A 70,623-nucleotide genomic window follows, 5' to 3' on the forward strand; every position below is an offset into this window, starting at 1 on the left:
GCATGATCTTCAGACATTTAAAAACCAGTTTAAAGGGATAGTTCGAGCATTTAAGACATAAAGTTGTATGCAATCCTTATCAGCACTATAGTGTATATACACTGACCCACACTGCGTTCACCTCCCTGGTCAGAGTTCTGGCCGCTGGAAGTTTTTCAAGAAGTAGTCACGGTTAGTTTCCGGGGCCTCAAAACTGTGCGTTTTTACGTGAAAAAAAGATATGCGTTTCAAAGCTTGATTAATTTACATCACAAAAAACACTCCTAACAAAAATCATACCTCAGTTTTAATCGGCACTATATTCTTTCCGTTTCCATCAATCCGCGCTGCTGTCAGTTCGCACGTTCCGATCAGCTGTTGATAGCGCGACTCACTGACAACATGTCTGACTACGAAACTTCTGATGATGAAACCAATTTTAGCACAATGTCAGACGGAACAGACGATATATATATATATTTATATTAGACCTCGTTTCACGTGATTTCCACAGGAGTCTAAACATCAGATTGTTTACTGTACAGTTTAGACATGGGATATATTGTATATACATGTATTGCTCCAATACTTGAACAGGGAAGACACACATATTGGATGATAGAGACCCAACAGAGACAGAATGCACAGACTTTGATTTTAATATAAGGGGTAACTGAGGAACACGGGTGCACAGAATGACTTACTGGACTAAAGGAAAGAAACAGGACCAAAAAAGGGCACACAGAAACAGGTCCATATTCCTGGCATATCGTTCCCTTTCTGGAAGGCACATCATATGCTCCATGCACATCACAGTTCAAGGTGGAGACGACGGAGGGGGGAGCCTGTCTCTGTATGTCCTCGTGTCTCCTTCCCTTTCTCTGGGAACAAGGGTTGTAGTTGTAACCCGAGTCAGTGATGTTAAAAATGCTAACAATGTCCTTTATTGTGTTCCAACCAAAAAACTGCACTTCCTGTGAGATCTCTTTTCAATTCATGATATACAAATGTGAAGTTCTTACATTGTAGACAGAGGAAACGCATTGTCCATAATCCATATTATTCCTTGCTCTTTTATGCATTACCGTGTCAACTAGCTATATTGTGTTGGACTGAGCTTAAAGTGTACTATGGACAAAACATAATGCTTTAAAATGTGAATTAGAATGTTCCATTATATACATTTTGTTTGAAACTCTTTCTACACTAAGGGGATCTGTTGGGTTTCTCTCTATTATGAATCTTCATGTGCCTGTCAAGGCTTCCTTTTAGACTAAAACAGTTTCCACACTGAGAGCATGTGTAAGGCTTCTCTCCAGTATGAACTCTCATGTGCTTGTTAAGGGTTCCTTTTTGATTAAAACTCTTTCCACACTGTTTGCATGTGTGAGGCTTCTCTCCAGTGTGAACTCTCATGTGCTTGTTAAGGGTTTCTTTTACATTGAAACTCTTTCCACACTGTTTGCATGACTAAGGCTTCTCTCCAGTATGAACTCTCATGTGCTTGTTAAGGGTTCCTTTTACATTGAAACTCTTTCCATACTGTTTGCATGACTAAGGCTTCTCTCCAGTGTGGACTCTCATGTGTCTGTTAAGGCTTCCTTTTCGATTAAAACTCTTTCCACACTGTTGGCAGGTAAAAGGGTTCTCCGTGGTATGAATTTTCTGGTGGATTTTAAGGGTTCCACTTTCAGAAAAACTCTTTCCACACTGTTCGCATCTGTAAGGCTTTTCTCCAGTGTGAACTCTCATGTGTCTGTTAAGGTCTCCTTTTAGAGTGAAACTCTTTCCACACTGTTGGCAGGTAAAAGGGTTCTCCATGGTGTGTATTTTCTGGTGGATTTTAAGTTTTCGACTTAGAGCAAAACTTTTTCCACACTGTTTGCATGTGTATGGCTTTTCTTCAGTGTGAATTCTCATGTGCATGTTAAGGTGTCCTTTTAGAGTGAAACTCTTTCCACAATGTTTACATGTGTAAGGCTTCTCTCCAATGTGAATTCTTCCTTTTTGAGTGACACTGTTTCCACACTGAACGCAAGCAACTTCTAGTTCCTGTAGTTTGAGCTCTTTTTTGTTTAGAAGTCTTTTCAGACTGTAAGGAACAAAAATAATTTTCTCCAGATACGAAATCATGAAGATTCTCAAACTGATCTTTCTCTTCAGTTTCATTAAGTTCTTCTCTCTCCTCTTTCAGCACTGTTAGGTCTAAGGTGGAAAAACAAAGAAATAAAAGTTAACCCCAGTTAAGTGGCACAAAACAATTAATATCAAAGCATGTAGATATGTAATGCATGTATGCTAGATCCAATACCAGGGTGTCCAAAAGTGATCCTGCTCAGCCGGAGTTTAGGCTGGCCGTTATACAATTAATAAAAAAAAAATAATAATAATAATAATTTGGAAAATCTAATGACAGAGTTTATTTATCTAATTTAAATCACTTTTAAAAACAACAAGTGTTTACTAAAGTGCTGTACAAGCATACTAAATTTAAAGGTGCCATAGAATGCATTGAAACAATATTTAGGACCCGAGCCCAAAAGGGCAAAGGCCCTATTGTTCTTCTAAGGGTTCTTATTAGGGCCCGAGCCCAAAGGGGCGAAGGCCCTATTGTTCTTCTAAGGATTTTTCTTTCTTTTTTTTTTTTTTTTTGTTAACCTTCCGGGTACTCATGGGGGGGGACCTGGGTGTGGTACAGGGCAACTACAGCGAGCACATTTAGAAAACTTGATGTACTGCGCACACATACATACACGTATTCATATGAAACTCGGTACACATATAGATCTCACTGAGAAAAAAAAAAACAAATTTTGTACTCTATGTCATAGGCTCCACCCAACAGGAAGTGAGATATTTAGGGCTGTTTAAAAAGTGCATGCTCTGGAATTTAATGTTCGAAATGACCTAATATGGCAGCATATTGAAGCGTTATGGGTACAAGTTTATCTACCACACATAAAGCCTATGTTAGTTGCGTGTGTATATAGACTTCCCAGTGCTAATACTCAATATTTGGATGACATATGCGAAATGTTTGACATTGTTTGTGATCAAAACAGAGAGATATTTATTTTAGGTGATCTTAACATTGACTGGTTGTCAACAAATTGTCCAATGCACAAGAAGCTTAATTCTACAGCTGTAATATGTGGCCTAAAACAAATCATAACTCAACCCACTAGGGTTGCCACCAGTACACTGGTGTCATCTGCCACATGTATAGATCATATATTTACAAACGCTTTTGAACAATGCTCCAAAGCAGTCTCTGTGCCTTCTGGTTGTAGTGACCATAATATCATAGGAGTCACAAGGAAAACTAAATTGCCTAAAGGCGGATGTAAAATAATTCATAAAAGAACTTATAGTTATTTCAACCAAGAGCAGTATGTGGGTGAAATCCAAGGTGTGGACTGGTCAGAAGTGTGTGAAGATTGTGACCCTGACTCAGCCCTTAATAGGTTTATGGACATACTAATGAAAATAGTCAACAAGCATGCTCCTCTCAGAAAAAGAGCTGTGAGAAAAAAAAGTGTCCCTTTTTTGGATAAAAACCTTAAAACCGTAATGCTGTTGAGGGACAATGCTAAAATAAAAGCTAATAATTCTTGTGAACTAGCTGATCGAGAACAATATCGAACTCTTAGAAATAAAGTAGTTAAAATTAATAGAAAGAAGAAAAAAGAGTATTTCCAGGAAAAGATTAATGAAGTAAAAAATGATGGTAAAAAATTATGGAACACTTTAAATCCTATGGAAACCGGAACAGAAAAGCATTCAATCTAACGTTAGAATTCGTAATGGCGGCGCTCATCGTTTACTCAGGAAAAAGGTCTTTAGGCTGATCACTAAGTACCAGCATGCATATCGAGAGGGTCACTCCACATGTACTGCTTTAACTCATATGACCGACAACTGCTTAGAAGAAATCGATTAGTAAGAGCAGTGATGTTGGACTTTAGTGCAGCATTTGACCTGAAAGATCATAAAATACTGCTTCAAAAATTAGAATGCTATGGTTTTACGTCTTCGTCTCTGTCATGGATGGGGAGCTACCTATCTAATAGGAAGCAGCGGGTGTTCTTTAATGGTCAATATTAATCTACTAAAACAATACATTGCGGTGAGCCTCAGGGTAGTTGCCTTGGGCCTTTGCTATACTCGATCTTTACAAATGATTTACCTTTTATTGTGAAACATTCAACTGTTGTCATGTATGCGGATGATTCCACACTGTACTGCGAAAACTTCTTATGATGTCTCACATCTATTAAATCATGACTTGCAGAATGTAAGCAAGTGGGTAACAAATTAGCTTTAAATGTAGACAAATCAACATCTATGATATTCTGTAAAAGATCAAAACTAACTACAGAGCCCTATTTGAACCTGTCAGTTGATGGGCTGCAGTTAAGACAAGTGAAGCAAGCCAAGTTACTGGGCGTCACCTTGGATTCTTACTTGTCTTGGTCAGCTCATATTGATGGAATGATAGCTAAAATGGGCAATGGTATTGCAATGTCCAGAAAATGTATGTCATATGTCCATTGCTAAACAAAGAAAATTGTCCAATCATATGGTCGTCTGCATCACAAAAAGACCTTCATAAGCTTCAAGTGGCACAAAATAGGGCAGCGAGGACTGTCCTCCAGTGCTCTTTTAAGACTAACGTGGCCTTGATGCATACAAGCCTTTCTTGGCTTACAGTTAACAACAAAATCAAACTACGATTAACTGTAACAATGTGGAATGCAGTATTTATGAAACAGCCACAGTTTCTTTCTGAGCAGCTTGCTTTTGTAGGAAGTGGACACCAATATACCACCATGCAGGCACTAGGTGGCTACATAAAACTTCCGCTTCCCCGGACAAATTCTTTGAAATGCACATCACTTTATAGGGCAATATCTATTTGGAATCGGCTTTCTGTCTCATCACGCAGAGTTCAGAACAAATACAAATTAAAGAGGACGGTAACCCACGATCTGCTGCAAATGACCCTGTGAAAGTTGGAAATTGTCATATTCTTTCAGCTGGTAATATTTTAAAGTGCATATTGCAGGTTAAAAAAAATTGAGAGCTAAACATACATTCGTGTATGAAAATACTATATGAACCGTTAATGCAGGATTTGAAAATGTTTTACAAGATGTAAGGGCACAAATTTTAAAGACAAAGTGACAGATTCCTTGACCGCTCTCAAAAACTGCTTTTTTTCCCACACCGCGTCATATGACGTCACAAGAGGGAGTCGTACGCCAAGCTCTGTTGCTATCCAGTAGAAGCAGTCGTGAGTTAGTGTGTTTTCGAAAGTTATTTTTAATTTCAATTGATCATCGTCATGGTAAATTATTGTGTTTATGGAGGCTGCACAAACTCCAGCCTGTCAGGACATCGTGTCCACGGGTTTACTTACAATAAAAAGAACGGTGCATCTTCCGTATCTGAGTGTGTTTGTGCGGATGAAGAGACGGGCCTATACTAATGCATCTGCTTCGGAAAATGCGTTCACCGGAGAATTATCATCCCGGTGATATGATACAGTTCAACATGAGATGCTGAAGCAAGAACCAAGTGAGGCTCAGAGCCGGTGCAGTTCCTTCAGTGCACACAACACCTTCATGGGGTCCGCTGTCAGACTGTGGTTCGTCCGAAGCCGTCAGAGATGCAGCTCAATGAAAACGTTAACTGTGCACCGTAAGTTAAGTCTTGTTTTTTCTTCTCATAACTACCAAATCAGTGAATATCTTTATTTAAATAATGAGACACAACGAGATGTGTATAAGTTGCTGTAAAGCACCGTTGCTAGCTTGTAAGCATTAGCAATATCATTTTAAGAACCGTGTACCATATGAGAAGGCATAACTGGTCAGTTATCCATAGTTTGCTAATATTATAATCATCAAGTCTAGTTACAGCTTAGTCGCATTGTTTGCACAGCTAATTTGTAATTTTTTGTCATGTGTTGTGTTTTATAGGGCTTTGGGAGACATTGCAAGACACGAGGCTGTGTGATGATCTGAAGCAGTGGAGCCAGCTGTTATTAACCACCTCTAAAATAACACATTAGTGTGATACCCACACTGAAAATATTTTTCTTTGAGTAGTATATGTTTTGTACATCTACATGTATATATTAACAGTTGCAATGTTGTGTTTTAAGTTGGGTATTAACAGTACTATGAAATAATATTTTTTTGATTTATTGCTGTATAAATTAAACTGAATTGAATTAACCATAAATGCAGATCTGCTTGATTTATATGTTGTACACTTCATATAAAAAAATTTATACAGTAAGACAATTTGTGATTGTGAACGCGACATTTGTTATTCTTCCACTACGCAAGTGGATTCTCTTCTCCATCAATTACATCCTCCAAAAGATAGGCCATAAGCTCAGCTGCTGCCCGATCTGCCTCACTTGTGGTTTTTTGGGGGGGCTTTCCAAGGAGACCACTCAGTGTGATTTTTCCTTTTTCAAAGGCCTTTCTTGAGCGCTCGTGCTTGGTTGTTCTTCCTCAGTATTCTCTAAGACAGTCATTAATGGCTTTAAGCAGTTCATTCTTAGTTAGCACCAATTCATTCAAATTAAAGCCACTTCTGTGGCAGGGATCATGCATAGTGCTGATTCAGAGAAGTTTTTTGTTTGCGACATTGGCATATTTGGCATCTAACTCCTCTAAAATGCCAGTTTTGATTTTTCTGCTTAGCTGTGTGTCATCATCAGTTTCTGCTAAAGTGCGGCGTGTGTGTTCTAGCACTGGTGTGACAGACGAAACGGTAACGTAAGACTCTCCAGACATAACATCAGTCAAGACTGCTACAGGCTTTAAACTGCTGCTTACAGCCTCCAGGACTAAAATATCTTGCCACGTTTAGTTTGGTAGTGGACATTGGCTTTTGTCACCCGCACACACCCGGCGTATTGCTGGAGCAGGCTCCAGAATCCTTTCAGTCGTTTTCAGCTTTGAGCCCCATGGCGTGGGACAATCCTACAAATAATAAATAAATAATATGAATAACTTCAGTTTACGTCCTCTGTGCCAGCTCTTCGAGAAAGCCCTGTTAATTGCTCGGCAAACACCAAACGCTCGGCCTGTGCTGGTCTTCTCCTTTTGTAGTGAATTGGTAATAGCAACATTCAAATTATGCCCAAAGCAGTTAAGCCATGGTCACTTTAACTGCCGTATGCCTGCAACAATATTGGCGCTGTTGTCTGTGGTGACACACAAAATATTTTCTTCGTTGACTTTCTGCTAAATATTTTGCAGTGTGACTCTCAGGACCGTAAATGGTTCCCAAGCAGTTTGATTGTACAACCCAGTAAAAGCTAAAACCCACCTAGGCTGGTTGGCTGGTTTTAGCTGGTCAGCAGGCTGGTTTTAGAGGGGTTTTGGCCACATTTCCAGCCTGGCCAGGCTGGTCTTGGCTGGTCTTAGCTGGTCAGGCTGAGAAACCACCAGCTAAAACCAGCTACTTCCAGCTTAAACCAGCTAAGACCAACCAGCCAGCCTAGACTGGTATTAGCTGTTTATTTCAGCATGGTTTGTCAATGTAGTGATGATCGCGGTGTTCGCGACGCGGTCACAGTGCGGACGCTGCCGCTCACAAAAAGATTTAAAAAAAATTATCTTTGGCTGCGCCTGCTGCGAAGCGCCGTGTTCGTGGAAGCGGCAGGATTTTGGGTGCAGGAGCAAAACTTGCACTTCGCCTCCCCGCCGCTCCCATTGAAAATAAACACTCGCGACTGCCGCGTCCCGTGTGAAAAGGCCTGAAGTGATTTGTGCTGTTTTGGGAAAGACATTGCTATAGTTGCAAACAACAAGATCACATTTGATTTCATTAAAAATAAACACAACAGAAATGTACTATATGTGTTCTTGTATTTATAATTCATAGTCCCATGAATAGTCTTCATGTCAGGCACATCTCTGTAATTTATTTTTTATTTTTTATTGATCATACTAGGAGAATTCCATTACATGAACTTCGTTTTCAACACTACCGACAAATGTTCTATTTGTTGTTAAAAATCTGGTTAAAGGACATAACATATTTTTATCTCTGGCGGCGCCTGACGCAAAGATACGTAAGTGGCAGTATTTTAGCTGCAGGAGCACTGCTTGCCTGTTAACGGATCGGTTCTTTATATTTCATATTTGTATATTATTATTATTAAACAGTAGGCTAATACAATAGGCCTAATTTTATAATAATTATATTAACTGGTTAGGGCTATATATGGGCTATATTTTTTGTTTTATATGCTTATTTCCCTTTCAGTTCGTGTAGTGCTTTAATTAACTCTCTGTATAATTATGCTAGTATTATTAATATGCTAAAATATTTTGCAAATACTGTAAACGCCTGACAATTATGCCAATTAAGTTTTTACTTTATTAATGTATTTACCCCAGTTTGTGACGGTAAATGAGTATGTTTTGTTCATTGTGTTTCAAATGAAACTGCGTGAATGATTTATTCCTTAACTATAAAAATGTAATAGTTTATCAATAAGCCGAAATGAAATATGTTATATTCACCCTTTAATCTGCACTTCCAGTAAAAATTCCTCGTCGGCAAAACTTTCAGAACCTGAAGTCAAGAGATCTCAAGTATGATACAAAGCTATAGACAACTAACACAACCTTTTATAGCCCGCATACTAATAACAGCCTAGATATGTATGTAGTCTAATTTGTTGGGGAGTCGCTCTCCAAACATCGGGTATTAAAATTGCCTTTGAATACGCGTGCGCGTTTTGCATTCAGTTTCGTTTTACGCAAAGCCGTGTAACTATGTATACACTGCCATCTTGTGGCCACGACATATTATCACGCTCCCACGAGTTAATATGATGTTCCCACGAAATAATAACTTGTGGCCACGGCGTATTATCACGTACCCCACGAGTTAATATGATGTTCGAACGAAATAATAACTTGTGGCCACGGCGTATTATCACGTACCCACGAGTTAATATGTTGTGACCACGGCAAAACTAGCCTAAGTGAACCAAACATGCCCCCTCTCGGTCACAGTAAATGCTTCGTTCGACTTTTCGTAGATCTTCCCTGTGTATAACCTCTGACCTACTTTCTGTACGATCTGAATTTCTGCGCTTTGAATTTTGAACACTGAATTTGATGTTCCGAATTTTTTTTCATCTTGAAAACTTGAAGTTGTATTTTTAAAAACTGAATATTTGAAGTCTTAGAAATCGGAACAAAAATCTTCTGTTTGAAAATACATGTCTATTTGAAAATCTGCGATTTGAAAATTCAGTTGTGTTCAATTTCAAATGTTCAATATTCAAGTTTTAAAAAAATCGAATTCAGAACTATGTTAAATACCATATAATATTCAGTTTTGTGAAATGACACTTGTCAATAATTCAAATTTGTACAATTCAAATTCAAAAAGTTTTGTCATAATATGAGCTCCATATTACTGAGGCTATGGATTTGTTTCAAACATGTTACAATACTGCATGTTTAAACTCTTACTAGCTTCGGAAACTGTTAAAATTGACAAAATTCCTTCTTCCAAACATCTCTTAACTGGTTAAAATATAGAATCTTATGAATATACTAAACAAAATATACTAAAAATAATATTTATGGCACCTAGACTGGTATGTTCAATGCATTTGTCTAGACAGAAAGTATCATATTTTTTCAAACTAACAAACATTTGGTTTTTGACTACTGAAAAACTGGATATTTTAACGATTTACTCTTGGAGCCATATTAAAATTTAAATATCTCTGGTCTACATGCCTCTGTGTTTGTGCGAATCGTTCCTGATGCTGCTTCACCCACAGCAGAAGTGAGATTTTTTTATGCATCTTTTTAAATGGCCTTTCTTAATAATGTGCTTGTTAGCAAGTTTTGACGCTAAACGGGCTAAATGCTGCTAAAGTAAACATTGTATGTCTCCTGATCCCAAAAAGAGGCGGGGCAAGCAGAGCTCGTGGCATTTAAAGGGGCCATGTCTTAAAATGAGTTGAGTTTTTGCAGAGCTGATTTTGACACGGTAAAAGGCTGTTGTTTTTACACTACTATTAAGATTTTTTTTTTTTTTTTTTTACCAAAGTATATTATAGAACTTGTGGAAAATGGGCATCCGATGACCCCATTTTTTTCACCATTTTTGAATGGTCACCATTGGCACACAGTGCAACAAAGATTGCTAAAGTCAACAGATTTTGCTTTGTGTAAAAGATAATGATACTGCCATCTTTCTGAAGTAATTTTTATCCCCCTGTAACTCAGAATCCAAGGTGAAAATAGCCATTTTGACCACTCTACAAAACAGTGGATAACTCAGTAAATATTTGTCAGTGGTTTTTAACATTTTAGCTTTCATCACTATTCATGTCTATTCTTCTTCAGAAAAATAACAAAATCAAAAATTTTAGCTGGGATGTCTAGTTGAGTTGACACAGAATAACCATTTTAATATGTAAATTACTTTACATATTTTTTTAGATTGACAAAAGTGTGGAAGACATAGTAACCGTGAAGCAAGTCAAAGAGTGTGTTTTGAGGATTGGTGTAGGTTTGCGCGAGGCAGAGGCAAACATTAAAACCTCTCAAAAGAAAATAAGGAAAAGGTCGTCTCCATCCACCAAAGCTTTTGAAGTTGGGGACAAAGTATGGAGACAAAACGTGAGAAGCCAGCAGCGGAAAGGGGGAAAATTGGAGGCTAACTACTTTGGTCCTTACACTATTGTGGCACTAGAGGGAAAGAGTACGGATCTTCAAGATGAAAGGAGTGTCAAGGTGCCCAAAATTACAGATCATTTGAGACCCCACTGTAAAGATGCCCCCAAAATCCCTCACAAGCTTTGGAAAACCGCAATGGAAAATCCCTCAATTCCAATCAGTTGCAAATCTCCATCTCATGGCCATTCTCCTGCTCTAGTCAACTCAACAGCACCTTCTCCACCTGTCCATCCTCCCTCTCCAATAAGCTCCACAGCACCTTCTCCTCCTCCACCTCCAAACTATTGAAGAAATGTAAATTTGCATTTGCAGGTCTTCATAAATTGTATGTATTTGCAATGGTCATGGGTGCCTCTACTGCTTCATGTGAGAGCTCATTCTCTACTCTGGCAAGAATTTTGACTCCATTCCACCAAACAATTCTTCCTGAAAGGAAAAAGAACCTTGTACTTTTAGCTCATGAAAAAGCAATAACACATGAACTGGACATGGATGAGTTTGAGACAGAATTCTCTAAAATGAGCAGAAAGCTAATGCTGTAATTATTATAGTTATTAATTCTGTAATTATTATTATAAAAAGCTATTTTTCAAAACCTGCCCTGTTTTCATCAAATGTAAATACTACTAAACAGATATGGATATAAGCATTGTAAAAAAAAAAAAATTTTTTTTTTTTTTCTGAAGAAAATTAAATTTTAGAAAAAGTTAACATTTTTGAGAATTATAAATGTAAATAGTAAGCAAAATTGATTGAAAATTGATGTAAATAGTTATTTTAAAAGATCTGGCACTTTTTAAAATCAAATCTAAAGTTACACAATCTATTATAAGTTTTAAAAACAAATTAAAATTTTGTTCACGTGAAATGCTTAGGAATTCTACAGAGAAGACAAGAGAGTGCAGCGCTGTGGAGAAAACATGAGATGTTCATTAATTACCATTTCGCTTTTTTAACTTTAGTTAGCGTGTAATGTGGCAGTTTGAGCATAAACAACATCTGCAAAGTTATGTTTAAAAGTTCAATACAAAGGGAGAATTTTTGTATTTTACAGAATTAGCTTTTTAAGGCTTACAACAAATAGCTGGTAGGGACTACAACAAGCTACTTCCTGGGTTAGGAACCCTGTAATTTACATAAACTCTGTCCCCCGGGACTGCGCAACAGAGGGGGTGGGGTCATTTTATGTCGTAGCATGTAAACGAAGTACAAAGTTCATACTCATCCATCAAATGCCTACAAACACGTACAAAGTTCTTTTTTAATCCCACCAGCCAACTTTGAATGTTGGTGTTTATGTGACCAGTGTAAGCTATTCTTCAGTTATAGCTTTTGTGCTCATTTAGCTACATGCACGCTAAATATGGTTTGATTTGGCCACTACCCAGGTGAAAAAAGTTCCATAATGTACATGGGGCGTAATCAGGGGTGCACATAAGTTTTTAAGCCAGCTTGCATAGGTTCTGCTTGATCCTCTTCAACAATATTCTCTGGGTCTGACTCAGGCTCAAATTTATATATATATTGTTAACAATACACTGGGAGGGCATGCAACTACTTATAGCACGTGACGTGACATTTCTGGACAATGTGCTCTAGGTGGTTAGTAAATCACAACACACTTGGCCAGCTAAACAATCTGAGCCTATTCTGTATTTCTGAGGGATGAAAATCAGAAGTCAACAGACCATTTTTAGAACTGAGAAGCAGTATAGAATAAAGAAATGTGAAAAACGGTGTACCCTATAAACAATCAAGTCTTTGAAAAAAGCTGGTAGACCACCCCTTTAAATAATGTTATGAAAACCATCATCATTAGCTTCTGTCAAGGTTGATGCATGTGAAACTACATCAAACATTTAAAACCTTACAGTAAATTAATGCTTACAGGTTCTTCTGGTGTGAGACAGGAAAATCCAGTCTTGAGTTCTGTCCCAAATCAATGCACATATATGTTATTTATCAATTTAAATAATCAGCAAAATGCATTATTTCATTCATCAAAGCAACATACCAAATTACATTATCTTCTTATTGTAGCTGTAGAAAGGATCATTCTGTAATTAAATGAAAACACTAGAGAAAATGGACATGAAGATAAATCATCTTATGTCATTGGTCCAGTCTCTAGTGGGAAACAGGCGTGCTGTACCCCAAATGCAGATGGCTGAAGAGGAAGAGGGCAGTGTCTTTCCTATAGCATCTACGGAGGATCTAGATAGGCTGGAACAAAGATTATCTGACAGAGGGTTTATGCAGAGAATGGTAAGAATCACGTCATGTCAGTTTAGTTATTAAAAACAATATCACAATATTATAACAATAAAATACATATTGTAGGAACAATAACAGTGGTTACATATATGGGGAAACCTATTAGCAATATAGGCAAATCATAAAAATCAAATTAAAAATTGCTGATATTAAGAACTTATTATATTTTCATCCTTACTTCATCATTACTTCCACTGTCCTCTGGGATATTCTCTATTATTCTGTACTGACTCCTTGACCTGTGCTGTACCTGTTTGGCAGGCAAAATGCAAATTTACACTATGTATGTGTAAAGTTGCCATTTAATGTTATAGTAATTAATTTTATGTTGATAGATTTTATAGCATCTCTGGAAAAAAAGCGAATATATATACTAGCAAATTACAGAAATCAGACTTTATGGAATCTGACTCCACTGTTGCATGACGTGCACAAATGTGGACAGTTGATTTTTGGTGAATAAAAACTACATTTTACTCCAAATTTTAGTTTATAAAATACTAGCATATTACTCTTAATGGAGTTAAATAACTGTCCACAAATGTGGACACCATGCATGAAAGGCTTAATGGCGGAGCTGTTATGACAGCATTAGTCAAGGACTGCAATGATTTATAACAGGGTTCTAACTGGTCAAATAACGTGGCATCAGACGTGTTCAAGAATATTTAGAAATGCTAATAACTTAAGAACTTAAATGAGATTTAAAACATCAGTTAAATCCGAAATTTAGTTGAAACCAAAACGCTCCCTAAACAACGCATGGTATCCTGTGAGTCATCGTGATAAACCGACACAAAATTTATTTGGAAGTTATTATAAAATCGATCGCAGACACTGCACAATTAGTTTTAAAATACACACCTACCTTAACCAAATCTTCCCTCGCAATATGCCAGGACGTGTCTTCTGCACAGCTCATGGTTAGGTTGAAATACGCACGAAGAGCTTTGACTCACCTCAACTCATGTGCGTAGTTCACGTGTGCCCTCTTCTTGTTTATTGGCAGGTGGCAAACTAACTTTAGGTGTTGTTTATGCTCATTGGATAACTTTGTCCTGTTTATTCAGAAGAACTAGATGAAGAAAAAAATCTGACGTTAATTAAGTTTAAGTGGGAAAAGATTGGTTTATATTCATTAAATTATTGTAATTGCTCCTTTTAACTTACAGCTTCAGCTATGAGGAATCCGATCCTCCAGTCTCCAACGGAATCGGATGCGGAGAAATTTATTAAAGATTTCCTTCGCTTGGCCCCAGGGAGGATGTAATTTTTTATTTTTTTATGTACATATGTTATAAATATAAAGTGTATTGTTTTGTCTGCATATAGTTTATTATCTCGTTTTGTCGTTTTTGTATAAACAAATCAAATGTTTGCTTGTTATTAAATGTATTTTTTATAAAATCAATGAATGTGTGTTTTATTAGTTGAAGGTGCGGTTTATATATTTATTATCATATTTGGTTATTGTAACATGTACTAGGGAGGATTATAGACGTGGCAAAAGGGTATTTAATTCAAATAATGGGAGGGGGGTGTTTTAATAAAACGATGTCTTTCCGACATGAATCAGACATTTGGCAGATGTATGAACATTTGATTAACATCGTCTAAAGAGCAGATTAGGGACGTTTGAATTCATTTACGTCTTAAATATGTAGGCTAAGCGTTATTCTAATATCTGGCACGGACGTCTCGGCGACATCTGCCAGATGAGCAAACGCCCTCTGCCAGACATCTGCCAGATGAAAAAGACGACGTCGCATAGACGTCTCCGCGACGTCTCCGCGACGTGCGTGTGCTATCTGGGTAGGTCTTTGAGGGTTAATGTCTTTCGGGAGGAGAGGATGAATTTGCGTGTTGTAAATCTCGGATTCAGCGCGAACAAACATGGCAGCGCCCATCACCCGGTATAGATTAACTAACGCGGTCATTATAAAAGTGTTTCAACTTTTAAATACATTTACTTGCACATATTTCGAAATCGGAATATCAGATATTTCATAATATAGCGAGCATGCTTGTGAATATCAATAATAAAAAACGGAAAACTAAATAAAAGCGATCCATGTGTCTTACAGTGTTGTTTTGGATGCGGTGTCACATGACGCGTCGCCATGGAAACAGTAATGCGAAACATTCCAAAATAACGGTCGCCTAAAAAAAATCACTCTTTGGGGTTAGATAGAATATTTTAAACTCACGTGTGAAAAGGTTAAGTCTTACCTGGCACATGTTGTTTACATGGATCTTGTGAGGTTTCTGCTGTGGTCTCACTACTGAAGGAGTTCTCAAACCTATAGTGATCTACCCTGGAAATCCAGAGGTCTCGCGAGAGCACAATTTGAATTGTCTCTGCAAGACACTCTGGTATCGAGCAATGATGCATGTTACTGCAATACGTAAGCAATACTGGGAACCAATCAAATAGGTGAATCTGATGTAGGCGGGCCAGAGGCGAGCTAAGCTGATGACGACAGCACTGCGACCTCCGGAATCATTTAGTAAACATTGAAAGAGATCTACAGATGAAAATCAGTCGGCTTTGGCCGCTACAATGACCGAGTTAGACTTGGCTTTTCATTTAAAAGAGGAACAGAAAGCTGCGCTCGAATCGTTTCTTTGCAAGAAGGACGTTTTTGCTGTTTTGCAGACTGGATACGGCAAGAGTTTAATTTCTCAGTTAGCTCCGCTGGTAGTTAAGCGTATGGGGCGACCACGAAGAGGAACAGATCCGAAGCGGGCAATGCCAGATAGCATTCGGCAGTCTCGAGTCCTGGCTGTTAAAGGAACCGTATGTAGGATTGTGGCCAAAACTGGTACTGCAATCACTTTCAAAATACTGTAGAACGGTGTATCCCCTCCCGCTCCCCCCTGACTCGAGGTTGCCAGCTAAGCTGCAGGAGTAGGCTGCTAGTGCTACAAGGAGCTTCCAATGGCAAGTGACGAGTCCTACACAGTAATTTGTTTTTCTTCTGTTAATTATGTTTATGCTTCACAAGAGATGTTTTGCGAAGTGTCGCAAAAATTTACAGATGGCGATTAGCCAAATATTTCGCAATGTACTGTAATACCACATTTCAGTCGGAACATAGATTGTTTTCATACCCTGCTAGTGGTGCGATATAAAGCTTTTTATGAACGCATTTAGCACTGCCGACCGTGGAAAATCCACTGTGTACGGAAGCAAAGTTAGCCAAACATAGATGAATCTTACCTGTCCAGGGGAAAATTAGCAACGTTGGCGTCTATCTTGAAATTCTTCTCCGTTTTCAGCCGTCTCCATCTTTCGAAGGCATCTCCTATACCAATCCTTGTTTTATTTCGGACTTTGTCGCGACGTATTTCGGATTCATAACGAGGTCTTTTAGGTTTCGTAACGTTATACATGTTTTATCTGACACGTTCGTATAGCTGCCGCTGTAACGCAGCTGTAACAGAGCTGGCAACCCGTCTCACAAAACTCTACTGATTTCGTGATTGGTAGATAGCTGGAGGGTGGCGCCTCAGACCAAAACACAAAATGACAACAATAACATCAGTTGAGGGCTGCAACTCTCACTTTTAAATGACAATATCCTGGCCGGACCACTGTTGTCAGTGATATAAGTATTTGAAATGAACATGATTTCTTAATGTCTAGTGACATGTCAGGGCCATTTTATGATTAACTGACATAAATTTCTTACATACGGTTCCTTTAAAAAAGAAGTGCCGATAAATGTTATCGAACAAGGTCTACCGGGACAACCTGATCGGGATTGTGGTGGATGAGGTCCATCTCATTTACAAATGGTAAGAGTCACTTGGTAAACTTACTGTAACGAAAAATGGAAATATTCAATAGTAATGCAGTAGCCTAACTGGAACAGGACGATATGTCTCGCTGCTAAATGAAAAGCTAGCGTCCATCCACATATTAGTTGAATGGTTTGATCGGACCCAATTGTTTTATGAGGTTGATACGGCTGTCGTAATTAATAGTTATTAATCTTGTCACATTGTTTATGTTATAACATTGAAATCCACTCTTATATGTTCACCGTCGCTCTGGATACGTCACACCATGTATTCTTGTGGCGTTATCCAATTGCGTGCAGTGAGAGTTTCAAATGCACGCTTGGTGCCGCCCCTCGAGTTAGGTCCTTGTCATTGCTCGATGCCAGACCCTTAATCTTAATAGATTAGGGTCTGGATTTTTCCAGGCTAATAGTGTTCCCCTTCCTACTAAGATTTTGTCCTGTAGGAAGTTTCTGAACATCATCTTTGCGATCCTCGGGATGTAAAGAACATGAAAAGAAAAAGGGAACAACAGCCTATGACCAATTGGGGAAGATCAGGTCTCTCTATGACATTAGGGATGCCTGCAGAACATTTTTTCATCCAAATCAGAACATCTCCATAGATAAGAGGATGGTGGCATCCATGGCGAGGTCTGGACTCAAGCAGTACGTGAAGAACAAACCCACTAAATGGGGCTAAAAGCTTTTTGTTTTGGCAGACTCGTTAAGTGGTTACTCCTGTGAGTTTGTGTATGAGGGTAAGTCCATGCCATCTCAGAATGGGCTGAGCTATGAGTCTGTCATGTCACTCATAGATGAACTGATGTTCGGCACTGCTTACAAGCTGTATGTTGACAACTTTTACACCACTCCCATGCTTTTCAGAGACCTCCTCTCTAAGAAGATTTGGGCATGTGACACCATTCGTCTAAACAAGATTGGTTTCCCAAAGACAACCGGCAACAGAATGCTCCACGAGGGTACATGCAATGAGCTACTGTTTGTGAAATGGAAAGACACTCGGGAAGTACTGATGTGCTCCACTTTCCGAAAAGCATATGAAGGTCACACAGTGCAAAGGAGGTTGAAGGACAATGATGGGCAGTGGTCTCAACAGGACTAAAACTGGTTCATGGGGGAGTGGACCTGTCCGATGTCCTCATTGGATACTACAAAGTGCTTCACAAGACACAGATCGATCCTTCTTTTATCACTTTGTAGATATTGCTGTTGTCAGTGCTTTCATTTGGCATCAGCATCTGGCCAGAGCAAAGAAGGAAAGACCACTGACCCAGAAAACACTTGTTCTGGAATTTGCAGGCTTGGAATCAAGCACAGCTGCACCTCAGGCATTAAAATTTGATTGCCACAATTTGAAGCATGTCACAGATGACAGCACTGTTGGACAGTGAAAGTGCAAGCTTTGCCACCAGAAGACACCAGTCGTATCTGTGAGGTGCCACTGTATTTTCTACCAAAACGGAACTGTTACAATGACTGCCATGAGCAGCGTGGGAAATATTAATCATTGGGTTGTTTTTATCATGCCTGAACTGTTTTTAGTTTACATGTAACATTGGTCAAAGTGTTCAAATCTAATGGTTGTACCGGAAATGTTTCCAAGTGTAGGTAGATACATCAGACCCTGAAAAATAGTCAGGCTTCTCTTAATCCTCAGAACTGTTACAGAGAGGGATGCATGACCAGAAGGTTTGATACTGATTCTTTCTGGTATAGGGAGCTTTTGTGTTCCTTCTAATCCACATATTAGAAAAGGTTTTACTAGGCTTAAAACCCATAGGTTAGATTTATTCAAATTTTCTAATTCAAATTTATTCAAATAGTGTTTGTTGTGATTACACACATTTTCCTCTCTTTCCCTCTTATTTGTAGTGTCTTCTGAGTCGACGCAGTTGGAGCAAGGCTGGCAACACACACACACGCACTCACACGCACACACACAGTGTTGGAATTTTTTTGTTCTGCTTACACACCTTTTCTTCTCTTTTTCCCTCTTATTTGTAGTGGGTGTCTTCTGAGTCGGTGCAGTTGGAGCAAGTGTGAAAGGCTGTCATGAGGCAGTATAGGTTAGTACGGTCCTCCTGCTTATTTCTTCTGACACAGCCTTTTGTTTTCTCTTTCGTCGGTCGAAAAGGTATTTATATTTTTATTAGTGGTGGGCCGTTATCGGCGTTAACGTGCTGCGTTAACGTGAGACTCATATCGCGCGATAAAAAAAATATTGCCATTAATCTATTCTCAAAGTTGGGTTGGGAGCTGGGTCTAAACTACGCAAGATATGATGACTTTCACTTTGAAATTTGAGCGCGGATGACGTATACCTAGTCGAATTGCACTGTAGGGGGCGAGAACGAGTCTTCAACTTCTGTGAAATTACCACATCAAATGAGACGCGCAGACATGGATGCAGTTATGAAGCCGCTTCAGGGCAGGTGCGTGCGTTGCTAGACCCTTTTTACTGGGGCACGTGCCCCAGTGAAATTCTGCTGTGCCCCAGTAAAATCTCAAATTTGAGTTATAATTTACTTTGATAATCCGGAAATAAAGACATTAAACTATATGCAACAACTGAATTGACGCTTCTAAAATCAACGCAGTTTATTGGAAGACTATGCACGCAGATAGGCTATCCATGTCCGTGCGCGTCTGTTTATTTAAGGGGAACGCGCACGTCGTGCAGCCTTTTGCGCAGAAGTACTTGGTTACACAAGTTTGTATAGGTAATTATGTTGTAAATGCAATTGTCAAGCAGTTTGTGATGCATTTTGGAAACAGGAGATGAGCGCCTGATCTAATGCGCCACCTGGCCCGTTCTCGAAGACTTACTTTTAGTCATTATTTGGGTAGCACACATATTCTGAATGCCTTCAGCAGAATTCAAATTAGCCATTTTAATCTAGATTAATCTAGATTAAAAAAATTAATCTATGCCCACCACTAATTTTTATATTTGTTGACATTAGCTACCGTAATCACTGTGTATCTGGTGCTAAAAAGTTCACAAAATGTTTTCTGAAGTTGTCCGTCGTGTACAGCCGCTGACCATTAGCATATGTGAACGTTAGCATGTGAAGGTGAAATGATTAAATGTACATGTACAGAAACTGAACTTAAGTATTTAATTTTCATGTGGTAAATTACACACAGAGACGCCAATGCGGCAAAAAAGCTCATTTGGGACGGATATGTTCATTTACACTAAATTTACGCCTGGTCTAAATCCAACAGTCTCAACAGTCATTTTTCAATGGAAAAACTATAGTCCTAGAAATGAAAAAAATAATACTACTGCATTGTTTTCGTTTTGTTGTTTTAGGATAGAAGATAACTGGAAGAATTCCCGTCTGACTAACCCCACAGCTGGCAACCACACTCACACACGGAAATAGACACAGCCAGCACCGATTCGTTGCAAGTGTGTTGCAAATAGGTCCACTAAAAAAGCCACCTCATATCATTACGAGGGGGACAAAATAAAAATAGAATAATTTTATTTGAAAACCGTTACTGCCCTATCTGATGGCACAAACATATATACAATATCATGTCAAGGAACAAGTTCAGAATTTGAGGACAATTTCATTAAAAAGGCAAGACACAGTGAGGAGTAACGCTGAGGTACTTGGCCACAGGACAGACTTTCTCCTCTCTCGAATACACATTTCGGGTTAGTAGGCACAGTATTTCCAGGATTGTAGTCGAAACCTGTGAGGCTCTTTAAAAGGCATTACAGCAAGATTACCTTAAAGTACCATCCACAGAAGAGGAGTGGAAACTCATCTCCACCAGATTTGAGGAGAGGTGGAACTAAATACATTGCATCGGTGCCTTAGATGGCAAGCATGTCAGCATCTATCCTCCTCCAAATTCATGGTCCCATTACTACAATTACAAAGGCTTCAATTCAATTGCTCTAATGGCTTTAGTAGGTTGTGGACCAGAAATTTGTTTACATTGACGTAGGGCCAAATGGCAGAGTTTGCGACGGGGGAGTTTGGGCCAAGTGTGGCCTGAGCCGGGCACTGGAATTAATTTATTATTACATTAATTTATGGGCTAAAAGAAGTCAATTACAGGCTAACTTGATTTAGCAAAAAAAAAAAAAAAAAAAAAAACGACATCCAAATTACGTCTTTAAAATATAAGTTAGGACAAAAATCAGACGGACCTAACAAAGACCAATTTTCAACATCAATTTTTAAGCTACATTTGGACTAAATCCGATGAACCAAATAATGACTAATTTTTAATGTCAATTTTAGATTAAAGTAGTCAATGACAGGCCAACATGATTTAGCCCAAAAAAAGACGTCCAAATGATGTCTGTTGCTGGGTGGGTTAGCTTTGGTGACAATAATTGCACTTGCATTTTTAACAATCAAATATTAATTGAATTTAAATTTAAAAAATGTTTTTTATCAGTAATATGAAGGGAATGTTGCTGCCGATTGCAGTGTTTTAGAATTTCTTATTAAAGTAATGAAATAATTGTGAAGACTGAGAATGAAAAGCCAAACAGAAGTTGTCTTTCACTTGCTTTAATTTTCTGCAGAAAATTATCTGGTTTACACACAGCTGACTGTGAGCAAAGAGACAAAGGAGTTTTTAAAGCCAAAAGTATACATTTCAAGGTAGCAAAATCCCCATTTAGCCAATAAAAAAATGGTTGAAAACACATCACCCCATCATACCACTTGATGTCTGGTTAGAAATTCTTTAACTCTTAGACAATATCTGAATCACTGTATTCTACTTTAGAAATAAGAACTATTCATCATATTGTATAAAATGATTTATTGGAAAACGTGACTTAATGTATTCAATCGTATTGTAGTTTACCTCACTATAATCAATGTATTGTGCTTAGTGTCTTCATGGAGAAGTAACGCACACAGGAAGGGCTTCCATAAAGCATGTTTGGCTCTAGATTAAAATACTAGAGAATGTAACGCTGATAGATCAGTACAATACTGACCATGAGCACTTGTGGTGTGAACTGCTTCATTGTTTTCACGTGCTACTCAATTTATCTAGAAATGATAAAATGGTGCCTCCATTGTCTCATGGTCCAAGTAAAACCAAGCCACAATCCGCCATTTGGATAGCTTGATAAAAAGAACATTACTGTTTATATAATCTGCACTACTTAGTGTTAAAAGTAACACTTAAATTAACTGCAAAAATATACGACTATTAAATATATGAAGATCTCAGCAGATAATGAATACAATTTAAAAACAGCTTTCCCAGCTTCACTTATAAAACCGGTTTATTCTCTTTATACAAATGTTTTTTGAAATATGAATACATCATGGCCGTCCTTATATAAATTGCAGGAGCAGAGGTTATTTAGTCATTCAGTCATGTAGCTCTGGTGCAGCATGAGTTTCTCTGATGTGGTGATACTTTACTAAACCTTCCTGATCAAAAATGACCCATGTTGGCAAGATGGCATGGCTTAGTCTTAAGATAAACATGAGAGACAAACTGACAGGAAGAAAGAGCTCAATGCTCTGTAGTCATTTGTAAGCGTTTGGCTTCTATTACATCTCCTCCTGTATTCTCATATTTACACTTAATGGGAACCCAGTCATTACTTCAGAAACCCAGATTTTATTACATATTTGATTGCAACTTAGAATCATTGCTTGCTTACAATTTTCACTGTTATCACTTTATTCCTGTTCTTTACTAATAAATATTACCGCCAATGCTCCATCTTCAAGTACTTTCACACACTTGATCTCATCTCATCTGCTCGTTTCAACTCCTCTGGTGCTCTTCGGTCACTTCTGACCGAAAAATTTTCTGTTTTGAATTTTTAAAAATCACTGCTTAATCGGAATGATATGAAACTCTGTGACTTTTATGCCATTTGGAATGTCAACACAAAAAAAAATTGAGGGCATGATTCAAGCAGGCTAAGTGGTCGTAAAAAAAATAGTCACACTTGTGCTCTTCGGTCTAAAATGACCGACCATAGGAAATGAATGGGAAATCGACAAAAATACAAATATTCAGAGAATTTTTGTGTGTACAATCTACAAATCCTCCACAATGCTGAAAAAAAGTACACAGCAGTGAAGGGGTGACACTCTAAAACACACCCATTCATAAACACACCCATTCACACACACACACACACGCACACACACACACACACACATTAATATACACACCTCTATTCGGTCACTTTTGACCAAAACATTTTCGGTTTAGAATTTTTCAAAAAATCACAGCTTCATCAGAACAGCACCAAATTCATTGACTTTTATGGCATTTGGAATGTGAACACACATAAAAAATTAGGGCACGATTAAAAAAAACTAATAATAAAATAAAAACTTGTGCTCTTCGGTCTAAAATGACCGACCATTGGAAATGAATGGGAAATTGACAAAAATACAAATATTCAGAGAATTTTTGTGTGTACAATCTACAAATCCTCCACAATGCTGAAAAAAGTACACAGCAGTGAAGGGGTGACACTCTAAAACACACCCATTCACAGACAGACACACACACACACACACACACACACACACACACACACACAAACACATTAATAAACTCACCTCTATTCGGTCACTTTTGACCAAAACATTTTCGGTTTTGAATTTTTTTTAAAAATCACAGCTTCATGAGAACGCTACCAAATTCAGTGACTTTTATGGACACACATAAAAAATGAGGGCACGATTCCAAAAAAAAAAAAAAAAAAATTGTGCTCTTTGGTCAAAAATGACCGACGTCAGGATCTGAATGGGAAATCGACAAAAATACAAAAATGTACAGAATTTTTCTGTCTCTTTCTCACACATCCACACACACATGCACAAATGAACTGAAACACAGCAAATTGAGAAGATGTAAAATAAAATAAAAATATATGTATAAAAAAATTACAGATCCAGAGTGCAAAAGACACACACTCTCTTGCATATACAAAAAATTAACACTTCAAATCATATTTATAACAAAAAACTATCCCAAACTGGATAAGAAATAGTCTTTGAGATTGTTTAAATGTATGTTCAACTATTCCACCTAATAAAAATGCTGAATCAATTGTCTAAAAACAACTAGGCAATTCACAATCTGCTTTGTAGAGAACTATACAGGCATGAAGTTACACCTGCCATTACAGATGTTTTTCTCGTTTTTTACCAACAGATGGCGCTAATCTGCCTTCAAAAATTAGTGTTGAATGGCTGAGTCTCTATTTCAACCTGAAATACTGCATTCATTAAAAAAAAATTTAAAAAAAATTTAAAATAAAATTTTTTATTATTCTCAATGGCAAAAAATGGATATTAATTACAGCATAAATATTCATTATTACCACAAAACCCTCTCAAAATGCAAAAGAAAAAAGAAAAAATATTATTAAACAAAAATGAATTGGAATGGTTTTACTGAAAAAATTACAGGATGCGTTACAGGTGTCCGGTCACTTCTGACCGCGAAGAGCACACGTGTGACTGCTAAACGAAGAGCACCAGAGGGTTAAATTGCACTATAATTTTTAATTCCTCCCCTTCTCAATTTATTCTTTTTCCACTATCACCAGCACAGCCTACAAAGTCTTTTTCATTCTTTGACATGTGACAAATCAATGTGGCATTTAAGGGATGCTTTATATCTGAAACTCTTTCCGCAGTGACCACATATAAATGGTTTCTCTCCAGAGTGAACTCTCATGTGGCTGTTAAGGTTTCCTTTTTGGTTGAAACTTCTTCCACAATGCTGGCAGGTGAAAGGCTTCTCTCCAGTGTGAACTCTCATGTGCTCTTCTAAGCGTCGTTTATTATTGAACCCCTTTCCGCACTGAGGGCATGTGTAGGGTTGCTCTCCAAAATGAATTCTCATGTGGTCTTCGAAGCGCCGTTTTTGACAGAAACTCTTTCCACACTCAGAGCATGTGTAGGATTTATCTCTGTGAGTTCTCATGTGAACTTTAAGGTTTTCTTGTTGATCAAAACTTATTCCACACTGATCACATTTGAAAGGGTGATCTCCAGAGTGAATTCTAATGTGTTTGTTAAAGCTTTCTTTTTGAGTGAAACTTACGCCACAATGTTGGCAGGTGAGAAGGCTCTCTCCAGAGTGAACTCTCATGTGGAAATGAAGGTTTCCCTTCCGGTTAAAACTTCTTCCACACTGTTGGCAGGTGAAAGGCTTCCCTCCAGTGTGCATTAAAACATGTATTTTAAGACTTCCTTTCTGACTGAAATGCTTTCCACATTGTTGGCAGGCATAAGGTTTCTCTCCAGTGTGAATTCTCATGTGGACACCAAGGTTTTCTGTCTTGAGAGCTCTTTTTGAGTAAGTCTTTTCAGTCTGTGAACAACTAAAGGTTTTTTCTCCATTAATGAAACCATAATTCTCTTCCATTTCATTCAGTACTTCACTCTCCACTTTCAGTGCCATTAGGTCTAAAGTGAAAAAGACAAATAAAAGTTAACCCCAGTTTAATGGCACAAAATAACAGGCATCAAAACATTTGTCAAATAAACAATATTCTAGATCCACTAAGCAACTGCAAGAGATGTTGCATGTAATCTGAGAAAACCTCAATATTGCTAACTCCTCATTTACTTAGGATGGCTCAAATACTATTAAGATTGCACTCTAGTCTATGGCTGCCTGTAGAACCGCTTGCAAGATCATTGTGAAATTTGGCACACAGATAGAGGACAAACTCAACACGAACCACAGCAAGTTTCAAGTCTCTAACTCAAACCTTCTAGCACCAACGGCTCAAATTAGCAGTCAAGTTTAGGCTAATAATTTTTGAACAACAGAAGCAAATTATTATTTTTTTGTCTCTAATTTGGCTCATGCTGAGTCAATTGGATACCAAAAAGGCAGTGACTAATTCCAGTATATCGGACAAGAAATAAAAACATTGGCCTATCACTCATCAACCTCACATATGGCTTATCATTTGAAAGTGAAGCATGTAAATAAGCAGCTGACTGCTTCACCTGACTCATGCTGGACTGGGACGCACAGCAGTTAATCAGCCGCCTCAGTATTTAAGGTGCTTATAAACGCTCTTTACAAGTTTTGCCACTTGTATGATAACTTTGTCTACACCAGCATGACTTTTATGGTGAGTTTGCCTTCTTTCTCGCTAAGAGCATTTGGGATCAGAGTATGAAGTACTGTACTGGAGGGGTAGGAATCGTCACTGGTTTCACGGTTCAATTTACAGTTTTTCTTTGGTACATTGTTCAGATCAGAATCGAAATTCTCAAAACTACGTGTTCAATCTTCACATCGTTGTACACATCAAAAAAGCAGTTTGTCATTTCTTTAAACAAGATGAAAATGCTTTGCTACATCCAAGCAAATGACATGTACAATTATCTGCTGTTTCCTATATTATCAATTGCTTATGTTGATCAAAATGTATTACAATGGGTCTCCGTTGAATAGTCTCACCCCTCTCAACATTTAGGCATTGGTTCATAGCTTAAGTCTTTGCATGCAAAGTGGTTGAACAAGTTGTCATAATATGTCAAGCACATTTCTATACATTTCCTTTGCGATTCTTTCCACGCTGCATCGCAGGTGACATGTTTTTTAAGGGATTGTTTGATTTTGCCAGAAGAGTCAGGTGAAAGCTCTGTGAAATTAGTTTGAACATTTGTATTTGTGTTTAAGGTTTTGAGAAAATGAGTGATGGTTTCAAAAATATGTGTTGTAGGAATTCAGAAAACCTAATGGTCATCCAAACTTTAACCATAGTTTACATCAGAACGTCCCTACATAGTACACTGGTATACAGACAACATGACTAACCGATTTGTCTTATCTGTACACAATGACACAAGGACTTATCATTCTGATGGCACAGATATTTATTTTTGAGAGATGAACTAAGAATTTTAAGCAAGAGATTGGCTTTTGCTGTTTTGCAAATGTCAAGGATGATTTGAGAAATGTACCAAATCAACTGAGAAAAACTAATTACGATTATCATGTCAATAATTCAATTCGATTTGATATCATGGTGCTACATAATGTAATCTAACGGAAAACTTTGTTTTTGTTTTTAAAAGAGTGCTAAGTATACATTTTATTGTCACAAAATATAATCACATTACTTTTGTAAATGTAATTTGATGCGGACAATAAAACACTTTATTGGGCATACGTCATCATTACATCAGAGTAAATTTAACCACATGCACACAACTGTTTCATATGAAAAATGTTACTCAATCCTAGCAGTGAACATTAACCTTTAAATAATAAACGAGTCAATTCTTTAAATGCTGTTTTTTAAAAAAGAGCACTACGAGTAGAAAATGGCCTTTTCAAAAAAGAAAGCTGCAGGAGGGCAAACAAAGTAGAAAAACACCTGCCAAAGACAAATGAATTAAGAAAATGTACAGGAAAGTTCATAGGATAGTCCAGCTTTGAGAATGAAAACCAACCTGTTTGTGTCTCAGTATCTTTGACTCTTAATGTTTCTTCAATCCTCATGTCTTCACTCTCCTCTTTAATAAACTCCATCTTTATAACAATTACTCCACCTGGAGGATTGTTTTTTTTCCTGTGATGGGAAACTTTGTCCTGTTTAAGATGAGAATAATTAAGAAATAAATAAAAAAAAGAACAAATTAAATCTGAGCATATGTCAATCAGCCCTCGTTTATTAGTCAGTGCACAGACACTTAAAACACTGGAAACTTTAACTTATCCAGTTTTGATTAACATTTAATAGCATATTACATTTAATTGATTACACATTTTTAAATTTGCTTTTGTATTTTAATTTTTTTATCACAACAAAAACAAAAAAGAAACATTCGCAATAATTGCAATTCTAAAAGTTGTCGTTACACATTGCTAGTGACTGAACTGATGTTCATGATAAACTGCTGCAAGATACAGGAAGCCAAATGAGACGCACTTTTCCTGTTACTAATGTGTGGACGAGCTTTATCCGCACAAAACCTTATTTACAATCACTACATAAAGCAAATAAATGATAAAAAATAATGATCGCATTTATTTAACACTTTGAATGATTAAAAGCACACACCTTTCTTCAGCCGAATAAAAGGAGCGTAGCGCAGCCTTGTGACGTCTTCTTCTTCTTCTGAAGCGTTTCTGGCGGTTGGCAAACCAACTGATAGGTGCTTTACCGCCACCAACTGGACTGGAGTGTGGAACAAGAGATTGGCAGACAAACTACATATTAAAAAAAAAAAATTTATATTCTCTTAAACAAGTCCGTCTCTTTCAGGAATGTGATTAACTGTACATATATTTTCTTAAGTGCTGCTCCAAGTATATTTTCCAATTGAAATTTGACTTTATTTTTTACATGCATCTCTTAATAATTTCCTTTCATTTCCATATGCATGACATTCCACTATCACATGCTGTACAGATTCAAGTTGATTACAATGTATACATAATCCATTTGTATGTTTACCTATTATATGAAGTGTTTTATTGAGTCCTGTATGTCCTATTCTAATACGGGTTATGACCGTTTCTTCCCTTCGGTTTCTACCCAAATCTCTTCCCCCTCCAACTACCCTTTGGATGTTATACAGATGTCTTCATGTGTCATTAATATCCCAATATTCCTGCCATTTCCTTTGTGTATGAACTTTAATTATTGCTTTACTTCAGCTTTACTTAACGCAATTTCCAAGTCTACTGTTTGTGATTTAAAGGACTGTTTTGACAATACATCAACTTCTTCATTTCCTTTCACACCAACATGTACAGGAACCCAGACAAATGATACATTAAAACCTTTATTATGTAACCTATATATAGCTTGATATATTTTATTTAAAATTAAGTCTGCATGATTTCCCAGATTGTATACTATTGAGAGCAGAGAGACTATCAGATGCAATTACTACATTGTTTTTATTCCGTTGTTCTATCCACTGTGAGCCTATGGCTACAAGTTCTACTGTATAAACTGAGAGATAACTGTTGTTCTCTTTTTAATAATTTCCTCACATTGTGGGATATACACTGCAGCACCTGTGAGTCCATTTTCAGGGTTCTTTGAACCATCTGTGTATATAATTATTTTATTTGCAAAATGCATCTCTATAAGCCTTCTGGAGTTCAGTGACACAGTCTCATTTTCGTCAGAAGGGAACTCTGCTTCTGCAGATGTGCCTTCTTTCTGCCATATTCAACAGAACTTGTATTAATAGTTTTGTCAGGACAAAAAATGTCAGCATACTCTGTTCACCTAATTTGTATTATTTATTTTTTTTCAGCAATCAAATCACTAACCAGTGATGTTCTTTTTCTTAATCTTTACTTGCTGCTAGGTCCTTTTTTGGCCAGACATTTTTGTTCTGTAAGAAGGGTGTATAAGTAAAAGAGATAAACAATTAGATAAAAATAGATACAATTATCAGATTATAGATTAGATCAAATAAATTAGCTAGACAAAATAAATAAATAATAGATAAGAGTAGATATACGAGATAGGCAAAATAGATGTTCAAAGTTGATAAGGGTTTGCAATTAATCCTCATGTTAAATTTCAAAAAAGCATAGGTTTTATCCATTTTTGCATTGATTCTGTTATTAATCTCATGGTCTGTTTAAGAATGCTGTGAACATGCACATATACCAACTATCTACACCTGGCTTGACAGAGCTGCACGTTCTCTTCCTGACTCAGCAAATGTGCAATGGACTAAGCCAAGATATTTCTGATCAAACTATGCAAATCTCTGCCTTTTTGTTTTTCCCCCTAACCTAATTTTACTTTTGTGCAAATAACCCTCTGGAAGCCTCCTCAATCATCGTTCCTCACCTCCTCACAGTGAAATTAGAGAACTGAGATGTCCTACACGATGATTCAATTGGGGTTCAATCAAGAGGAATGGAGGAAATAATGAAGCATGAATTTGTGTATTGTGAGAAGCACCCCTAGAATCTTCCAAGCAGGTGTTAGCTGGAGCTTGTTTGAGCTCAACTGTGCAGGACTGTGGCCCTCCAGGAACTAAGCTTAATTGTATTGATTAATATTCATACCTGCGTCCATCTTTTTTGGTGCTTTTTTTTTTGCTGCCATGTATTTAGCATACTAATAATAATAATTACTGCTAGGTGACATGCTGTTGTAAATTAAAGTCAGTTTTGGGAAGTCTGAAATGACAAGCCCTTTCCACTTACATTTAACATTTTCTTTGTTGAATGATACGAGGACACTTTGGATCAGTGCCCGACTAAAATCTGTCTTGATGTGATGTACTTGGACAAAAGAGGTCAATTTGCTGACATTGCACAAATTTCAGCAGCACATTTAGCACATTGTGTTCATTTGTCAGCAGCTTTGTAACTGGAAGTGCAGGTTTGTTTGAATCTGCTCCTGGGAGAACAAGAGCATAGTATAACACTGTTTTATCTTGATTGGGAATAACGCTCACTGTTCCTCCAGGTGCATCTGGATAGAGGGATGCTTTGTGGTTTTTCTAGAGGTGAGATTTACATTCTCTGTCCTGTGTACATATGCGCCGCAAAAGGATCAACTTGCAAATTTGCAACATCAAAGAGCTTGTGTGAGTTTTAACCCTTTCAGTGGTGAGTTTAAAATATTCTAGCAGACCCCCGAGAGTGAGTTTTTTTTAAGCGACCGTTACTTTAGAATGTTCGTCCTTATTGTTTCCATGGTGACGCGTCAAGCTTGTCATGTGACACAACGCAGACACAAAAACACTGGCTGCGTCCGAAATCGCATACTACCCTACTATATAGTACGCGAAAAGCAGTACGCGAGGCGAGTAGTATGTCCGAATTCACAGTATTCAAAATTCAGTAGGCGAGAAGTACCCGGATGACCTACTGCTTCCGGCCGAATTCTGTAGTACGCACACCATGGACACTTTCCTATCCCATGAGGCTCCGCGAGAGGAGGCGTCATATTCGAAAAATGGCGGAAAGTGGAGACGCGGCTCTTTTCAAGTGTAAGTACCTCAGGATAAAACGTTGTTTATTGTGATTAAATTACACTTGTTTAACACAATCTAAATTAACGGATGACTTATTGAAAGTTCAAACATTGTAAATCGATGAGGTGATTTCTTGAATCGGCTATAAGTTGTTTTGTACATCAGCTTGTTAACACAGCTTTTTTAAACGGAGACATTCGTTGTTAAGCAGTTTAATGATATTAGAAAATTAAACGAATTAAAACTATTTGTTTCCTCTTATACTAGTGTTAATTTTTAGTTGATATTTTGTTGGCTGCATATCAAGCTAGTAAGAAGTAACTTTATGCTTCAGCTTGTCAATGTAAATTAGCAATAATGGATTGATCTTGACTAATGATTACTGTTTTGACATTAGAGGGACTGATGAACACACTCGGCTACTTATTCAGTGGAGAGTGGCTAATGAAGCCCTCTTCACTGGAAAGAGAAATGCTGCCATTAAAGGTTTTGAGTAAGTAAACAAAGTATGTAAAATGTACTTTTATTTAGGTGCTGTTGCCACTGAATGTAGTACACACTTACACTTCAAGCAAAGGTTTTACTGCATTATTTTTATGCTTAATTTCTGTGCATTTATTGTGACAGAGTTTTTGTGACAGAGCAGATGCTAGATGGGAAAATGTCTGCGGCCCAAGTTAAAAGAAAGTGGGAAAACCTAAAACAAAAATACAAAGTAAGAATTAAAAAAAAAATGGTTCAACCAAAATCTGAGTTTTTTCATGATTTGATAATGCTAATGTTGTTAATGTTATAATAATCTATTGAATATAATTGTTCTTGGTATTTTCCTTTTACAATTTTTGTAGGATCTTAAATGTCCACAGACTGGTGTGAGCACCGAGGATGGTGAGGTTACAGCAGCATCTTGGAAATGGTATGCTGTCCTGGATGAGGCAATAGGGGGCAGACCATCCATCACACCACCCACCCTTATTGCCTCATCTGGATCAGATGTTGCTGTAACCTCACCTTCCTCGGTGAGGTCAACAGCTGAAAGAGCAGGGAGGAAGAGGAAGGACATACAGGAGGTTATGTACGAGATGGAGGAGAGGGAGGCAGAAAGGGAAATGGAAGCAGTAGAAAGGGAGGAGAGGCGATGGAGAGAGATGATGGAAAGGGAGGAAAGAAGAGAAAGAGAGAGATGAGAGCACGAGGAGAGACGAGAACAAGAGGCCAGGGAAAGAGAAGAAAAAAGAGACCGAGAAATGAGAGAGAGAGAGAGAGGAAAGACGAGACAGGGAGACAAAGGAGAGAGAGGAGAGATTTCTTCAGCTTTTAGAGCTATTTGCAAAAAAATAAAGAATATTAATAAAAACTATACTTTCTTTCCATTTGGTTTTTCATTGTTACATAATGGTTATCAAGTTTTAATGCAGAGTTAGTTTCCAGGGATTTACGGTAGCTGGATTTTGTCATTTGTAAAGTGCAATTAATAAAATGTGGCATTGAGTAACAACATTTTTAAAGCACTTATGTGCACACTAATTTTGTGGTAGTTTCCAGCTGCTTTTTAAAGCAAAATGAGTGTCGTACTGTAGAGAAAACCCAGACCAGACTGCTTTAAAAAGTATTCATTTTAAATATAACTTCTACATGAATGTGATCACAAAGATTAGGTCAAAACATTTTTGCATCATGTAGTATATAGAGTTTAAAAGTCCAGACCAAATGGAAATTTCTTCAAACATTTTTATAATGGGTGCTAGTAAAATTAACTTCAGTGTCTTCAGACAGGTAACGTTCACATACAAGACTTTTGAGGTTAACACGTAGTAATATCATCTCCTAATCTCACTATACTTATTTATAGGGCTTCACTTTTTTACCCCAGAAATAAAGTAATTTATAAAATTAAGCTTAAATATGAAAATAACCCACAAGTGGCATTCATGATATGTAGCTAGAATTTCAAAGAATTGTTATACAAATTTACACACACACAGCCTTAGGCAGTGTGACACTGGTTGGTGGGTGTCACCTCTAGGGACCACTGCAGCTCCGAGATCCCCTGTCGATTAGCCTGGGACTATCCCCAGTTACCATGTGCAGCCACGAGGAGGCCCGACAGGAGTCTTGGTGATGGAGAGGCTGTGCACTGGCAGAGGAAAAGTGTTTTTTAGGTCTTAAATAGTCTGATTCGTCATTCCACAATTTTATGCCGCAGAAAGCCTTAAATTTATCAATGCAATAATGTACATGCTCTGCCAAAAATTAATGTCTTCCAGAGTTTTTGTCCCAATACAAATACTAAATATAGATATTACATAAAGATAAATTTAAGATGCAAAATGAAGAAATTGTCTTGTTTATGCTCAAAACAAGACTATTTGTGTCAATGGGGTATGAAAATTATTTTTCCATTTGAATTAAGTAAAAATATTTCTGAGCTCACAGGCAGATATGTGTCCTTGTTTTAATCATGAACTTCATTTTGTTCAATTTCACAGAGAACAAGGCTACTTGTATTTTTTTAACAAACTTTTATATTTTCTATTTTTTCTGTTTATTTTACAATTAACAAAAAAATTGCTTGCTCTATTCTTTTTCTATCTTTTTTTTTTAATTTACTGTATAATCTAAAAAATCCTTGATACGTATACTGCATTAATCTAATCTGAGGCTTGTCAGAGCTCACATAGCATTGTTCTTTTGTTGATTTTGATTGCTTCCATTGTCCTCATTTGTAAATCGCTTTGGATAAAAGCGTCCGCTAAATGATTAAATGTAAATGTATCATAATTTAGCATCCTTAGCACTGATTAGTTATATTGCCTTTATCTTTTCATAAATTTACTTTCATAGAACCGTCAGAAACCCTTAAAAAACTGCTTTTTCATCACAGTGCCAGTGAGCTGTAATCAAGAGGGATGCACACAGATGTTATGCACTTCCACCTCTCTCTAACTACTACTGCATTTTTTTAGCATCACAACACCCTGTGGGCTGTGCCCACCCACACACACCTAACTATTTACATATTAACTAGCTAACGTAGACAAGCTTAAACAATGTCAATCTGAGAACAAGAACTGATTTGCAAAGTCTTAACCTGTTAAATTGTCTTACAGGTAGTCATGCTCATGAAGAGCAGGCACACAATTGTCTGGTGCGGACACAGCTGCAGCCAGATTGTCCCGCACATCCTCTCCTGTGCTGGCTTCTGTGTTTTGGGGTTCAGGTGGGTCATCGGCAGGATCCTCCACATCTGCATCAACAATGTCCCCGTTCTGAAGACAGAGGTTGTGGAGCACTGCACAGCAAGCAACAACTTCTGGCACAAATGCAGGGCTCACTTCCAGGGCCTTGAAAAAGATGGACCTCCAGCGTGTCTTCAGCATCCCGAAGGCTCTTTCAACTATGTTGCGTGCTCGAGCATGCTTGACATTGAAGCGAGCCTGTACAGGATTCTGTACAGGCTCTCTGTACGGGGTGATGAGGCAGATGGGCGCGCTCAAACAGGGATACCCACCATCTCCGAGGATGCATTTCCCTGCAGGTGGATATAAGCGGCCAGTGTAAACAGGGCTGTTCTTAAGTACCCTGGCATCATGCACCGACCCAGGATACCCAACAAAGATATCAATAAACTTCCCCTTGTGGTCGGTGATGGCCTGCAGCTGTACAGAGTGGAACAGCTTCCTATTAAAGTAGCATGGGGCGTCACCTGCTGGTGCTTTGATCCGGATGTGGCAGCTGTCTATTGCACCAGCTACTGTGCAGAAAGCTGGAGACCCAGCCAGCTGGGCAAAACCTGCCCCCACTTCCTCCAGGTCATCCGGGGTCGGGAAAGTGATCACCCTCTTCAAAATACAGGTGACCGCCCTGCTAATTTTGTGCACAATGTCATGCACCGTGGACTTTGGGATGTCAAAAGCCATTGACACCACCCTATATGATGCTGCGTGGGCCAGCCAGTACAAAAACACCAGCACCTCAATGTCAGTTTCCCAGCCATGGTCAAAATCTGACCTCAAGGCAGCAATGAGGGACGTGATGGACCGTCGTGAAAGCCGCAGGCTGGGACGAAGGTCAGATTCCTCCTGAAAATATAATTGGAGAACTGGCACAGCAGCATTCAGGCGGCAGTAGGTTGTTGGGCTCACTGTCTGTAAATGTGTATATAGTTTTTTTGTTAGAATATGTATATATTTGTGTATCTATTCATAATATATTCATTTTATCTATGTATATATTGTATTTATCCATTTATTTATATACACACACACACAGCTCTCCATCTTTTTTTTTTTTAGAATATGTATATATTATTTGTGTATCCATGTATAATATATTCATTTTAACTATGTATATATTGTATTCATATAAATACACACACACACACACACACACACATATTGAAGCAACAAGACTCAATTAATAAATTTGAATGAATATATACACACTTATATATGTATAAGTGTGTATATATTCTAAATGATTTTTTTTTGTCCTGTGTATTCATTCATAACAATAAACTGCTTTGTCTGTCAATTACTTTGTTGTTCACAGAGGTGTTTTTTTATTCTGAGGTAAAATTTGCTAGCTAAATAAGTAATTATACTTACGTTATTTGATAAATAATCTACAAGCTGTCTACGAAGGCGTGATCTGCGAGCAGCTGACCGACGGCTTCTCTGAGCTGTCTGTCCAATCAACATTAAAACGCCGTACATTGCCGGTGCCGGTGTTCGTGCAGTGGAGCGGTCTCTTTAAATTTTCGCGCTGTTGTGACGACGCATGACACGTGACAACATCAATATGGCGGATGTAGTATGTCCGAATTCCATTCATACTACCCACATTCATACTATATAGAACGTACTGTTTTAACGGTCGGGTAGTACGTTTGAATTTAAATGTAGTACCTACTTAAGTAGTATGCGATTTCGGACGCAACCTGAGTTTTTTTTAGGCGACCGTTATTTTAGAATGTTTGGCATTACTGTTTCCTTGGGGACGCGTCATGTGACACACCGCAGCCACAACAGCACTGTAAGACACATGGATCACTTTTATTACGTTTTTCCTTTTTTATTATTAATATTCACAAGCATGCTTGCTATATTATGAAATATCTGACATTCCGATTTCGAAATATGTGCAAGTAAATGTATTTAAAAGTCCAAACACTTTTATAATGACCACATTAGTTATTCTACACCGGGTGATGGGAACCATGTTTGTTTGCGCTGAATCTGAGCTGTGGGATTTACAACACGCAAATTCATCCTCTCCTCCCGAAAGACATTAAAGTAAGTCTCTGGTGAGCTGGGAGAAGAGGAGAGTGAACGTTATAGTTACCTACATAATCTGTATATGATATCAATAAAATATGTTGTCAGAATATATTTGTAGAATCATTATTGCCGCTTCCATAGACATCAGTGTGTGTTTTACAAACTATAAATGTATGGTTTTGCTAGTACTTATGTGTATTTAAATGTCTGAAACCTAAAATAAGCATTATATGGTTGAAAACACTGAATAGTTGTGATAATATGACAAGCACTCAGCACGTCTGATCTGGCTCAGCGCCAGCCAAAGCGCCAAAACAGATTTGAATTCAGCAGCTGATCACGTGATGCGGCGAACGTTCGAATCACACCGGTGTGATCGTACACTTCAGGGACCATCCAAGACAAATCACACCGGTGTGATCGTACGCTTCAGGGACCAGCCAAGACAAATCACACCGGTGTGATCGTACGTGCTCAACGATATCAACGTTGTGGGCTGGTGTATATTATGGACAACAAACACAGGTGCATTTTATGGATGGCATTTTGAATGCACAGAGATACTGTAACAAGATCCTGAGGCGCATTGTTGTGCCATTTATCCACAACCATCCCCTTGCAGCATGATAATTTACTGCCCTATGTTGCAAGAACCTGTACACAATTCCTGGAAGCTGAAAACATCCCAGTTTTTGCATGGCTAGCATACTCCCCCATTGAGCATGTTTGGGATGCTCTGGATCGGCATATTCAACAGCGTGTTCCAGTTCCTGCCAATATTCAGCAACTTCACACAGCCATTGAAGAGGAGTGGACCAACATTCAGGCCACAATCAACAACCTGATCAGCTCTGAAGGAGATGTGTTGCACTGCCTGAGGCAAATGATGGTCACACCAGATACTGAACAAGATAACACGGTAAAGCGCACGGGAAGGGCTTCCATGGAGGACATAAATAGAGGATATAAGGCCGATAGATCATTACAAGTAATGCCTATGAGCGCTTGTGGTGTGAACAGCTTTATTGTTTTGACATGCTGCTTATTTTATCTACAAATGATAAATTGGTGCCTCCATTGTCTCAGAGTCTAGTTAAAACCAAGCCGCAGTCCTCAATTTGAATGGCTTGATAAAATGAACATTAGTGTTTATATAATCTGCACTACTTAGTATAAAAGACTATTAAATGCATTAAGATCTCAGCAAATAATGAATTAAACAAATTCAAAAACAGCATTACCAGCTTCAATAATCAGCTTCAGTGACAATTTATTCTCTTCGTATGGCTACAAAAGTTCTTGAAAATATGAATACATCATGGCAGTCCTGATATAAACTGCAGGAGCAGAGATTATTCAGTCCTTCAGTCATGTAGCTCTGGTGCAGCATCACAATGCTCCTGACACTGAGAATGAGTTGCTCTGGTGTGGTGATATTTTACAGGACATTACGGATGAAAAATTACCCATGTTGCTTACCATTGAAGACTCCATTATGAAATCAAATGAGTAAAAGAGCTCAGGTGAGAACACAAAACACTCTTAGTCATCTGTAAGTATTCGATTTTTTACATTTCCTCCTATATTCCCATATTTACACTTAATGGGACCCCAGTTATTACTCCACATACCAATATTTTATTACCTATTTGATTGAAACTTACAATCATTGCTCACATACCATTTTCATTTTGATCACTTTATTCATCTGCTCTTTACTATTACATATTACCATCAATCCTCCATCTTCAAGGACTTTTGTACACTTGCAGCAAAGTCTTCTCTCTGGTGTTATTATGACTCATGTCACGCTGATAACATAAACATACAGTTCTCTCATGTGTGAAACCTCATGTGGTATTTAAGTGATTCTTTACATCTGAAACTCTTTCCACAGTGATCACATATAAACAGCTTCTCTCCAGTGTGAAGGTTCATGTGCCTGTTAAGGTTTCCTTTTTGGTTGAAACTTTTTCCACATTGCTGGCAGGTGAAAGGCTTCTCTCCTGTGTGAACTCTTATGTGGTCTTCAAAGTGTTGTTTTTGACTGAAACTCTTTCCACACTGAGGGCATGTGTAGGGTTTCTCTATGTGAGTTCTCTTGTGGACTTCAAGGTTTTCTTGTTGATCAAAACTCATTCCACACTGATCACACGTGTAAGACTGATCTCCATTGTGAATTCTCATGTGTCTGTTAAAGCTTTCTTTTTGAGTGATACTTACTCCACACTGTTTGCAGGTGTAAGGCTTCTTTTCAGTGTGAACACTCATGTGTCTGTTAAGGTTTCCCTTTTGGCTGAAACTTCTTCCACACTGTTTGCAGGTGTAAGGCTTTTCTCCAGTGTGAATTCGTAAGTGGTCTTCAAGGCATTGTTTATAGTTAAACCTCTTTCCACACTGAGGGCAGGTGAAAGGCTTCTCTCCAGTGTGAATTCTCAAATGTTTGTCAAGGTTTACTTTTTGGTTAAAACTTCTTCCACATTGTTTGCATGTAAAAGGCTTCTCTCGAGTGTGAATTCTCATGTGTCTTCTCATGTTTTCTCTTTGATTGAAACACTTTCCACACTGATGGCAATTGAAATAACTTCTTCCCGTCTTTCGTTTTATTTCTCTTAAAGAAGTTGTTTTAGTCTATGAACAACTAAAAGATTTTTCTCCATTTGTGAATTCCTGATCTTTCTCTTCCGTTTCATTCAGTTCTTCACTCTCCTCTTTCAGTGCCATCAGGTCTAAGGTGAAAAAAGACAAGTACAAGTTAACCCCAGTTTAATGGCACGAAGCAACAGATTTCAAAACATTCAAACATGTAAAGTGTCAAAACTAACATATAACTATATCCTATATGCTATAAGCCAGTGGTTCCCAATTCCAGTCCTCAAGCTCCACCCACTCTGCATATTTTTCATGCCTGTCATAGTTAATGAACCTGATTCTGACAATTAATCAAACAAGTTGAGTGAAAGTGACGGCTGTCGCCAGACTTTATTTCACATACGTCATCATTACATCAGAGCAAGACCACATGCATGAACTATTATTTACCTATATCACATGTAAAATGTTACTCAATCCTAGCAGTGAACATTAACATTTAAATATTAAATGACACAATTCTTTGAATGCTGTTTTTAAATAAAAGTAAAAAATGGTCTTTAAGAGAACTTTAAGAAAAATATTAAGCTAAAATCTGCAGGAAGGTAGACAGTGTAGAAAACACCTGCCAAAGGCAAAATTAATTGAGAATTGGATATTTCAGCTTTGAGAATGAAAACCAACCTGTTTGTTCCTCAGTATCTTCATGTTTGACTCTGAATGTTTCTTCATGCTCATCTTTAATAAACGCCATCTTTGTTTGTTCGTCAGTATCTTCATGTTTGACTCTGAATGTTTCTTCAATCTTCATGTCTTCATGCTCATCTTTAATAAACTCCATCTTTGTTTGTTCCTCAGTATCTTCATGTTTGAGTCTGAATGCTTCTTCAATATTCATGTCTTCACTCTCCTCTTTAATAAACGCCATCTTTATATTGTGTGGATGGATATGGATATCATTTCATTCAGCAGGAGTTTTTTTCTGTGTTTGTAAACTTTTTCCTGTTGAAGATGACAATAATTATCAGGAAAAAAAAAGAAAAAAATCTCAATCAGCTCTAGTTCAGTAGTTCAGTAGTATACATTTAGTATATTACATAAATTATTATAGTATATTACGTTAATCATTCTAAATGCTGTTGCATTTTAGGATAGTCACAACAACAACAAAACATTTGCAATTGTTTGTAAAAGTTGTCATTACACACGTTTGAGGTTTTTTTCGTCTCATTGACACTGTTTTAAGCAGCAGGTCTCTCAGCGAGCGGTGATTCGAAACAGTGAATCATTTTGTGAATCAACCGATTCAATTGACTCGGAGTTTCTGATCTGAATCACTACACATGGAGCGACATCAGACGCTGTGTGGATGCGCTTTAATAACGTTCATCATTAGATAAAATATTACCATGTTGCATTCAATAAATTGTAAACCGCTTGTAAACCATATAAAACAGACTGAACGCTTGGTATGAATTTAAACAGTTCAAAGTTTAAACAGTTTAAACATACTACAAACCTTTCTTCAGCTGAAACACTAATGCAGGAGCGCGGAGCAGCCTTATGACGTCACACCACCAGATCAAAATAAAAGTCCTGTTCACGCGCTTCTGTGTCTACAATGCGAAACGTTCAGAGATATGTACAAAAAGGAGTTTTATTTTTTCCAAATGCATTATTGCGTTAATTTATTCATTCAAGTATTTATGACAATATCTACAATATTTCCACAACCCTTGTCAAAAAATCCTATTGGAATTTCAGTTTATCCTTTAGGATCTTAGTGGATTCTTAGAATCCTATTGGACATTCTGATGGGTCAATATCACCATAGAGTGCCTTTGACTGATGAAAATTTCTTAAAGACATTGTTCAAGTTTTCCGTTAAACCACATGTTTATTATTTTAAGAAGACTTTAAACTTCAACAATTGCTGGTTGGTCCAGCTCCTGGACCTTTGATAAAATAATTATAAGCAAAAACATTTGGACCAACTTACAAAATATGTCCACCCTGTCAGGGACAAATGGATACAGAAAGCAAATATTTCTGACAGTGTTATCATTCTAAATAATACACTTTTGGAAAATATTTTTTTTTTAAATTGGAAAGAACTTCAAAAACTTTGGAAATAACAAAAAACTATGTTCTGAGTTACATACCATTTAAAGTAAAAAATAAGATAGGAAACATATCTGACCAGAATTTATCCAAAACCAATTTATCCTTAAATGTTCCTAAAAGAACAAATGCTAAAGATTGTCATTTGAATAAAGACATTTTATTTTTTTCAGTTAAATGACAGGGTGGACAATGACATATGACGGGGTGGACGGTAACATGACAGGGAGGACAACTGAAGGAAGAGACACAGAAGTGGCAATAATAACACACTTAATTTAATTATTTTGAGAGTCCTCTGCATTTGTGTGTGTGTGTGTGTGTGTGTGTGTGTGTGTGTGTGTGTGTGTGTGTGTGTGTGTGTGTGTGTGTGTGTGTGTGTGTGTGTGTGTGTGTGTGTGTGTGTGTGTGTGTGTGTGTGTGTGTGTGAGTTCCCTCACTTGGATGGATTTAATGCAGAGCACAAATTCACCATACTTCACATCTCACTTTCAATTGGTGTAAAAATATTGCCTGTTCTCTTTTAAAGGATATGTTCTGATGTGATGATTTTTATTTATTTATTTATTTTTTTAACAGAATGTTTTTGGGCATTTTCCATTTAAAAGGTCAGTGTAAGTCAAGTCAAGTCAAGTCAAGTCACCTTTATTTATATAGCGCCTTTTACAATACAGATTGTGTCAAAGCAACTGCACATTATTTAAACAGCACCATAGTGTGTAAGTAACGCATTATTGTAACAATCAATTTTCAACAATCAACAGTTTGTACCAATGTCTGATTGTAGAGAACTCATCAGGATCCTGTGGTGTAGCGCCGATGGCCGTCAAGGTTGGCGAGGTCTTAAAGTGTAACAGACCAGTGGTTCCCAACCACGTTCTTTGAGGCCCCAACACTGCATATTTTGCATCTCTCCTTTGTCTGACCATTTTGTCCTCCATTTTAAGTCTTAGTGCAGGGGTTTCAAAGATTAGCTCTAACCCAGATCAAACACACCTGAACCAGTTAATTAATGACTTAATTGGAGAAACATGAAAAACATGCAGTGCTCAGGGGCCTCCAGGAACATGGTTGGGACTCGCCGTAACAGCCCATTTTTATGATTGGCTAACATCATTGCCTCTTAATAAAAAGTTATTGTGTGATGAATTGTTCATCTGATGGTTGAGTGGCGAGTTTGTCAATTTTCCTAGCCTTTCTTATATTTGTTGCATTTGATCCCCTAAAAGACATACATAAAAAAATGCTACATCATAATTGAGATACGTCTTTATCTAGGTTTCCTAAACTATTGTTAGATTGAATAAATTGTATAGCAGCCAGCTTAAACTCTATAGGACACCAGACTATGATCAGGTTTGGACACCATGATATGAGATCTAGCATGCATGCATTACAAATCTACATGATTGGTGTAACCTGCTTTGTAGTTTCGCGTAGCCAGACCTTCAGACTGACGTCTTAAGGTCTGGAATTCATGGCATCTTTAATTGGCCAAGGCCCGCCTATAAGGCCGTTTGACCGACATGTCAAACAACCAACAACCACAGTTCGTTTCTTTCAGCGTCACGTTTCAGGGCGTAGAAATGTCCCCACAACAACTGACTGGCATGCAACAAGTCAGTCATTGAAATAACCAGCATTGAAAGTTAACGAAGAAGAGGGAGAACAAGCAGCAAGTCAGTAATTTGTTCGCGAACGTCGCAAATGTGTTTAACAACAACGGCGTCTGCATAAGCACCTTTTAGCAAAACGCTGAGTAAACCACTCTGCGCTTTGTTTGCCTGTGGGCTGAAAATAAACGCGACACTCGCGTGTTCCGGAAATCCGGTCAAATTCAACTAATCAGATGACGACTTCGACATTCCTGAAGTGTTTCCAGTTAAGTGAACCATATGCATCAGACGTTTAGCCAACGTTCCGTGAGCGTGACGTCTGAGGCTGAGACTACCTGCTTTGTGGCATTAAACTGGGGTTAAACTTTATTTCTTTGTTTTCCCACTTTAGGCCCAACAGCACTGAAAGAGGAGAGGGAAGAACTGAATGAAACTGATGAGAATCTTCATGTTTTCATAACTGGAAAAAAATCATTTTGTTCCTTACAGTCAGAAAATACATCTACACAAAAAAAGAGCTCAAAGGGCAAGAACAACAAGTTTTTCCACTAGCTTTCAGCGTGGAAACAGTTTCAACGAACAAGGAGAATTTAAAGTCCACAAGAAAATTCACACCGGAGAGAATTGTTTCCTCTGTCAACAGTGTGGAAAGAGTTTCAGTCAAAATTCAAACCTTAAAGTCCACATGAAAATTCACACAGGAGAGAAATCTTTCATCTGCCAACAGTGTGGAAAGAGTTTCAGACAAAAAGGAACCCTTAAAGACCACATGAAAATTCACACAGGAGAGAAGTCTTTCATGTGCCGTCAGTGTGGAAAGAGTTTCAGTCAAAATACAAACCTTAAAGTCCACATGAAAATTCACACAGGAGAGAAGCGTTTCATCTGCCAACAGTGTGGAAAGAGTTTCATTCAAAATATAAACCTTAATGTCCACATGAAAATTCACACTGGAGAGAAGCGTTTCATCTGCCAACAGTGTGGAAAGAGTTTTACTCGAAAAGCAACCCTTGAAAGTCACATGAGAATTCACACAGGAGATAACTCTTTCATGTGTCGTCAGTGTGGAAGAAGTTTCATTAATCCTGTAAACCTTAGAGTCCACCTGAGAATTCACACTGGAGAGAAGCCTTACACATGCAGTCAATGTGGAAACAGTTTCAGTCAACGAGGAAGCCTTGACAAGCACATGAAGATCCACAATAGAGAGAGCCTTTTTACCTGCCAACAGTGTGGAAAGAGTTTCACTGTAAAAGAAAATCTTAACAGGCACATTAAAATTCACAATAGAGAAGGCTTCTGCACCATTTGCGCCACCCTAGTTGGCTCCTGCTTCGTCTGCTCTGCTCTGGTGGGCTCCTGCTCTGTCTGTGCCGCCCTGGAGGGCTTCTATGTTATGGTCACCAGCTGGAGTGCCTATGGACTCCACTAGAGGGCACTCCAGTACGGACTCTAAATATGTTTTGTTCATTCAATCTACCATGTTTCACCTTTGTCTGTGTGTCTTAATCATGTTTGATTCCTCTGTTCCATGTGTTCACTTCCCATCAGTTGTTTTTATCATGTGCCCCCATGTGTTTTCATTTAAGTAACTCCCTCGCACCCCTGTTTTGCCGATTGTTGTTTAGCCTTTATTGTTTCCCTTTGTTTTTTATTGTTAGGTTTCCTAGCCTTGCCTTTGTGTTTGATCCTGGACTGTTTTGTGTTTGTTGAACCTTGCTGCTTGCCCTGACACCTTCACCTGTTTATTCATATTACTCTTTGGATGATCTTGGATGCTTCTGTTTGCTGTCTCTGACCCTGCCCATTTTGACTACGTCTGTTCTTACTCAATAAAGCTTGCGTTTGGACCCACACTTCAGACCCCTCTGTTACAACTGCACACAATCCACTATGTTTAACTTCACACTAGAGCATTTAAAAACAGCATTCAAGAAAGAAATGTAATCTTATTACAGCTACAGAAGTCGTTCAGTCAAGTGCAGTGGGTGATTTTCTGCATATTAACAGCATAGACCCAAACAGCAGTATAAGTATAGTATATTACGCTGCTGTCACTTAATACACCAGTCTAATCTAAACATGATTTCTTTCCCAGCTGTTTAACTTCACAGACATAACCGACTTAACAAACTTATTAGTGCACTGCAAAAAATGCTTTTCTAGCTTAGATTTTTTGTCTTGTTTCCAGCCAAAATATCTAAAAAATTCTTAAATCAAGAAAGATTTTTTAGATGAGTAAAAATTGTCTTGTTTTCAGCAAAAAAAGTCAAAATTAAGTGCATTTTTGGTTGAAACAAGCAAAATAATCTGCCAATGGGGTAAGAAAAATAATCTTGTTTTCTGTTTGAAATAAGATAATTTTGCTTACCTCATTGGCAGAATTTTTGCTTGTTCTAAGCAAAAATGCACTTAATTTTGACTTGTTTTTTCTTGAAACAAGAAAATAATTTTTACTTGTCTAGAAGATCCTTATTGATTCAAGAATTTTTAGATATTTCGGCTGGAAACAAGACAAAAAAAGCAAAGCTAGAAAAACATTTTTTGCAGTGTGAAAGACTACTTAGTTTAGTATTCACGCCAGACACTTTTTTTTCCGCGTGCTTTGGACGTGTGCGTCCAGAAAAATGTATCAGAAATTGAAACTGAAATGGCTTTAAAACTCATAATTGCAGCATGACATGATAATCAAAGCCAAAAATGTTTTTTTGGCAGAGATTGGTGATATGAGTTGCAATTGATCAGTATACATACAATTAGACCACAATTCGATAGCAATATTGAAAGGTTATGTCTGATGTTTTATCTGAAAGAAAAGATATTGTGAGTTCAGAGTCTTTCCTATTGAAACATTTTCAAATTTTGTTTAAAGTATCTACAAAAAAAAATAAATAATAAAAAATCAATGTACATGATAATCAAAATGCTCTCATGTCAGCACCAATAGCTATGAATGGGCAGTGCATCAACACCGTTCGCTCTGGGTGTCCTAAGTCCTTTTTTTTTTCCCTCTTTAGTAGTTTTACCCAGACTTACTTATTATTATATTATGTAAATTTAGCAAACATATCTGATTGGAAGATCTGAAAGATCCCATGCATTTACCCTCTCCTTGACAAAATGAGGAGAGAAGTGCCAAAAGTGGACGAAAGAGACTGTGATACAGAGACAGTTTATTGTATTTGTGATCTGATCAACCAAAACCAATTTTAAACCCAGGTGTAAACAAAGCACAAATCTGCTGTGAACCTCAAGATTGTCTTGTTTCTGAAAGTCTTTACACAGTTTTGGCACAGCAAAGGCTTCTCTCTGGTGTTATTACATAACTCATGTCACAACGATGACGTAAAACTATTTTCTCATCGGTGAAATCTCATGTGGTATTTAAGTTCTGCTTTATTTTTTGAACTTTTTCCACAGTGACCACATATAAATGGCTTCTCTCCAGTGTGAAATCTCATGTGATCTTCAAAGTGCCGTTTATAATTGAAACTCTTTCTGCACTGATCACACGTGTAAGGCTGCTCTCCATTGTGAATTTTCATGTGTCTGTTAAAGCTTTCTTTCTGGTTGCAACTTCTTCCACACTGTTGGCAGGTAAAAGATTTCTCTCCAGTGTGAACTCACATGTGGACTCTAAGCTGTCCAGGTTGAGTGAAACTCTTTCCACACTGTTGGCATGTGTATGGCTTCTCTCCTGTCTTTTGAGCCCTTTTTATTGAGGAAGTCTTTTTAATCTGTGAACAACTAAAAGATTTTTCTCTATTTATGGAATCTAATACTCTTTCATTTCATTCAATACTTCACTCTCCTCTTTTAGTGTCATAAGGTCTATGGTGGAAAAAAAAAAAGTTAACCCCAGTTTAATGGCACAAAATATCAGACATGAAAACATTCAAACATGTAAAGTGTTAGAACTAAAATACAACTACATTCTATATGCACTAATCAAGTACAAGAGATGTTGCATGTAGTAAAAAACAGGGCTGAACAATTAATTGAAGGCAATTGACCATATTCACGGATTACATCCTTGTTTAGACAAGCCAGCTAAGTAATTCCTGGTCAACTGAGCTGTGCCTTAATATGAGTGGATTTTGCTTATTTTCTCTACACAATCCATTCACAATTGACGAAAAGTTGTTTGTCTAACAGGACCAAACATCCATGCATACCATTTTAAGAATGACAAATGCGAGTTTACAAAAATATGCATTAAATCAGATAAATATGCGTGAGTCATTGCTGTGATTGACAGTAATAAAAGCAAGACATCTTAAAAAAAACTAGGGAGTTGAAATGGCAGCTTTATGAATGAAAGTAAATCGTAGAAGTGAATTTTATTGCACAGGCAATTAGGCTGAGGGAAAGAAAAACTATGATTGTCTGCAAGCTCTCTCAGATAAGTACTTTTGTTTATCACTAGTAATCAGGGCTCTACACTTACGTTTCTTGTTAGGAGCATCTGTCTCAACTTTTAACATTTTATGAGCACACTCTAAACAATAATCAAAAAATCGGATTAAAAACCTAGCCTTTCCATTACAATGGTTATTTTTTACTTCATAAAATAATTTATATTTTTACCTTTGTTTTAAATTCTTTCATGTTTAATGAGGTTAAGAGGTGGCATGACTGCGATCAAATTCATACATTTATGTTGAGATTAATGTTTTAAATATAACATATTGGATACAGAAATATTAAATGATTTAAATAACTGAAAAAATCTGCCAGCAGGTAGCAGCAAGACACAGATTTTATTACTGAATCATATCATTTAATTGATTTATTCGAAACGGCATTCATTCAGGAATAAAGCAAATGACATTCTTTCTGAATGTGAAAGTAATTCATTTTACTAGATTCATTTAAAAACGCACGTTCATTCATAAACTAAACACTGTTTGGATAGAGATGTGCAGCGGGTCAGTTATAACTTGCAAAATCAGGCAATAGTGTTATAGTCAGACAATGTAAGTCACTAAATAACATCTTGCTTATTTAACTGTATTAATCCAATATCTCATTTACAATCTTCCTTAAAATTTGTAATTATTTAAAAAAAGTAGCTTGCTTACATTATTTATTAAAAATGCAAAAAATACATGATGTATCATGATATCAAATCAAATCATTTATTGATAATCGTAATCAAATTTAATCGAGAAACATGTCACGATTCACACTCCTCTAAAAAATGCTGCAGTAATATGGGACGTCCTGAATAAGAACTGATCATTGTTTTTTTTTTCTCTACTTTTTAGAAATGGGGTCTATATATCCCGTTAAAATGTAATAATGTCCCATATCTCAAAAAATGCTGCATTAAAAAAGGTTTCATATGAGTTTTGCATATAATATGGGCCTTCCTGAATAAGAACTGATCATTGTTTTTTTTTCTACTTATTAGACTCTAAAGTCTAATAATAATGTCCCATTTCTCAGAAAAGAAAATTACACCAATAAATAAAACGGATATTAAAGCTGAAATGCAAATAAATAAGTAAGTAAAAATTCACGAGCACTTTGTAGTATTATCTCTCAGTCCTGGGCGTCTAAATGAAAAGCGCTCTGCAAGCGCGTTCTCTCTGTGTTGTTTCTGAAACTACCGTAATCACTGTAATATGCGCGTACACTTAAAATCAATCGCGGCTGGCTTGACCGTGTTTTTCTGGACCGCGGCTGGCTTTACCGCATTGATTAACTGCATGAGACGCTGCCTTAGAAAAAATTATAAAAAATACGGGACAAAACCCGTCCCGTATTGATTCAAAACGGGACGCGCAATTTCATTCACAAATACGGGACGATTCCGTATTTTAAGGGACGGGTGGCAACCCTACATAAACGATGCAATAAATAATAAATGCTGATGTAGACAAAGTTATCATACAAGTGGCAAAACTTGTAAAGAGCATTAGGAAAAGCACCTTAAATACTGAGACGGCTGATAAACTGGTGTGTGTCTCAGTCCAGCTTGAGTCACCAGATGAAGCGGTCCGCTGCTTATTTACATACTTCACTTTCAAATGATAATCCAGATGTGAGCTTGATGAATGATAAGTGAATGTTTTTATTTCCTGCCCGATATACTGGAATTAGGCCTACCTCAAGGACCAGCTATTGATGATCTGTTTATCTTTGACATGGACCATTTTTTCTGTGACTGACCATCTAATAAAATTTTAGTCGACTAAGCCTCTTCTCGGAGACTAACATTCAGTAAACTATTAAGGGGGCAGCCCTAGTCGAGGGAAAGTGACGGCTGTCGCCAGACTTTATTTCACATACTTCATCATTACATCAGAGCAAGTTAGACCACATGCACACAGCCCTTATTTACCCATTTCAAATGAAAAATGTTACTTAATCCTAGCAGTGAATATTAACATTTATGTTAAATAAGACACAGTTCTTCTGTTTTTGAACCAAAGCACTATAAGAGTAGAAAATAACCTTTTAGAGAAGGAGGGCAAACAAAGTAAAAAAATACCTGCCAAAGACAAATGAATTGAGAAGATGTAGAGGACAGTTCATAGGATAGTTCAGCTTTGAGAATAAAAACCAACCTGTTTGTTCCTCAGTATCTTCATGTTTGACTCTGAATGTTTCTTCAATCCTCATGTCTTCACTCTCCTCTTTAATTAACGCCATCTATATAATAGCGTGTCACAAGGATTTTAGTTTCTCCACCATTTTTTTTTTTTCTGTGTTTGGAAACTTTTTCCTGTTTGAGATGAGAATAAATAAATCTCAATCATCTCTAGTTCAGTAGTCAGTGCACTTGTAATGGAGTCAGAGTGATAGTTAATGGACTTAAAAGATCTGATTAGAGAAACACTCAAAACTTTAAGTTACTATTCAGTCAGGTATTTAATTATTAGTATATAACATTAAGTATTATATTATATTACATTAATTGTTCAAAATGCTATTGTATTTTAAGGTTGTCATTACAACAAAACAATTGCAGTTGTTTGTAAAAGTTGTCATTACTCATTGTTTGAGTTTGTTTTCGTTGTATTTTCACTGTTTTGAGCAACAGGTCTCTCAGCGAGCGGCGATTCGAAACAGTGAATCATTTTGTGAGTCAACCGATTCAATTGACTCGGAGTTTGTAATTCGTGTTTCTGATCTGAATCACTACAGAGAGAGAAATCAGACGCTGTGTGGATGCGCTTTAATAACGTTCATCATTATATAAAATATTACCATGTTGCATTCAATAATTATTACGTTTACATCGCTTGTAAGCCATACAAAACAGACTGAACGCTTGGTATGAATTTAAACAGTAAAGACTACAAACCTTTCTTCAGCTGAAACACTGATGCAGGAGCGCGGTGCAGCCTTATGGCGTCATACACCAGATCAAAATAAAAGTCCTGTTCACGCGCTTCTGTGTCTACAATCCAAGACGTGCATAGATATTTACAAAAAGGAAACATATTCGAATAATAAATCATGACAGTAATATTCAGAGTTTTATTTTTGGTGAAATACATATTGAAATGTATATAAAGAAACTTTGTCTAAGATGGAAGAAGAAACTGCTTCATTAGAGCAGGTAACAGTAGATGCTGCAGTTTCTGCTTTTGATAGGATTTTTAACATAGCAAATAGAGCGAGAATGGAACTTATACAAAGTTCATCCAACGACAACTTGCTTACAGCTACAAGGAGGCTGTTTCGCCAGTCTCGAAACAGAAGTGTTTGAAGTGGGGGAGACCGGGTATAGTTGAAACAAAGGGAGAGTTGTAACACTACCAATTCCACGAATCAGGGATAAGATAGGGGTTATGTGACATTTTCAGTTTCCTCAGGCTTCCTTAACAATCACACGTGGAGATTTTCCAGTCAGTCTTGCAACCTCTCCAGAAGCTACAACATAAAATCGAATTCTGAGGTAAGAAAGTTAAAAAAAAATTAAAAGATAATATTTTGTTTAGTACCTCTACCGTTGTAGATGATGTTGTATGAGTTATATCAGGTCAAACTGTAGTTTCTCTAGTAAAGAATGGTGTATCAACCTCCTGCTAATTTCAAAGCACCATGCTAATACAGCTAGCTAAACAATGGGTGACAGTAGGTTGAAACACATGTTTTGAAAGTGTTACAACCATCCCCCTTATATACAACTTAGAACATTTTTGTGATTTTGTTAATTCTACAGAATGCCTAGAAAATGGGTGAGAAAAACAAATCGAGGAGTCGATGCCAATGTTATAAAAAGAGCAGCAGAGGAAGTTAGGAATGTCTGTCAGGGCAGAGGCAAAATCCAAAGGAATCTGCCATGTCACCTTGAACAGATATTGGAGGAAATATAAGGAACTGAAAGACTAGGGATCAAGGGACTTTCCTCATGTAGGATACTGCAGTCCTCACAGGTCTTCAACAGGGAGCAGGAGGAGACTTTGTCACAGTATATAAGCCAGGCAGCCGATATATACTATGGGCTAAATCCACGTGAGGTGAGCACAATGGATAAGCGTCTTCAGAACAGGGTAGAAAAGGCAAGATTCAAGATTTAATTTCTATAGGACCTTTCATGCAAACTCAACTTGGGGAGTGCAGGAAGTGCTTATGCATCAGACTGGATGCAGGAAGAGGATTTCCTATCATTCCTTGTTCACTTTGTGAAGCATACAAAGGTAAGTCCAAAAAGAAAGGTGTTGCTCATGCTTGACAACCACTCTTCCCACATCTCTGTGAGAGCTGTGGATTTTTGCAAAGGCCAGGGAATTGTACTACTTACATTCCCACCACATTGCAGCCTCTCCTCCTTACTTGCCACCCGGGTCCTCTCCAGCTCACCTGCCACCCGGCTCCTCTCCTCCTTACTTGCCGCCTTTTTTATTTTTCCTCAGAAATTAACTTTCTCAATTATACATTTGAAGTAATAGTAGTTTAAATGTGATTTTTTTTTATCTCTGCCTCGGTTCCCAGACCCTCGGCCCTGATTATCCTCAGTGTCGCCCAGGATCTTCGGCTCTCCGTCTCCATCGCCACTTGCTCAGCCTCTGTCAAGCGACCCCCTGGAGTCGTCAGCCCTTCCTCCACCATGGCTCCTCTATCTGTCGGCTCTGCCAGGGGCTACAATCATGGTTGCGACCTGGCTCCTCTCTCCGTCTGATCCACCTTGGACCCTTCTGTCGGATCCGGCCTGGACTCTGTACATCATCCCCTGCCGAATAGACTTTGTTTCCCAGCCCTCTCCATTCTTTTGTTCTTCCTACCAGTCCACTTTTTTCTTCATTCCTTGTCTACGGCAAGTTGCGCCTTCCGGGAGGGGGGGATAATGTTACACCCCCATCATTCTCTCTGTCTTGATTTCTCCCATATACCCATATTTGGTTTTCCTGTCATATAGTTATTCCCATCATCTTTCTTTGTCTGGTTAACCTGTCTTTATTCCTGTCTGTGGATTATTAGTAAAGACGTTGCTTTTGACTCAAGGGGTAAGGTCTTCAGCCTTTAGCCAAAAAAGTTAAATTGCTAATGCTGCTGCTTCGGCAGTATGCAGGGAAGGAGACCAGAGGCTGTTTAGTTTGATTAAATGTCAACAGAGGTGATGGACTCATTATGCTAAATAAACAGCTTTTGTCGGGAAACAGCTCATCATTTAATAAATAGAATCAAAAACCAGAGCTCTGGACAAAACCGACTGAAGCCAAACGAAACAATATTACTACTGCACAACCATCCCCATTGGATTTAAATATTGCGCTTTCCAAAACAGCACAGGTGAGTAACAAGAAGCAATGGGCCAACCCACATTGTACAGTGGCCCACAGGGAAAACACATCGGTTGTTGTATCTACTTTTATAATGATACAGTACAGTCTGCAGTCTCTAGTCTCATATATTGCCTGTGGTTCATGTTTTCTAACACCAGTCAGCAGTAATGATCATAATTTCACTGTATGCAAAAAAATACAAAGACAATAAAGGCTTTTAACTCAATTCCATTGATATTATTTAGATATTTCGAACAAAACCTAAAACATCATGGCTTTCAACTATTAAAGCTAAAATATTTTTTTCTTATGCAAATACAATCAGTTGACCGCAATGTTGTTAATAAAATATGAAATGTAAAGATAATGTATTAATAAAAAAGTAACATTTAATAATGACTCAAGCAAAATGATCATTACCGAAAGTAAAAGAGAAACTAATGAGACTGATCTCTCTCCTACTAATTTACAAGTAGGGATGGGTATACATATACATGCCAGACCAGTATGTGTAAATCTGCCAGAGATACACACAAGATTGAAAAAAAAAAAAGATTGTTTCTGCATGACTGTGTATAGCAGATGACGAATAAAACGCTTCCCACATGCAGTTAAATGATACGGTTATTGTCCAGTGTGGATCCAAATGTACTGACTGATGAAATGTCTTGTTGCAGTGTGAACACTAAAGTTTTCTCTCCAGTGTGGTTCATCTCATGTGTTTTTAGATATGATGACTGGTTATATTTCTTGTTGCAGTGTGAGCATTTATAAGGTTTCTCTCCAGTGTGAATCCTCTCATGTATTTTCAGATATGATGACTGGTTAAAACTTTTGTTGCAGTGTGAACACTTATAAGGTTTCTCTGTGGTTCATCTCATGTATTTTCAGGTCTCCTGTCTGACTAAATCGCTTGTTGCAGTGTGAGCATTCATAAGATTTCTCTCCAGTGTGGATCCTCTCATGTATTTTCAGATATGATGACTGGTTAAAACTTTTGTTGCAGTGTGAACACTTATAAGGTTTCTCTCCAGTGTGGATCCTCTCATGCCTTTTCAAATGTTCTGACTGACTAAATCTCTTGTTGCAGTTTGAACACTTAAAAGGTTTCTCTCCAGTGTGGATCCTCTCATGTGTTTTCAGGTCTCCTGATTGACTAAATCGCCTGTTGCAGTGTGAGCATTCATAAGATTTCTCTCCAGTGTGGATCCTCTCATGTATTTTTAGATATGATGAGTGGTTAAATCTCTTGTTGCACTGTGAACACTCATAAGGTTTCTCTCCAGTGTGGTTCATCTCATGTATTTTTAGATATGATGACTGGTTAAATTTCTTGTTGCAGTGTGAGCATTTATAAGGTTTCTCTCCAGTGTGAATCCTCTCATGTATTTTCAGATATGATGACTGGTTAAAACTTTTGTTGCAGTGTGAACACTTATAAGGTTTCTCTCCAGTGTGGATCCTCTCATGCCTTTTCAAATGTACTGACTGACTAAATCTCTTGTTGCAGTTTGAACACTTAAAAGGTTTCTCTCCAGTGTGGATCCTCTCATGTGTTTTCAGGTCTCCTGACCGACTAAATCTCTTGTTGCAGTGTGAGCATTCATAAGATTTCTCTCTAGTGTGGATCCTTTTATGCAGTTTTAAATAAGTTACTGAAATAGAAATCTTTTCACACTTTGAACACATGCATTCTCTCACACCAGTATTTATATTCTCATATACTTTCAAACTTTGTAGATGGCAAAATCTCTTTCCACACAAATGGCATGAATGTGGCTTCACCTCTGTATGAACTTTCAAGTGATACCTCAGACCTGAAGCTGCTAAATACACTTTACCACACTGATCACATGTGTGCTGCTTCTCTCTAGTGTGGATGTTCATGTGCTCCTTAAGGTTTGATGAGCTTGAAAAACTCTTCCCACATTGATCACAAGTGAATGGTTTCTCTCCAGTATGAGTTTTCATGTGACGCTCAAGATCTGTTTTTCTTGTGAAACTCTGTCCACACCGAGTACAGGTGCAACATTTCTTTAAATCTTTCTGTTTGACTTGAGAGCAACTCAAAGGTTTTCCTGTTTTGAAATGATTTTTCTCCTCAACTTGACTTGATTCTTCATTCTCCTCTTTTTCTTTAATCAACTCTGAAATTAAAATAAAATGATTAATATTTAGGAACTTGTTATAAGCTGAAAAACATGAACAAACTAACATTTGACAGCAGTGCCAATGGCGCCAGAAGCAGATTTGGTCGAGCTGGTGTGTGGGATATCAAAAATAATGATCATTTAAAGTAGATATCGACCGATTAGGATTTTTCTATAAACGATGCCGATGTTTAGAGGTCAGCGTCAGTCGATTGCCGATATGTGCTACCGATTTTTTGGCCGACTTTTAGGGTCGATATCTTAAAGTTCTCCCCTTTATTTGCATGCTAAAATGTCACACTAATAATAAGTGGATGCACAACATCTCTAAACTTAACATCATGAACACTGACTTGAACCATCTCTCAGATCTTAAGTTTTGTGCACTGCACAGTATTAACATAATATTTAACCAAAGTTAACCAAACTGACTAAGTATTAAATATATAAAACAGATAATATAAAAAAGTAACTAAACTAAAAGTTTTAGAGCTGAGATTAATGTTTTAAATATAAAATTAAGGCTATAAAGTGGGTCGGTGCTTCCGACTGACGGCCTGTAAGTACATTAGGGCTGCAACTAACGATTATTTTAATAATCGATTAATCTGTCGATTATTTTTTCGATTAATCGATGAATCGGATAAAAAAAAAACAAGGGATTTACAACCCTTTATTCAAAAACAGAACTAAAATCTTTAGAAAGTGCACGAACATGTTGCTCCTTGAACTGTTATAATAATAATAATAAAATAAAAATGGACTAACAAAAAACATACACATGTATGCTTTACATCTGCCAAATATATAGACTAAATAAACTAAAATTACTATCCGTCAAGACAGCGGCTTGGTGTACATGCTGCATTTCGCATCAAGAAGCCTCTCAAATTAAATTCCTCAGTGCGCATTAAAAAAGTCATGTGACTTTGCACGCTGGAACGGGACAACTTGACTAACTTTCTGCTATTCATTCTGCCATGGCGGTGTTTAGTGTCCTGCCATCAGCAGCGACCAGCTGGAAGAGTTCCGCATTCAAATGCACGCAAAACTGGCCTCAAAGCCCCAGCAAAAGTAATTACCATGAATGTGTCAAGGCAAAAATTAAGAAAATATTCAAATTACTTATTAATAAACTAGTATTTTCTGATTCAGTGTTGCAAAGATGAAATTGACGATCCTGCCATCTGCTCATTAATGCCTAATGCATCTTTATGGATTAGCTAATGAAAGAGTTTTGTTTTCGATTTTAATTATTTCGTTTTATAGTAAAATAATAATTTAAAGCTTTCTATAGATATTGTGTTTGTGAGGCAATTACCTGGGTTTCGGTTAATTATTGTGAAGCGCTCCTGTTTAAACCAAAGATATCAAGCGTATTCTGTTTGTTTTCTTTAAGAGCACATTTTGTTGATACTGTTAGTACACACAAACTAAGGTAGACCCTACAGTTCCGGCCCGGGTGGTAAATTACTCTTACCTTTATGAGCAAAAAAGAAATTCCACATTGCACTGGCGTCTCCATGTCCTGCAAAGCGCGCTTCTGTCCGCACAAACTTTGGATTAATATTGATTGAATGATTAAACTAATATTGTGATATGTTTTAAGTTTTTTATATCAATGGATTTTAATTTAAATCGCGATGAATTAAGCAGGCTTTTGATCTGTCTGCCGCTGTTTGCTAGGTATAACTTCAAAAAACAAAAACTTGAATTTTACAAACAAAAAGTGTTCCAAATATATCTCTAAATTAACTTTATAAATTAAAGGAACGAAAATAAATGTAATCACTTTGCTATTAAAATCAGCAGCTGTGTAATGAGGAAGAGAAAGAGAAAAAAAGACAGTCGGACTGGAAATTCAGTCGGCCAAAAATTGATGAGCTGTCGGACATTTTTACAAGGAATGTTTGTTTAATAGCCTATTTAATACTCTTTGGCTACTTTCTTAATTAAATATATTATTTCTTTGATTTATTTTAGCGTTTTTAGGCTGCTTGTTAGCTGACTGAAGTGTAGGCTATATATAAAAAAACAACGTGCCACCGTCACAGCCCTATTCAAAACTGAGACGATTTCACCTCAGCAGAGCTCCTCTTTCTCCTTATACGGTTGTGGTATGTTTTCGACACATTATACAGACAGACAGTGTTACAAAAACTATAGAAGTAGTTTTCTCCATCTCCACTATCCAACGACCCGTACAGCAGCTGTTTTGCGATCGAGCATTGGCTGCTGTGAAAGTACGCTAGCCAAAGTAGGCTTAAATATCAAACATGTTTGATATAAATCGGGGCAGCATATATATACATAATGTAGAAACGGTGCTTTATGCTCAAATGTTTCAGTTTTGCGCACAAGTTAAATTCGCATTTTTTGGATGGAAACACAGCTTATGAGGTGCCGAACTCTGCTGGCATCAGTGCGGGAGAGAGACCGAATGTGTCCACTCCGCTCTGCGCTCAATTTTTTTTAAAAATATATATAATAACAACCAAATGTCTCTGCGTCGCGCGACACAACGAATCGATTATGAAATTCGTTGCCAACGCTTTTAGTAATCGATTTTTATCGATTTTATCGATTCGTTGTTGCAGCCCTAAAGTACATTAAAGAATTCAGTACTGACTATTGAATGCGACTTTTGAGCAGTGTAGGGTAGTGCTTGTTTCACGTTCTACGTTTGCAAATGCAGACAGGCTGTTATGTTTACACGCCGTGACAAAATGCATAAAAAGACAGTATGAGTCATTATAATCAATCATCAAAATCAAGAATCAATATAAACAATAATGTATGCATCAAATGCCTAATTTATAATGGGTTTTATCATTTCTGTCTCGATGCACCAAGAAATGGCATCACAACATGGTTAGGGGTGTTACATTTCCAACACACACTTGAGGTTTTCGGCCAATCACAAACCACGGATAGCTGGCCAATCAGAGAAACACCTCGTTTAAACTGGATTATTTTAGAGCTTTAAAGAGCTGTAAAAAGTTGTATGAAATACTTAAAAGTCATTGAAAAGTTCTTGAATTTCCCTCCCAAAATGTTGTACAAACCCTGAAACTAATGATGTAATAGCACTGGAGTATTTCTGCCGCATTATCACGACTTTAGTTAACACTACTGTTTCTGTATCAGCCTTGTTTGATCAGTTAAAAACATAATTCACTTTCTGTGAAGCCTGCATTTATAATACTTTATAAGAGTATTCTTGAGGAATTATAATGAATTAATGATGCATTATAAAAATCTTATAGTATGTTGTATCATCTCGTATCATCATGTTTCAGATGAATGTGTAACATGACACATTTGTATTATCAGTTTGATTATTTTGATTGGACCCTTTAGACAGCTTTTGATAAGTAACTCTGCAACTGCATGACAGCTAGCAGTAATTATTATTACTATTAGTACTAATAATAATTATAATAATAAAGGAGTGTTAGTTGACATGTAGTTGGAAAGTTGCTTATAGTTAATAGACCAGGGGACCATCAAAATAAAACTGTAAAATATAATGTAAAAAATACATGTGATATGATATAATACACTATAAATTACGTAGATTTAATGTGCCGTCCATTGTGTCTTATAAATAATCACAATCTTAGGTTAGAACCACAAATACTCAAATATTATAATGTATTAAAATTGTTGATTATTCATGAGATGATATAACTTAGGTTTTTTTTATATAATGCATTATGTGTTCATTATAATGCTTTAAAAATACCATTGTAATGTATTATGAATGGGGCTTCATCGAAACTGTTACTGCCCCCATATATACTTTTCAACAAACTGATCCGCTTTAAAGATTGTTTCTATCACAGTTAACTAAATCTAGCTAAAATAAAGCTTATTATGAAGTATTATGAAAGCCTGATGTACCACAAACTAAAGATGAATGAAGATAAAACACCAACCTCCATGTTCCTCCTGTTTTATTCTCAAAGCTTCTGGTTCCTCCTGATTTATTTTCAAAGGTTCTGATTCCTGCTGTTTTATTTTCAAAGGTTCTGATTCCTCCTGTTTTATTCTCAAAGGTTCTGGTTCGTCTTGATTTACTCTCAAAGGTTCTGGTTCCTCCTGTTTTATTCTAAAATGTTCTGGTTCCACAAGTTTTATTCTCAAAAGTTCTGGTTCCTCATGTTTTATTTTCAAAGGCACTGGTTCCTCCTGATTTATTCTAAAATGTTCTGGTTCCACAAGTTTTATTTTCAAAAGTTCTGGTTCCTCATGTTTTATTTTCAAAGGCTCTGGCTCCTCCTGTTTTATTCTAAAAGGTTCTGGTTCCTCTTGTTTTATTCTCCAGGTTTCTAGTTCACTCGTGTTCTCCTCACTCTCCACTTTAATAAGCATCTTCACAGCAGCAGATCTCAGTTCAGCTCATACTTCTCCAGATATTCCTGCTTGCTTCAAAACCTAGTCACAGATATAAGGATTAAAGGTATTTACTGATCTGATTCAAAACTGTACTTTTCTGTTTACAGACACTACATTTGTCACAGATTGTACTAAAACAGAATCACTACAAAACAACAGAGAGCACAGCGAATCTAATCTTCTTGCTCTTAGGTTTAATGGTGTTTGTCAAACAGAAGTTAGTGTCTTAGTGCCACCCGCTGGACTGGAGTGAGAAGCGCCGAAAGGAGGAAAATAATGCGGGTGAAATGACTTTGTTATAAGGTGCGCTGTTGTTTTTCTTTAAAAAGCCGATCTGCACAAAAAAATGAAAAAGACTTAAAGTTATAGACTCGCATCATGGTATTGAGCATCAACAGTCTTTGAAAGTGAATATAAGAGGAGAAAAACACACTGACCTGATTAAGATATTTCACATAAAATAGTCCACAAGAGAAAATTATAGTTGAATTTATAAAAAAATAAATAACTCCGTTGAAAAGTTCCACTTGATTCCTAACACTGTTCTTCACTGAATGTTCCCATACGATAAAAAAATAAATTTTAAAATGTACTTTGAAATATATTTCAAAATATACAAAAATTGGCCAAAAATATATTTACATAAATATATTTTCTACAAATAAATTTTTTGGCCATTTTTTGTATATTTTTGAGAAAAAACCAGCTAAAACCAGCCTAGGCTGGTTGGCTGGTCTTAGCTGGTTTAAGCTGGAAATGGCTGGTTTTAGCTGGTCTCCCAGCCTGGCCAGGCTGGTCAGGCTGGTTTTAGCTGGTGGTTTCCCAGCCTGACCAGCTAAGACCAGCCTGGCCAGGCTGGAAAAATGGCCAAAACCCCTCTAAAAACCAGCTTGCCTCCCAGCTATGACCAGCTAAAACCAGGCTGGTTGACCAGCTAAAACCAGCCAACCAGCCTAGGCTGGTTTTAGCTGGTTTTTTCACCAGGGATATGTTTTTAAAAATATATTTTAAAATCATAAAAAAAAATATTTTGCCCTCCATATATTTCAGTCCAAAAAAATACATTCACATCTAACATTTTTTTAAGAAACTCTTTATTTGATGTCTAAAACATGTACAGCTTTCAAGCAGTCTCAGTTCCCCCATCTTAGAATTCACTCCAATCCCCAAAGCCTTCTTGAACACATTGGAAAACCAGTTCACTGCCTCTGTAACAGACAAAAATCACAGCTATATTTTAAAGGGGTGGTCCATCACATATCCACATCGAAACAAATCAACGCACACATCAGTAATGGCAAATAGAAGCTCAAGCAAGCTTGCTTGATGTATGAGGACCAATGGGGTTCATTCCTTGCTATTACACATCATGTTTGAGCTTCCATAAAAAACTAAGTTTGTTTTGCACATCAAGCAAGTATGGTTAAGCTTCTGTTTGTTTGCTGAACAAAGTTTATGTTATAGGTAAATTAAATCTGCTCACAATACAAAGTGATTGAGTCTCTTCTGAAAATTAGGTCTAAACTGCTTGATGAATATGAATTCGCTTTATTATATCTTTATAAACTTTCTGCAACATCAGTGTGGTAGCTGTGTAGACTTTCAGTGGAGAGACAGAAATCTCTCAGATTTCGTTAAAATATCTTCTTTTGTGATTTAAAACAAATGAAGTTCTTGCTGGTATTTTTGTAGTAAATTTTACTTTCAACAACTCTGCGTCCGAAACCAAATACTTATCTCATATGTAGGGATGCAAGAAGACTACTTTTTGCAGAACGTGTCCGATACTTGTATTTTTTATTTCACTTACTATATAAAGCTGTCATGGTTTTCTTGTCAAGCGCAGTCCTTCACTTGGCACCACGGTCAGTTTTGCTCTGTCCTCCTGCAAAAGACAACACAATACATGAACATTTGAATACAGTACAGTGGATATGCAACAGTCTTCTGACTAGTTTTAGATTTCCAAAAGGTTTTGTTCATCTTAACATTAGGATTAAAAAATATATGCTATTGAGAGAGATTTTTATTGGTATCTTTTGGACAGTAAAACCAAAGAAAGAGAAGTAGAATTAGCCATTTTAAAATACTTTATTTGACATATCAAACAATTTGACCTGATCTTCAAAACTGTTTACCTTTCATTCAATTGCTGTGGATCAGCACCTCCAGTGAAAAAAGGGCCATTAAAAGAACACTTGCTGTTGAAGTGGCTGTTTGGGCCTGCAGGGCTGAAGTCCACTGATGATTTTTATTCCCGTGCTATGTGCTAACTCCACCTGCAGTTGTGCTCACAAAAAACGAGATTTTCAATATAAATTGTTTTCAAAAAAACACATTTGAGTATGAATGTACAGGTCCTTCTCAAAAAATTAGCATATTGTGATAAAGTTCAATATTTTCTGTAATGTACTGATAAACATTAGACTTTCATATATTTTAGATTCATTACACACAACTGAAGTAGTTCAAGCCTTTTATTGTTTTAATATTGATGATTTTGGCATACAGCTCATGAAAGCGCAAAATTCCTATCTCAAAAAATAAGCATATTTTATCCAACCAATAAAACAAAAGTGTTTTAATACAAAAAAAGTCAACCTTCAAATAATTATGTTCAGTTATGCACTCAATACTTGGTCGGGAATCCTTTTGCAGAAATGACTGCTTCAATGCGGCGTGGCATGGAGGCAATCAGCCTGTGGCACTGCTGAGGTGTTATGGAGGCCCAGGATGCTTCGATAGCGGCCTTAAGCTCATCCAGAGTGTTGGGTCTTGCGTCTCTCAACTTTCTCTTCACAATATCCCACAGATTCTCTATGGGGTTCAGGTCAGGAGAGTTGGCAGGCCAGTTGAGCACAGTAATACCATGGTCAGTAAACCATTTACCAGTGGTTTTGGCACTGTGAGCAGGTGCCAGGTCGTGCTGAAAAATGAAATCTTCATCTCCATAAAGCTTTTCAGCAGATGGAAGCATGAAGTGCTCCAACACGGTGTACACGGTGGCTCTGGATGTTTCTACTCCAGACTCAGTCCACTGCTTCTGCAGGTCCCCCAAGGTCTGGAATCGGTCCTTCTCCACAATCTTCCTCAGGGTCCGGTCACCTCTTCTCGTTGTGCAGCGTTTTCTGCCACACTTTTTCCTTCCCACAGACTTCTCACTGAGGTGCCTTGATACAGCACTCTGGGAACAGCCTATTCGTTCAGAAATTTCTTTCTGTGTCTTACCCTCTTGCTTGAGGTTGTCAATGATGGCCTTCTGGACAGCAGTCAGGTCAGCAGTTTTACCCATGATTGCGGTTTTGAGTAATGAACCAGGCTGGGAGTTTTTAAAAGCCTCAGGAATCTTTTGCAGGTGTTTAGAGTTAATTAGTTGATTCAGATGATTAGGTTAATGGCTCGTTTAGAGAACCTTTTCATGATATGCTAATTTTTTGAGATAGGAATTTGGGGTTTTCATGAGCTGTATGCCAAAATCATCAATATTAAAACAATAAAAGGCTTGAATATTTCAGCTGTGTGTAATGAATCTAAAATATATGAAAGTCTAATGCTTATCAGTACATTACAGAAAATAATGATAATGACATGACAGAATAATAATTTTCTGAGAAGGATCTGTATATTACAAATAGTTTAATAACACAACCGAAAATATGCTAACATGTTTGAAAAAGAGCACTTCTGATGACCTGTTGTGATATTAACACATTATATGAGGAAATAAAATTATTCTGTATATATTAAAGGTGCAATGTGTAATATTTAAGAGGATCTCTAGACAGAAATGCAATATAGTATACATAACTATGTTTTCAGGGATGTATAAAGACCTTACTTAATGAACCATTATGTTTTCATTACCTTAGAATTATCAGTTTATATCTACATACACCGCGGGTCCCCTCACATGGAAGTCGCCGTATTGTTTCTACAGTAGCCCTAAACGGACAAACTGCTCTACAGATCGCGTTTCATCACTGTTGTTCTAGCGGAAAAACACTGACACAATGATAAACAAGTAACTGTAATATTCACAATGACATCGTTTTATTTAATTATTAAGTAAATATAATTACTTAATTTACGTTTTAAAAGAAACCTCATTACTCTTTGCTGTCTAAAACGACGACATCTCAATCCCGTGTGGGCCACCGTAGCTTCTGTAAAGGGAGGGGTGAGCGGTGGACGAGAGCCGTTGGTTGCAATTCACAATCTCACCTCTAGATGCCGCAAAAATCTACACACTGCACCTTTAAGTATATATGACAGTTTTTTAAACAAATGGAGGAAATTACAGTGATTTGATATTAAGTAATGTTCTATTTCGTTTTAAGCCTAGGCAATGTCCAGAAAGTACCACACAGGACGCGATATTTAAGTTTTTAGAACGTTGCATAACGTTAAAGCAACATAAAAAAAAAACCGTTTCTGCAACGTTGTGAAATTACGTATTAATAACGTCTAAAAAAAACAACATTTGTATTAAATACGGCGGACAAAAACGTTATCACAATGTTTTCACAACGTTAAAAAAACGTATTTATAATGTTTTCGCTGACTAGTCTGGAGAAAAATATTTATTTTATTTTTATTTTATTATTTTTATTTTTGAACATAAAAAATACCGAAGTCTGGACCTCGGTGACCTCGCTGGCTATGGGCATGGTTTGATAAACTTTCACTATAAAATTTACGTCAGATGAAATATTAATTTATTACTGCACTAAGAAAGTGTTTTTTTTTATTATTATTTATTTTTTTATTTTTATTTTTTTGTTCTTATATTTATTTTCAATTTAGAAGACATTTTCAGAACAAGATTTTTGGAGAATCAGATTTGTTCGTTAAAACGTTCGTTTGCAGCGTGCTGAATTTTCAACACTATCTCATGTAGGAACTGCTGTGAGATCAGGCTGGGATTTGACACACAAATTAGTGCTATTGAATGAGACCAAACACTTTTAGGGCCTAATCTAGCAAGACTACAGCTCTCGATGATAACAATGACAAACTTTTTTTATTCTTTTTTAACAGACCCAAATTGGACAGGTACACTTTCACGTTGATTCACAAATGAATTGTTTCACTGAGACAACTGGTTGACATAAACAACTGATTTTATTGCAATGATTTGAACTTCAGTCACCCTGCCTCTTCGACGACAGCGACTAAGGACCCGTTTCAACATTTTGTTTTTATTTTATTTTTGTATTGTACATAGTTCTTTATTTTATCTTTGTATTGTACATAGTCCTTTTAACTTGAAATATTCTCTCTTAGAATAATCTATTTATCTTAAAAGTGGTTAATCAACATTGTTTTTTTTTTTTGTTTTTTTTTCATTATATTTATAGTATTTTATCATTACAGTTGTTTGTGTTGTATTAATAAATTGATCAATTGTTATAATTAATATACTAAGTACAATCAATAAATTCCTAAATGTTTATCTTCATGTTTTGTTGTGTGATGTTTCAGTGTGGACTGGAGGCTGTTTTGGCAGAGCCTGATCGACAGAGTGATACTGAAACTTGCAGTGATGGAAGTTTTGACTCTGTTAGACAAGCAGCGTACAATGAGGCCGAAGATCCTGAATTTGAGTAAGTACCCATTTCGAACTTATAAACGTTGTATTTGTGTATTTCATGAACAAATGCATGCAACAATACAAAATATGCATGCAACAGACATCGAGAAATATTGTAACCCGTGCATGCGCTAATTCAGAATAGCATGGGTGGTTTTGCTGTTTTTTGTGTGTCGCATACATGTTTGTGCATGAGTATTCGAGAATTTTTTCACCTAAAAACATATGCATGCAATGATAAAATAAGCTTGGGAGCTTTTGCAAGCTTTTTGTGCTGTTTTGCACCCACATGTGCTAAAATAATTTTACATGCATATTTTTAGTTTTGCACGCGTTTGTTCATCACTTGCATTGATGCATGTGCACATGTGTCAAAAGCAAATGCTCCCAAGCTTATTTGAACTATGGAATGCATATGTGCAGCTTTTTTTTTTATTTTTTATACAGCTTTTTTTGTAATCTATCCATAAAATGCATTCTACATGTTTCTGTTGCATTCATATTTGAATGCACACGTTTATTTGTGTATCTTATGTGGATATGCAAATTATATTCTTGTATCTGTTATGTGCATATGTGAATACTTTTTTGTGCATGTAATATCAGCATGCATTTCTGAATTGCAATGCGGATTTATAAATTTTGTTTTGTTTTGCAGTCTGGACAGTGAGGAAGAGTGGCAGCCAGATTTGCCATGCACCAGCAGCAAGGAGGTTGTTTCCCCACCTCATACCTCCAGAACCCCTACATCTTCTGTTGGTGATTCTGTGAGGCCACAAAGAACTTGAACTGCCAGTAAGCAAACCAGTATAGTAACTTGTTGACTTTTTATAGTTACTATGTGCTGTATATAGTTATTTTATATCTTACATTTTATATCTTAGATTTGTATATTGTGTTTTTGCACAGTTTTTTGCACATTTATCTCTAAAACATTTAATTTATTTTCTTGGAGTTTATTATCTTTGTATATAATAAAATACAAGAACTGCTACTTTCTGGTACTTTTCATCATTTTGTTAATATATTACATGACATGGGTTAAGTTAGGTGATGAAGTGTTTATTCTCTTGTCAAATGTAACATGGTAAAATAAGGTAATAAGCCTGTTTTTGCACTTTGAATAATTTGGGTTTATGGAGTAAACGTGGAGACTTCAGAGAAGACATTGCCTTTCTTCAATTAAATCTAAATCAATTTTGTTAAGAAGGTGATAGAAAGATAATTCTTTTTTTCTCTATTTGCTGCCACCTAGATGATTCAAAAGAAACCTTCTGCAGGGACATACACCAAACGACTCTCATATAAAACTTTTTTTTTAATTAATCAATTTCTGACTTTTTATCCTTGTTTATCATAGAATTGTGATTAAATGCATTAAAATATATGAAATATTCCACCACTGGGTTATAATTTTGAGTGATTTCTGTAAAATGAGACCATTTTTATCCATTTACTCCAATGTATGTGGGTAGGACGCAATATTAAATTTAGGTATGCCCAATTCTTTTAGCAATCAAAAATGGAGACTGTAAAAGTAGACTTGAAAACACTGGTGACTCCTTTCAGATAAATCTCAATAACTTTTTTTAGAAGGAGATATCAAAAAAAAAAAAAAAATGTGTCCCTGTTTACTACCACCTAGTGGAATCAAAAGAAACTTTCTAAAGGGACATAGAAAAAAAGGTCATTTTTTTAAAATAAAATATTAATTAAAAACAGTATCAAAAAAGGACTTTTTATATGTGTTTATCATAAAATTGTGAATTTATACAATATAATATATGCAATATTCCACTACTGTGTTAAAATTCAGAGTTTTCTGTAAAATGAGACCATTTTTATCAATTTACTCCAATGTATGTGGGAAGGGCACTCTTTTAAACTCAGATATGCCAAATCCTCTAACAAATTCAAAATATGCTGCAGAGTTTAAGTGGTTAAGGCTCACTGCTACACATAATTTAGCACATTGTAAAAGGAGAGTCACCCCCAGCACTCTAAACTGGCCTGGGTCTGTATGGCCAAATCTCACTTAAAATAAGACAACTCCTTATGGTCCATAATCAAACTAAATATATTGTAGAAACTTACATTTTCTGTAAAGCTTTTTTTTGCAACGATTTGTATCGTAAAACAATACTATACAAATAAACTTTAATGGAATTGAGTTGTTAGTAAATCAGTTTGCAGTAAGTGAAATCTGACAGCTTAATAGATAACTTGTTTATATGTGACCTTCTTGTTCTTTCTCCTATCTGACCCGATTTGTCCCACCCTTCATCAGCACTCACACTCGACTTGGATGACAGTAGAATTTATTTGGTTCCTGCACAGAGAGCAGTAGGAGACAAAATGGCATGTTCAGCGATTTTGTAGTTCCACCCACAGCAGTTCTCCATATCTCTGCTGTTCTTAATATTACAGTAAACATGGTATTATAAACAAAACATACAAAAATAAAACAGGAATAACAAGAATAGAAAGACTGTATATCCAAGAATGGATAGTATGCGATACATAACTCTCACAGCTTATGTAATCCATTTTATAAAACACATGTATAAGAAGTTAATACAGGTATCATAAAAGATTTCTTAGTAAAACCATGAATTAAGTGCTTTACAAAACACAGTTAGCACAAATTATTTACTTAATACAGAAAATGCAGTACTAAATAAACAGAGTGAATTTGTAAACTATGATAGAGAACAATTACCTGCACAGAGAGCAGTAGGAGACAAAATGGCATGTTCAGCGATTTTGTAGTTCCACCTATTCAGAACATGTTTTACTTTGTTAGCACGTGGAAAAGAGTACATCAGATGAAACAGTATCAAAATAACATGTATACAAACAAAAAAAACTCGCTTCACAGGTCAATCATCATCTATGATGTTCATTACTCTTCAAATAGCATCTAACATTTCACATGAAACAATATTTTAATGTTTTTGTGTGGACCTACAACAAACGCGACTCACCCACAGCAGTTCTCCATATCTCTGCTGCAGATTGCTCAAACACGGTGCACAATAGCGCCACCGGCGTAACCAATAGGAAAACATGAACACATTAATGCAGGATTTATTTAAAGAACCCTAGCGCTGTAACTTTTATATCGTTACATACACCCCCCTTAAATCCTGCTTAATGGGGACATATCATAACAAGAAAAACCAACAGTGAAAGTGAGGGGAAAAAAACGGTATAGAACTCCCACTTCATGTTTCCAATTGATAAAGGAGAAAAAGAAAAAAAAAATGCACATGGAGTACAATTCAGCTGTCAATCATAGATTCTCCCATAAGGAGTACATAAAGACTTAGGGAGGCGCCTAACCCCAATCTTATAGTAGACTAAAGAGATGCCTGTTACACCTCAAAAATTCCCTTTATGTACCAACTAATTCGATTTAGAATCTCTGTATCAGATTTTCCTTTGTGTCTTCTAAATGTCGTATGAATTCAAATGTAACTTTTTATGTGAAAATGCTTTTAACTAAATTAATGAAAGAACTCGCTGTAGAATCTGAACTGCTTATGTGTTGTTCGTTCATTTCATAGATCAGTCTTTTAGGAGGCTTAATGACTCTGCCAAGCCTAGTTTGAGTTACTGCAGCGTCAATGTGCCGAGGTTGTGTGCACACCACAGGCTCCTCTGTAACCTCTTCTGTGACCTGTTCTCCTTGAGTCGAGTCTTGACCTTCCACTTCAGGCAAATCAACATCACTTGTCACATTTACATTGCTTCTTTCAATATCACTCATCATGTTGACATCACTTCTTTCTTGCAGATTCTCGGCGTCAGTGCTTGCGGAGTTTGGTATCTCTGACACACAATCTGACACAGCAAACAAGTCTGAACAGTTTGTATGTCCATCCTCCTCATCAAAACCATCAGGGTTGCTTAATATCCAATTTGCAGTTCTGTCATCAAGGTCGATTTCGTTTTCCTGAAGATCAATTTTATCATTTGTGTCATCATGTTTACCATCCTCTTCCTGAGGATCATCAACTGGTAGGAAATTCACAGGTAATAAAAGATTTCTGTGGACTACTCTCACTTTGTCTGAGTTGATTTCACGAATCCTGTAGACATTGATATCGGGATATACTTTTATGACTTCATATGGTGATGAATCCCATTTGTCAGCAACTTTTCTTCTCCCTTTTTCACCTCTGTTCGCAACCAGTACTCTATCACCAACAGTCAATGGGCAGCCCCTCACCTTTCTGTTATAGAGTTTGCCATGTCTTTCCTGTTCTTTCAGAGTGTGCATCTGTGCTATGTGTGCTGCTTCCCGCAAATCTTTCCTCAACTTGGACACAAAGTCTTTGTAATCCACCACATCCTCATTTAGAAGCACATTTTGAAACAGGACGTCAATTGGGAGACGTGGAACTCGCCCGAACATAAGAAAGAATGGTGCAAAACCCGTCGTTTCATGTTCTGTGCAGTTGTAGCAGAAGGTAAGTTGCTGTAACATCTGAGGCCATTTTGATTTCACTTTAGGAGGCAATGTTCTGATCATGCTTCCAAGAGTCCTGTTGAACCTCTCTGCAATTCCGTTACCCATGGGGTGGTATGGTGTTGTGTGTGACTTGTTTACACCCGCCATGGTCAACAGTTCTTTGATTAGCTTACTTTCGAAATTAGCCCCTTGATCAGAATGAATTCTTTTGGGGAAACCATAGACTAGAAAGAAATCATTCCAGAGCTTTTTCGCTACTTGTTTGGCTGATTGATTCTGACATGGAAAAGCATGAGCCATTTTCGTAAAATGATCCGTTACAATCAAAACATCCACAGATTTTCCTTCTTTGATCTCTGCCGACCAAAAGTCGATACAAACTAGTTCTAGGGGTTCTGATGTTCGGATACTTTCTAATGGAGCACATGCATCGGGTTCTGAGGTTTTACCAACCACACATCGACGACAGTTCTTCACATGATCATCAATATCTTTTTTCATTCCTATCCAGAAGAATCGTTGTCTTGCGAGTGATAGCGTTCTACTACGTCCTTGATGTCCTGCTGCATCATGAATTCCATGAAGAACTTGTGATTTCAAAGAAGCAGGTACAACAAACAGATACATTTTCTTGTTCAGCTTCGGATCTCTTTTCACCTTATACAGCACACCATTACTGACAACCATTTTATCATGGTGTTTCAGCAGTTTCCGTACACTCATCGATTCCTTTGATTGTTCTTTCTTAGATGGTTTTCGACATCTCTCAATGTAATTGAGAACCTTCGACATCTCCCTGCACCACCTGAAGGTTACTTGCACACTTGAAGGCATCTTGGACAGAGTTGTCAACAACACCACTGACATCTTTTAAAAGAGATAAGTATGGTTCAGTAATAAGACGATGTCCTATACATGACTGAACGAATGGCTCACGACTCAAAGCATCCGCAACAACATTTTTTGTTCCTGGAACATACTTCAGATCAAAACTGTAAGAAGCAAGTTTTGCCACCCATCGCTGCTCGCATGCATCAAGTCGGGGTTTAGTCAGAATATACGTAAGAGGATTATTGTCAGTCCATGCCGTGAAGTGCCGTCCTCTCAGCCAATGGCTGAACTTCTCACAGATAGCCCACTTTAAGGCAAAGAACTCCAATCTGTGAGCTGGATAGTTCATTTGTGAACGAGACAGGGTTCTACTTGCAAAAGCTACGGGTCTGGCAATCTCTTCACCTGGCAGAACTTGCGACAATACAGCTCCAACACCGTCGAAAGATGCATCGACAGCCAAAATGAAAGGTTGGTCAAAGTCTGGGTGAGCCAGTGTTACATTTCTTGTCAGTTCTTGTTTTAAGGTTTGCAAAGCTTCTTCACAATCCTTTGTCCAATCAGCTGGAGAAAGTTTGATGTAATTAACTTTCTTTCTTGGTTTGCGTCCTTTCGTGACAGGAGTCTGTTTGACTGTACCTGATGTCAACTGGAATAGAGGCTTAGCTTTCGCCGAACATCCTTCAATAAAATGTTGATAATACAGAACCATTCCAAGAAAGGATCTGATCTTCTTCTGACATGGTGTTTTTCCATCAGGTTCCATCAAATTAGAAGCTTCAATCTTATTAATTGCTTCAATTTTCCCAGGATCAGTCTTAATCCCTTCCTCACTTATGATGTGTCCAAGGAATTTTACAGATCGTCTCAGGAAGCAACATTTTTTTGGAGCCAACTTCAAATTGTGATGTGACAAACGGGAGAGAACCATTTCAAGACGCTGAAGGGCCACTGATTCAGAAGGGGCAAAAACCATCAGGTCATCAAGGTAACATAGGACACTACTAAAATTCTCATCTCCAAAGACAGACATCATCATTCTCATGAAGGTGGCTGGGCTATTAGACAGACCTTGGGGAAGCCTATTA

At 37.2% G+C, this 70,623-nt stretch overlaps 1 protein-coding gene and 2 pseudogenes across 1 annotated transcript; 1 reads left to right on the forward strand and 2 right to left on the reverse strand.

The window, feature by feature from the left end:
* Positions 1 to 24,333: 24,333 nt before the first annotated feature.
* LOC141325762 (uncharacterized) lies at positions 24,334 to 49,009 on the reverse strand (annotated as a pseudogene).
* On the forward strand, positions 42,263 to 43,784 carry LOC141325764 (uncharacterized). Its single transcript, XM_073834500.1, has 3 exons — positions 42,263 to 42,285; positions 42,842 to 43,515; positions 43,675 to 43,784. Exons 1-3 carry the CDS (start codon positions 42,263 to 42,265, stop codon positions 43,782 to 43,784), a joined length of 807 nt encoding a protein of 268 aa, XP_073690601.1.
* Positions 49,010 to 51,567: 2,558 nt separating the features above from the next.
* Positions 51,568 to 58,791, reverse strand: LOC141325640 (uncharacterized; annotated as a pseudogene).
* Positions 58,792 to 70,623: the final 11,832 nt, after the last annotated feature.

Source organism: Garra rufa, chromosome 2, assembly GCF_049309525.1.
Source record: "Garra rufa chromosome 2, GarRuf1.0, whole genome shotgun sequence".
In the NCBI taxonomy this organism is placed as follows: Eukaryota; Metazoa; Chordata; class Actinopteri; order Cypriniformes; family Cyprinidae; genus Garra; species Garra rufa.

Excerpts from the sequence above, each read along its gene's own strand:
- LOC141325764 (XM_073834500.1), top strand. The coding sequence starts at position 42,263 with ATGTCAAACAACCAACAACCACA. Across the intron at positions 42,286-42,841 it reads TCAAACAACCAACAACCACA|TCAGAAAATACATCTACACA; the intron begins GTTCGTTTCTTT and ends TGTTCCTTACAG. Across the intron at positions 43,516-43,674 it reads TCAATGTGGAAACAGTTTCA|TTGGCTCCTGCTTCGTCTGC; the intron begins GTCAACGAGGAA and ends GCGCCACCCTAG.